Consider the following 67,502-nt stretch of genomic DNA (forward strand, 5'->3'; position numbering starts at 1 on the left):
CATAACATAATAACATAAAATATGAAAAATTGTACAATATAATACAACAGGACGAAATGGTGAAATGACTGTACATGATGGAGGAGCGGTACTCTGCTGCCTCTACTGTACGAGAGGAGGATTGCGGGCAGATATTCACTGACCAACGAATGAAGAAGGCACTGGTATAAGTTCATCATAATAATAATTTATTTATATGGTGCACACAGATTATGCAGCGCTGCACAGAGTTTGCCAAATCGGTCCCTGTCCCCAATGGGGCTCAAAATCTAATCACCCTAGTGGAGGAAACCGGAGGACCCGGAGGAAACCCACGCAAACACGGAGAGAACATACAAACTCTTTGCAGATGTTGACCTGGATGGGACTTGAAACCAGGACCCCAGCGCTGCAAGGCTGTAGTGCTAACCACTGAGCCACCATGATGCCAAGTTCATAAAACCTTATGCTGCACCCCCCATCAATAACTAATAGCCGCATGTTATTGTTACTGTTATTGGTAATGTAACTTCACCGGAAATTGGTGAAAGAATTATAGAACATTAGAGGAGAAGATTAATAATGTGACATGACGGCAATGCTATACATTTCATCGTATTATGCTGCCTATGACAAGCTATGCACAAGTGATGGGGTACTGTTATAAAAACACTTACTGTGTGTGAATATGGGCCCCTGTGAGTAAGATCCTATTGGATTTTATCTGTCATTGAAAAAACAAAACTTAAAAATAATAATAAAAAAAATAAATAATAATTTTAAATAATTATATTTATATATTGTAAATATCCTATTTTCTTATCATTGCCTTTTCAATTAAGTTAAAAAAAATTATAGAAGATTTAATACTGAATGATAGGAAATCCTGATGGAATCTCAGAAGTGAAAAAGAGAAAAATTGGAAAAAATAAAAAATAAAAAGAAAAGAGAAATAACTTGGGCAAAGAAAGAGAAAAAATAAGGAGTAATTCTGCTACTCAGATATTGATGCTTGTTGTGTATACAGCGCCATCGTGTGGTTTCAATCCCAGCTCTTTCTACTCTAGTTTCTCATTAAATCATTCAGTGATGATACAAAGGGGCTCATTTACTAAGGGTCCGAACACCGCACTTTTGTCGGGTTTCGCGACTATTTCCCTTTTGCGCCGAATTGCCCCACGCACGCGATCGGTTCGTGGCTTATTGGCGCAGGCTTGCATGTGACAGAAATCGGGGGGGCCTGGCCGTCGGACAACCCGACGGATTCGGACAAACCGCGGAATTTAAAAAAGGAAATGTGTTGCAAGATCAAGCACTCACATGCAGGAAGAAGCAGGTGAACTCCGGCGGACCTCGGACAACGCACCGCGGGATCTCGACGGGACCGGATAAGTAAATCTGCCCCAAAAAGTGTCTGTTTAGGTTCTTTTGCAGGGCATAAAACTTACTTTTTGCTCCCTTGGGGCTCATTTACTTACCCGGACCTGTCGCGATCCAGCGGCGTATTCTCAGACGAGGATTCAGGTCTTCCGGCGATTCACTAAGGTCGTGCGCCCCGATATCCACTAGGTGTCGCTTCTGCGCGGATGTCCGCCGGAGTTCACCAACCTATCCCCAGTGCATGTGAGTGATAGATTTTGCGACACAATTCGGTTTTTAAATTCCGAGGTTTTTCCGAATCCGTCGGGTTTTCTGACTTCCACGCCCCCCCCCCCCCCCCCGATTTCCGTCACGTGAAAGCCAGCGCGTTTGCACCCAAATCTGATCACATGCGCCAAAATCCCGGCGGAATTCGGTGCAAAACGAAAACATTTCTGGAAACTCGACGAAAGTGCGGTCGTGGAGCCCTTAGTAAATGAGCCCCATATAATACATCATGAACTGTAGCACCAGCCTGGGTTGTTAGCAGCCCTTCTTGCTCGAGACACTGGAGTACACCAAAGGGTAACCTTATGGTCCAAGCAGAGGACCCTGCCAGCGAATGTTTATTGAGGTCAAAAGGGGCCACCCAAGTACCATAGTGAAATATTACTAATATTAAAATTGAACCAAATTTATCTTAGATTACTCTATAGCACTAGAGTCCCTCAACTGCACCTACACAGAAACACCACAAGGTGGCTGTAGAGTATTTGTTCAACATAAATATATATATCTTTACTTGTATCAAAAAGGAATTATACCACAATGAAAAAACAAATAGTAAACTGAAAAAGTCAAAAAGTTCACAAATGGAGGCAAATAGTAGGAAAGGTACAAAAGACACAAATGACAAATAGAAAAGATTAAAATCTGCCGGGTTATCTCAATTATTGTGATTTTAAAATGAATACGAGGATCTGCAGGTAAAGATACAGATAGTCCTGTCTACGGCTCCTAATTGTATGGATTTTGAACGATATAACTGAAAATGCTTTCCCTTATACAAGGCAAATACAGAGGTATATACTAGAGATGAGCGAGCACTAAAATGCTCGGGTACTCGTTATTCGAGACAAACTTTTCCCGATGCTCGAGTGCTCGTCTCCAATAATGAGCCCCATTGAAGTCAATGGGAGACTCGAGCATTTTTCAATGTGTCGTTTTATTGAGAAATAATGGGGATCATTTACTAAGGGCCCGATTCGCATTTTCCCAACGTGTTACCCGAATATTTCCGATTTGCGCCGATTTCCCCTGTAGTGCCCCGGGATTTTGGCGCACGTGATCGGATTGTGGCGCATCAGCGCTGGCATGCACGCGACGGAAATCGGGGGCGTGGCCGAACGAAAACCCGACGGATTCAGAAAAACCGCCACATTTAAAACCAAAAAAGTGTCGCGTTGCTTGCACTTACCTTCACCAGGTATAGGCCGGTGAACTTGAGCGCGTTCCGATGCTTTTCAGCGCAGCAGCGCCACCTGGTGGACGTCAGAGGAACTGCCTTAATGAATCCCGTCCGGACCCGAATCCAGCGCAGAGAATGCACCGCTGGATCGCGAATGGACCGGATAAGTAAATCTTCTGATAAGTTAGCAGATGTATGGAAACATCTGCAATCTCTTCTTCACTGTGTTCTTCACTTAAATGATCCTGTGTTCACTGAAGATCACATTGCAGATGTTTCAATACATCTGCTAACTTATCGAGCAGTAATCGAGCGGGCGAAATACTCGTCCGAGCAACGAGCCGTTTCGAGTACGCTAATACTCCAACGAGCATCAAGCTCAGACGAGTATGTGTAGACCAGTGTAGTCTAATCGCTTCAGTTTCCTGTTCAATATGTATGTAATAGTGAGGAGGCAGCGTGCAGACCCCGGAGAGAGAACCCGGCGTCCAGAGTAACACCCTGGGAGAATGGTGGGCCCTGTTAAAGAAAGCAGACAAGATGAAGGTCCTACTAAGTCTAATAACCACCTACACAAAAGGAAGATCAAACAAATATTAGAAAAACACTGCCCTATAGTGCGGAATGATCAATATCTGAAACAAGTCCTTCCGAATAAACCCACCATCACTTATAGAAGAGCCCCCACCATAAAAAGCCTTATCGCTCCCAGCCAACTAAAGCGTCACACGAAAATAGCAAAAAAATCCAAAGAGATTATCAAAGGCACTTATAAATGGGCAGTGTGGTGGCTCGGTGGTTAGCATTACAGCCTTGCAGCGCTGGGGACCTGGGTTCAAATCCTGGGGTCAACATCTGCAAAGAGTTTGTATGCTCTCTCCGTATTTGTGTGGGTTTCCTCCGGGTCCTCCGGTTTCCTCCCACACTCCAAAACATACTGTTAGGTTGATTAGATTGTGAGCCCCATTGGGGATAGGGACCGATCTGACAAGATCTGTGCAGCGCTGCGTAATCTGTGTGCGCTATATAAATAAAGAATTATTATTATTATTAAATATGGACATTTCTATGCTGCACAGAAATAACAGTGTCTAAAGAATTCCGGTCTAATGCCACAGGAGAAACATGATAAAACAAAATTTATACTGCCAAAGTAACTATGTAATCTACCTCATCGAATGTAACTGTGGGAAGCAGTAGGTAGGCAGAATGGTAGGTAGGCAGAATGGTAGGTAGGCAGAACGTTCAAAGTTTACACATCCGAATGAACCAATAGATCCAATATCAGACATAAGAAAATCAATCACGGGCCATCGCAACTTTGCATTTCTAGAACACAATCCTACAGATCAGGGAATAGAAGTGACTCCCATCGATCAGATAAACAAACAGATTTGGAGGCCTCATAAAATAGAGATCTATTGGATCTATAAATTAGGAAGTCTAAACCCAAGGGGACTCAATGGGGCTCATTTATTAAGGGTCCGAATCGCGCACTTTTGTCGGGTTTCCCGAGGATTTCCGTTTTGTGCCAAATTGCCCCAGGATTTTGCCGCACGCGATCGGATTGTGGCGCATCGGCGCCGGCTTTCACGCGACAGAAATCGGGGGGCGTGGCCATCGGACGACCCGATGGATTCGGAAAAAATGCGTAATTTAAAAAAGAATTTGTGGCGCGAGATCAGCACTCACATACACCGGGACGAAGAAGGTGAACTCCGGCGGACCTCGGCGCAACAGCGACAACTAGTGGATATCGGGCGCACGACCTTAGTGAATCCCGGCCGGACCCGAATCAACGTCGGAGAACGCACCGCTGGATCGCGACTGGACCGGGTAAGTAAATGTGCCCCAATGTATTATCAGGAACCATCTTACATTAACCACAAAGCTAAATATAAGAAACACCCAAAAGCTCCTTACATAAATATTTCTTTCCACTTCCAACGCTCTCGTCTCTCTTTATCCAGTACTTACCTAATGTTAAATCTACTCCCCCATGCACAGTCACCATCCAGCGAGTTGAAAGAATGTGACAGCCATCCAGGCTTCCGTAGTTTCAAAAATTCAAAAATGGAATAGAGGACATCCTCTGGATGAATTATGATACCACATCCACTAACACAGGTACACCAAGAACATCCTGTGGACAGGCTTAATAACTACTGTCGCTTTTTGTGTAACAAAGCCCAATCTAGGTGTATACGTAAGACCTCTGTTGGACAGAATTGATATGGCACTATCTCCTCTAGATACAGACATATACAATATAATACTATAAACAAATATAACTAAATTGTATATAATGTATTTCTTTTTGCTGTTTTAGTGTTTTGCCATGGAAAGGAATATACAAAAACTGCATGACATCAGTAGGATGCGCCTTAAAGACATCCTCATTGTGATCCCGCGCCAAAAAAATGGCTATTTAAACCAACTGTGATAATGTTAAAATAGATTGGATTGATGACGTGCCCTGTACGTCTACGAAATGCATCTCCATATTTTATAAGACATTATGGGGCTCGTTTACTAAGGGTCCGAGGACCACATTTTTGTGTCGTGTTGCGCCGCATTTAACAGGGGGTTTTGGCACACGCGATTGGATTTACGACTTTACAACAGATGCAGGGTGCACTTTTTGGGCGCCAAACTGAGATTTTGTTTCGTGAGGAGCCATACACTCACAACCCTTGGATTTACTAGACCCACTGAACCCCAGGACAATGGGATTACCGAGAGCCACCCCGTGGATTGATCATCAAAAAAAAGCTTAAAAAGTGGTTGTGATTTTTACACAACCCAAAAAGATGAGCAGACAATTATCGTTATAAAGATTAATCTGATAACCTGAAAATTCTACACATTTGCACTTTCCATCTTTGCTGTTTTTTTTGTTCTTTGCACTCGCGGACAGCACTGATTGTGTCTCCTTGACTCCACACGCCTACACGGTGGCCTAAATGGCCGTCTCTGTAAGGAGAGCTCTTACTTCTCGACCCTAGTCATAAGTCTCTTCCTCAGCCGAACCAGTTCCCTACACTGTACTGAGGAGACCCAATCAGGTTGAAACAGCACTGTCTATAGTTGGGGTCTGTTCCTTCCTAAATAGATATACACTCAGCGGCCACTTTATTAGGTACACCATGCTAGTAACGGGTTGGACCCCCTTTTGCCTTCAGAACTGCCTCAATTCTTCGTGACATAGATACAACAAGGTGCTGGAAGCTCCTCAGAGATTTTGGTCCATATTGACATGATGGCATCACACAGTTGCCGCAGATTTGTCGGCTGCACATCCATGATGCGAATCTCCCGTTCCACCACATCCCAAAGATGCTCTATTGGATTGAGATCTGGTGACTGTGGAGGCCATTTGAGTCCAGTGAACTCATTGTCATGTTCAAGAAACCAGTCTGAGATGATTCCAGCTTTATGACATGGCGCATTATCCTGCTGAAAGTAGCCATCAGATGTTACAGGGTACATTGTGCTCATAAAGGGATGGACATGGTCAGCAACAATACTCAGGTAGGCTGTGGCATTGCAACGATGCTCAATTGGTACCGAGGGGCCCAAACAGTGCCAAGAAAATATTCCCCACACCATGACACCACCACCACCAGCCTGAACCGTTGATACAAGGCAGGATGGATCCATGCTTTCATGTTGTTGACGCCAAATTCTGACCCTACCATCCGAAAGTCGCAGCAGAAATCGAGACTCATCAGACCAGGCAACGTTTTTCCAATCTTCTACTGTCCAATTTCGATGAGCTTGTGCAAATTGTAGCCTCAGTTTCCTGTTCTTAGCTGAAAGGAGTGGCACCCGGTGTGGTCTTCTGCTGCTGTAGCCCATCTGCCTCAAAGTTCGACGTACTGTGCGTTCAGAGATGCTCTTCTGCCTACCTTGGTTGTAACGGGTGGCGATTTGAGTCACTGTTACCTTTCTATCAGCTCGAACCAGTCTGCCCATTCTCCTCTGACCTCTGGCATCAACAAGGCATTTCCGCCCACAGAACTGCCGCTCACTGGATGTTTTTTCTTTTTCGGACCATTCTCTGTAAACCCTAGAGATGGTTGTGCATGAAAATCCCAGTAGATCAGCAGTTTCTGAAATACTCAGACCAGCCCTTCTGGCATCAACAACCATGCCACGTTCAAAGGCCTCAAATCACCTTTCTTCCCCATACTGATGCTCGGTTTGAACTGCAGGAGATTGTCTTGACCATGTCTACATGCCTAAATGCACTGAGTTTCTGCCGTGTGATTGGCTGATTAGAAATTAAGTGTTAACGAGCAGTTGGACAGGTGTACCTAATAAAGTGGCCGGTGAGTGTACTGGTTTGGTTTTAATCCTGCATCATGTCATAAGGCTTCCTGTAGGTCATGCTTGATGTCAAGGGAGCTGCCTTACAAGGTAACTATGGCCGTGGTTTTCCTTATCACATCCTGGAAAACTTGGCATATTTTCCCAGAATCCCCCTAGTGGAGCATCAACGGCTATGAGACTCCACATGCCTACATGGTGGCCTTGAGTGAGGGAATGTGATAGGCCTGTCTGAAACATGGAGAGAACATAAAACCTCTTTGCAGATGTTGTCTTTGATGGAACTTGAACCCATGACTCCAGCGCTGCAAGGTTGCAGTGCTAACCACTGAGCCACCATGCCGCTCGATTAGTAGGGAGTTAGGGTAGAGAGAGAATCTAAGTAAGTATTAGGGTTATAGAGGTTTCCATTGTAGTTAATGGTCAGGTTCTGGAAATCTATTTTGAGGTGCAGGTGAAGTGATTGAACTTCTGATGTAAAAAAGAGGTCAGGGTCAGGCGCAACCCCAAGATAATAGGTCTGTCACGTAAGAGCTATGGTGATGCCACAGATGGAAATGGAGATGTAAGGGTTGGGTTGATTAGTAGTCAGTGCCAATGGGACAGTATAGAGGGAAAAGAGAAGAAGACCTTGGACTGAGCCGTAAGGATCCCTGAAACAAGGGGGGGGGGGAGATATTTTATATTAAACCACCCCTTCCCTGCCAGTTAACCTTGATCCCTTGTTGGACAAGCCTGACCCTAAAACTATTGATTGATGTGTGTAAGGTCTGTTGTTTTTTTCATTAGTTACCCGGGCCCCTTGTGCCTATAAGATGATACAGGCTTTATAGCTGCCTATGAAATCTAATTACACCATAACTGAAGAGATGATCACATTTCATAGGAAAATTACAGAAATATGAAAAAGGAACAGAAAATTCGGAAGGCGAACTTCCACTTTTTGCTTTAATGTTTGTCAGGACCCATAAAGAACCCATTCAAGTGTGTATGTTAATCCCTCTGCCATCATCCTACATCACAGTCAGGGGATGCTGCCTTCTTAACAGGTTCAGGTCCTCAGGTAGTACTAATATTAATAACAAACAAAGCCTCAATTCATTGTTATAGCAAAACATTAAAGTTAATAAATATATACAAAATTGTTACAAATAATTGCAAAAAAAAACATATAGGGGCACAATAACTAAGAACAATGCAGTGTGTACTATGTGCAGTGTGTACTATGTGCAGTGTGTACTATGTGCAGTGTGTGTACTATGTGCAATGTGTACTATGTGCAGTGTGTACTATGTGCAGTGTGTGTACTATGTGCAGTGTGTACTATGTGTAGTGTGTACTATGTGTAGTGTGTACTATGTACAGTGTGTACTATGTGCAGTGTGTGTACTATGTGCAGTGTGTACTATGTGCAGTGTGTACTATGTGCAGTTGCCTGTGTAGTGTGCAGGGGGCGCCAGATTCATGATTTCTGGCACCTGTTCTCCAGGAATCTGGTTCTCCCTGCACTGCTCCAACAGAGTGCACAACTTTCTTTTGGTGCACCTTTAACATGAGGCATGCAACACAATTCTGTCAGACTTTGCATGTTAAATTTGGCACATGGTCCAACTGAGCACCAGAACGACCCCTTCAGTGCATAATTTTTAGTAAATTTGCCCCAGTTTTCCTGGAGTACAAGGCATGAAAAATTCAAAGTTCTCTTTTTTTTACTCCTTTTTCATCGATCTTGACACTATTTGAAAAGTAGGCGTGCCCCATTGTGAGAGAATGAAGAAGTCGGAACCTCTGTTACAACTGGACCTATCAGACGAGCATGATATTTTGTCCTACCTAAGTTCTCAAAGTCCTTTAGCAGTGAATAAAGAGCAGGTTGAGCATATATAGCGACACTTGATTTAATCTCGACTATTCCAGGTATCTCCCACCCCTTGTGCTCCTCATTAGATGGACCCTCAGTGATCAGACCCTCAGTCCATTAGGACCAAATCACAAACAATTTTGGAGTCCAGTTTTCTCTCACTTCCTTATGCTGTGTCTTTTCTTACTAAAGATTGAATTCCAAGTGCAAAAGTCAACGGTGAATGGATAATAAAACCTAAAATCTAATGAGTTTGGGTAAAAAAGGAAGGAAACAGCCATCAATCTACACAACGATTTGCGAATGCAATGAGTCACAAATTGGACAAAAAACAAAACTTACCTCTTTCTACTTCCCTCCAGCTTCAGATCTACATAAATGACTCTTCTAATTGTGATGGGGAAGTAGCAGAAGGTCGGAGGAGGTTCTCCTGAGGAATATACTATCAGGGAGAAAATGACCATAAGGGTCTTTGATTTAACCATCCTTGTCCACGTTGCAAAAGTGAGTTCCGAATTATATAGTCTTTTGTGTTCCAGCGCTGGAGTCTTGACTAACTTGAAAGAAAAGACAAACCTGTCCTTGCAGAAAGTTAGCTCACAACAAGACTGCTTTGTTCTCTTTGGCACTGAAACTCTTATATGGAAAGTCATAACACACTCTGCATGGGGCGTGCTAGTACACAAGCGGGCAATACTATTGGGTGGTTTGACCCTGGAAATGCAACACTATTGGATGTAAGCACACAAAGGAATTGGCTGTCTTCACATAAACAAAATGTCCAGATGTTCACCTGGATACCTTCCCCTAGGTGGTGCTAGCGAGCACTAAGTCTTTGTGTGCTGAGGGGCGAACCCCACCTAAACTTTAGTTTTCACTACACAAAGTTATGTGAAATGAATGCTGAGTCTTTAAAATGTCCGACAGTATGTAAGATGGCATTCAAGACCAGTGTGATATCCTTAACATTTCCCCCCTTTTGAGTCATGCATGGACTGTAACTTTGTCCAGGGTGACCTCCTCAAACTCCAGGTACCCACAGGTAGGCTAAACCCTTACCTGCTGGACTTGTTAACTCTTCACCAGATCCCGTGGAGGCCAGTCACTCGGGGGTTACAGGCCTGCATACTCAAATTACATAATTGTGTTTCCATAGTTTATGGGTTTATTAACAGGCTGGTTCTTAAACAAGACGGTATCCTCCACACCAGGACTTCTCCTGTCATGGTTCTCTTGTCATGGTTCCACCTGGACGGCCATCTGGGACATGGTGGACTTGATGAGGGGGACCACACAACACACAATAAGTGACAAGAGCAAAATCACAATCCCCAATATCACCCCCACTTAAAGGAAACCCTTCCAATCCCCCACCCACAAAGTGAAGGACAAAGTGTCCACTCCAGAGTTTCTCTTGAGTTCCCTGGACAGTTCTTCAATCTCTTCAAGTGCATGGGTAATGGATCCATAGAGGCGATGTCATCTGGGATGTATATGCGACAAGACACTCCCACCATCTTACAGACTCCTCTCTTCTCAGCAAGGATCATGCCCAAAGCCATACGGTTCTGAAAAGCATCTTGGGTATAATTCACAAATCTCTGTTGATTATAATAAAAACAGTTAACCCAGCCAACATCCCTGTTCATAGCTCTCTGGGGAATAATGGACTCTAGACCTGCCCATATCTGATTGAGGGCCTTGTATTCATCTGGGACCCCCCGTGGTGCTCCCATTGTATCATTGTATTATATAAACGTTGTCATCTAGGTGCTTCTCTCAGACCTCCAGAATCCTTTGGGATTCTCTACCTTTACTTTATGTGTCTGATCAAGCTCATCCCTGGGGATCACGAGGAAGGAATGCACAAGTGTTATCACCGTACACTCACCTTCCCAGCCTCTAGGCCTGACCTGACTCTCCTATCCCCACAAGTCCTGTACACATCAGACACTGCTAATACAGGGTTACCTGTGCTGTCAACGTTAAAGAAGGTCATTGTCTTGTTGCACCAACCATAGGTAAAGTCTCCTACCCTGGGGACATCCTGGTCAGCCCTATAGATACAGTGATAGCCATGGTTGGAGTATCCCTGAGCATACAGTCAGTCAGAAGAGACCAGCTAGCAAGAAGAATAAGTAAGTTTGCAATAGAAAGCGTAGACGCATACTGACTTCCCTCTAGCTTCACAGACGTGGCACTGGTCAGCAGGACTTGGAAAGGACCGTTGTAGCGAGGCTCCAGACTCTCTCTCTGGTGTGTCTTCACCACCCGTAGTCTCCAGGCTTCAGGTTATGCATCCTGAGGTCTCTGTCTGGATCTGAAAAAGGAATCAGAAACACTTTTGCCGACCTTTTCCAAGGCCTGGCTCAACTGTGTGGCATGTTCCACCTGGTTTCCTGCCATCAGCTATAGGGTCTGTGGGAAGTAGGGGCCTAGTCTGGGTGTATAGCCAAAAAGTACTTCAAAGGGGGACAATCCCATCTTTCTGTTAAGGGTGGTCCTAACTGAATGGTGGGCAGCAGGAAAGCACTCGTGCCATGATTTCCCTATTACTTCCATGGCCTCCTTGATCTCTAACTTAAGAGTGCCGTTTAGTCTTTCAAACCCACAAATACACAGGTTCTCTCAGGTCTCAAAGAGTTTTATAATCTCACTTTTCAAGGGTCCTTTGTCATCATTACAGTGAACTCGGGTTATAGTGAACAGTTTGAATAAATTGTTTGAACAAACAGACAACCTTACTCTGTCTAACCAATCCAAGGTGACATATCAAGATAATTTGAAATTCCTTACCTCGGGTGCACCATTGTCAGTTCAGTTCACAAGAGCAGCAGAGACTAATATGAAGCTTGCCTCAGTGGTCAGCTGTCCACACCTGAGCCCCGCGTCGGGCGTCAAAATATTAGGGAGGAAATGACCATAAGGGTCTTTGATTCACGAGGCTTTAACCATCCTCGTCCACGTTGCAAAAGTGAGTTCCGAATTATATAGTCTTTTGTGTTCCAGCGCTGGAGTCTTGACTAACTTGAAAGAAAAGACAAACCTGTCCTTGCAGAAAGTTAGCTCACAACAAGACTGCTTTGTTCTCTTTGGCACTGAAACTCTTATATGGAAAGTCATAACACACTCTGCATGGGGCGTGCTAGTACACAAGCGGGCAATACTATTGGGTGGCTTGACCCTGGAAATGTAACACTATGGGATGTAAGCACGCAAAGGAATGTAGAACCATTGGCTGTCTTCACATAAACAAAATGTCCAGATGTTCACCTGGATACCTTCCCCTAGGTGGTGCTAGCGAGCACTAAGTCTTTGTGTGCTGAGGGGCGAACCCCACCTAAACTCTAGTTTTCACTACACAAAGTTATGTGAAATGAATGCTGAGTCTTTAAAATGTCCGACAGTATGTAAGATGGCATTCAAGACCAGTGTGATATCCTTAAGAATACAAAGCTCCAGAAAAGAAAAGCTCCAGAGTCCTGCTCCAGAGCACAGTGATTCATACACAACTGTGTGGGTGAGGACACCCGGATTCCTGGGATATCTGTAGGAGTCCTGGAAGAATTTCACCAGAACTTTACAAAGAAATATCAAATAAATCCCCACGAACAGGTCTACTTTCATCATGTTACACAGATGAGATTTTGTCATCTTTCATATCTTTGTCATCAGATGAAGTGTCGTCTTTCTCTATTTCCAGCACTTCTACATTTGTTTTCGGAGAAGTAACTGCAACGAGGAAACTAGAGATGTGCCGATATCTAGCCACTTCTCTAAATATAATGACAAAGTGATAGTACGGATATTGCAGGTTTTCTTCAGTGCTAGATGTGGCCGGGGTGTAAGGAGGACGTGTGAGTATATATGTGTATAATCCTGAGCCTGTGTGTTACATATGATGTGTATACAGTGTGTAGAAGAGCAGGTGTACAATGTGACCAGCGTCCTAGAGTCAGGAGCCCATGCAACATACAGAATCACCGATTCTATAATCGGGTGAAAATGTGTGATTGTGGGATTACCCTTTCATTGATTTTGTAAGGAATATCCAGTCAGTGTGCAGACAGTTTTTTCTATATATTTTTACTTTTTTTAATATTTGCCTTTACTTTAGTTTTTTCCACAACAAAATAGAAGTTATAAGAGCAAAAACCTTAAATTGACACCATGTTGGAACAATGACCCGGAGCTTTCTAAGAGGATGTTTTCTTCTGCTTCTTACTCTGGGTAGGTGGAATCTTATTGTTTTAAAATATTTATATTTTCATTCTTGATAAAACGCAGTGTAAGTAACTTTATATGGATCATTACTCATTACTCATCACACTCCCTACTCCTCCTTTGTGGTCCGGGGTTCTCTGCTACACCCGGTCCACGCCGCAGTAGAGTTGGTTGGGAACATCTGGCATTTTTCTAATATTTACCAATTTTAACCCCTTAAGGACGCAGCCATTTTGTAGCTTAAGGCTCAGCTCCATTTTTTGGATTCTGACTTGCGTCGCTTTATATGATTATAACTTTTGAACACTGTTACTTATCAAAGCGATTCTGAGAGTTTTTTTCCCCACATGTTGTGCTTCATTTTAGTGGTAAATTTTGGCTGATAAGATTTGCGTTTATTTACAAAAAAAAAAGAAAAAATGATGAATTTTTTGAAAAACTTTCCATTTTAGAAATTCGAAATCATTGCATTTTCAGGCAGATCGATTTACCACCTAAATAAGTTGCTGAATAACATTTCCCATGTGTCTTCATAATTTTTGAAATGTCTGGATAATTTACCCATTTTCAAACTATCAGAAACAGTTTCTAGGAAGATTGTTAATTCATAGTATTTGAATCAAAATGGAGGTGAAATTTAGAATGGTCAAATGTTGTTGGTTACATGTTTATTTAGCCCTAAAATTTACACATTTCCAAAAGATAAAAAGAGAAAACCCATCTTAAAATTTGTTATGCAATTTCTCCCGAGTACAGAGACCCCCCATATACGGCCGTTACTTGTGTTATGGGGGCACAGCGAGGCGCAGAAGGGAAGGAGAGCATTGCAGCTGCCAGGATTTTAGTTTCCTCATTGGCCCCTTTTGAAGGCTATAAAATTTTAGCTTTTTCGTTATTGGGGCCATGTGATGGCATTTTTTTTTGCGGGATGAGATGCTTTTTCCATTGTTACCATTTTGGGGTTGCTATCACCTATTGTTGAAAATGTATGAACTTTTTTGAGGGAAGGAGCAGAAAAGCATCAATTCTGTGCTGGATTTTTTACAGTTTTTTTTGGTGTTCCCCGTATAGCCCAATAATCATGTTATCTTTATTCTATGGGTCGATACCTGGAAGAATTTCAGCACTTTCATCATGTTACACAGATGAGATTTTGTCATCTTTCATATCTTTGTCATCAGATGAAGTGTCGTCTTTCTCTATTTCCAGCACTTCTACATTTGTTTTCGGAGAAGTAACTGCAACGAGGAAACTAGAGATGTGCCGATATCTAGCCACTTCTCTAAATATAATGACAAAGTGATAGTACGGATATTGCAGGTTTTCTTCAGTGCTAGATGTGGCCGGGGTGAGTATATAATGTGTATAATCCTGAGCCTGTGTGTTACATACGATGTGTCTGTGTATACAGTGCAGAGCCGGATTATAGGCGGGGCTCCCGGGGCTCGCGCCCAGGGGCCCCCACCATCCTGTTCCCGGGGTGGGCCTCCACCATATGGCAATTGAACTTTTGTAAAAATCATGCGGGCATTAGATCTGCGGCGCCAGCGGCGGACCGCTGGCGCTCCGGGACACTGAGCTCTCTGAAACTGGGAGCGATGCGCTGCGGCTGTGCTGCAGCGCATCGCTCCCGCCATGCACGGACACTACAGCTATCTGGAGAGCGGTGCGTTTCCACCCCCATCCGGATGCCTACCAGTCCCTGGTAGGAGACGATAAGCTGTCTGTCTCCACCTGGAGCGATGTGCTGCAACAATGCAGCACATCGCTCCTAGACAGAGACTTTCAGCTCCCTTCTTCTTTGTTGTTTCAGCGTCACAGGGTCACGTGCATTTCATTGTCACGTGACCTGCTGTGAGCCCGGGAAATGCCGGCTTCTGTATACTGCCGGCTTATCTACTGTGAGAGGAGGCTTCCCTGCCTGTCATGGGTCAGCGCTTCCCTTCACAACTCGGCTGAAAGGTATTTTCTGAGAGAAGCTAAGTCCTGGACTGGGGGGGGGGGGGGGGGAAGGGGGGGGGGGGGAAGGGGGTGTTCTCTGTCTGTGAAAGAAAAGAAGAAAAGGGGGGGTCATCTGACCTGGGCTGGGGGTCTCTAGCTATGGGGGGGTGACTGTATGTAGATGTACTGCAGGGGGCGAGGAGACTGTATATAGATGTACTGCAGGGGGCGAGGAGACTGTATATAGATGTACTGCAGGGGGCGAGGAGACTGTATATAGATGTACTGCAGGGGGCGAGGAGACTGTATATAGATGTACTGCAGGGGGCGAGGAGACTGTATATTGATGTACTGCAGGGGGCGAGGAGACTGTATATTGATGTACTGCAGGGGGCGAGGAGACTGTATATAGATGTACTGCAGGGGGCGAGGCGACTGTATATGGCTGTACTGCAGGGGGCGAGGAGACTGTATATAGATGTACTGCAGGGGGCGAGGAGACTGTATATAGATGTACTGCAGGGGGCGAGGCGACTGTATATGGCTGTACTGCAGGGGGCGAGGCGACTGTATATGGCTGTGTTACTAGGGATGAGGCGACTGTATATGGCTGTGTTACTAGGGATGAGGCGGCTGTATGTGGCTGTGTTACTGGGGGGTGAGGCGGCTGTGTTACTGGGGGGTGAGGCGGCTGTATGTGGGTGTATTACTGGGGGGTGAGGCGGCTGTATTACTAGGCGGCTGTATGTGGGTGTATTACTAGGCGGCTGTATTACTAGGCGGCTGTATTACTAGGCGGCTGTATTACTAGGCGGCTGTATTACTAGGCGGCTGTATTACAAGGCGGCTGTATTACTAGGCGGCTGAATTACTAGGCGGCTGAATTACTAGGCGGCTGAATTACTAGGCGGCTGAATTACTAGGCGGCTGAATTACTAGGCGGCTGTATTACAAGGCGGCTGTATTACTAGGCGGCTGTATTACTAGGCGGCTGTATTACAAGGCGGCTGTATTACAAGGCGGCTGTATGTGGGTGTATTACTGGGGGGTGAGGCGGCTGTATTACTAGGCGGCTGTATGTGGGTGTATTACTGGGGGGTGAGGCGGCTGTATTACTAGGCGGCTGTATTACAAGGCGGCTGTATTACTAGGCGGCTGTATTACTAGGCGGCTGTATTACTAGGCGGCTGTATTACTAGGCGGCTGTATTACTAGGCGGCTGTATTACTAGGCGGCTGTATTACAAGGCGGCTGTATTACAAGGCGGCTGTATTACTAGGCGGCTGTATTACTAGGCGGCTGTATTACTAGGCGGCTGTATTACTAGGCGGCTGAATTACTAGGCGGCTGAATTACTAGGCGGCTGAATTACTAGGCGGCTGAATTACTAGGCGGCTGAATTACTAGGCGGCTGTATTACTAGGCGGCTGTATTACTAGGCGGCTGTATTACTAGGCGGCTGAATTACTAGGCGGCTGAATTACTAGGCGGCTGAATTACTAGGCGGCTGTATTACTAGGCGGCTGTATTACTAGGCGGCTGTATTACTAGGCGGCTGAATTACTAGGCGGCTGAATTACTAGGCGGCTGAATTACTAGGCGGCTGAATTACTAGGCGGCTGAATTACTAGGCGGCTGAATTACTAGGCGGCTGTATTACTAGGCGGCTGTATTACTAGGCGGCTGTATTACTAGGCGGCTGTATTACTAGGCGGCTGTATTACAAGGCGGCTGTATTACAAGGCGGCTGTATGTGGGTGTATTACTGGGGGGTGAGGCGGCTGTGTTACTAGGCGGCTGTATGTGGGTGTATTACTGGGGGTTGAGGCGGCTGTATGTGGATGTATTGCTGCAAGCATAGTGGATTGTGAGCAGGATAATTTGTATCTTTGTTGCATTCGGTTGGGGCCTCCACCAGATTTTGCGCCCAGGGGCCCCCACCAGCCTTAATCCGGCCCTGATACAGTGTATGGTACAGGAGGTGGACAACGTCCTACAGTCAGGAGCCCCACAGTATCACCGATTCTATGATCGGGTGAAAATGTGTGATTGTGGGATTACCCTATTATTGTTTTTGTAAGGAATATCCAGTCAGTGTGCAGACAGTTTTTTCTACATATTTTTACTTTTTTTAATATTTGCCTTTACTTTAGTTTTTTCCACAACAAAATAGAAGTTATAAGAGCAAAAACCTTAAACTGACACCATGTTGGAACAATGACCCGGAGCTTTCTAAGAGGATGTTTTCTTCTGCTTCTTACTCTGGGTAGGTGGAATCTTATAGTTTTAAAATATTTATTATATTTTCATTCTTGATAAAACGCAGTGTAAGTAACTTTATATGGATCATTACTCATTACTCATCACACTCCCTACTCCTCCTTTGTGGTCCGGGGTTCTCTGCTACACCCGGTCCACGCCGCAGTAGAGTTGGTTGGGAACATCTGGCATTTTTCTAATATTTACCAATTTTAACCCCTTAAGGACGCAGCCATTTTGTAGCTTAAGGCTCAGCTCCATTTTTTGGATTCTGACTTGCGTCGCTTTATATGATTATAACTTTTGAACACTGTTACTTATCAAAGCGATTCTGAGAGTTTTTTTCCCCACATGTTGTGCTTCATTTTAGTGGTAAATTTTGGCTGATAATATTTGCGTTTATTTACAAAAAAAAAGAAAAAAAATGATGAATTTTTTGAAAAACTTTCCATTTTAGAAATTCGAAATCATTGCATTTTCAGGCAGATCGATTTACCACCTAAATAAGTTGCTGAATAACATTTCCCATGTGTCTACTTTACATTTTCATAATTTTTGAAATGTCTGGATAATTTATTTTGATGTCACGTGGCTACAAATTACTACTATTATGGAATAATTACTGTTTTGAATGAAAATTTTTATATTTTGCATTAAAAAAACCCCTATATAATTTACCCATTTTCAAACTATCAGAAACAGCTTCTAGGAAGATTGTTAATTCATAGTATTTGAATCAAAATGGAGGTGAAATTTAGAATGGTCAAATGTTGTCGGTTACATGTTTATTTAGCCCTAAAATTTACACATTTCCAAAAGATAAAAAGAGAAAACCCATCTTAAAATTTGTTATGCAATTTCTCCCGAGTACAGAGACCCCCCATATACGGCCGTTACTTGTGTTATGGGGGCACAGCGAGGTGCAGAAGGGAAGGAGCACCCTGCAGCTGCCAGGATTTTAGTTTTCTCGTTGCCCCCTTTTGAAGGCTATAAAATTTTAGCTTTTTCGTTATTGGGGCCATGTGACTGCATTTTTTTGCGGGATGAGATGCTTTTTCCATTGTTACCATTTTGGGGTTGGCATCCCCTATTGTTGAAAATGTATGAACTTTTTTGAGGGAAGGAGCAGAAAAGCATCAATTCTGTGCTGGATTTTTTACAGTTTTTTTTGGTGTTCACCGTATAGACTAATAATCCTGTTATCTTTATTCTATGGGTCGATACGATTACAAGGATACCAGACATGAATATTTTTTCTTATGTTTTACTACATTTGCCAAATAAAGACCAATGTGGGGAAAAATCTATCATATGTGCATCGCCGTCTTCCAAGTGGCACAACATTTCAAATATTTTTGGCTACGGAGCTGGTTGATGGCTTTTTTTTTTTGCGGACATTCTGGAGTACATATGTTTTTTTGATAACAAAATTTTGTGGGTTTAAATAGGTAAAAATCATCATTTTTGGCAGGTTTTTAACAGTTTTTTTTACGGCTTCATCGGGCGGGTTCAATAATTATTTACTATGCACAGATGTGTATAACAATATGAGAAAAAACAAAAACACCGGCACTGAGAAAATACCATAAGAAAGAACTTCGTATAAAACCTAAACGAGGATGAATATAAGCCTGCCATGATAAAATGCATTACCAAAAAACATTAGAATTCAAAAACAGTGAAAAGTAAAAAAAAAATAATAATAATCAAGAACTCAGCCTTTGTTATGTGACTGCTGTCAGTAATAATATTTTATAATATGACTTTTATTATTCAGGGTGTTCTGGAGATGAAGTGAAATGGACATTTACTTTCCCTCCATCTATAAATGTGGTGAAACACTCGGATGTGGAGATCCCCTGCACATTCACTGCCCCCGCTGACTATAGAGACGACCTGATTGTGTGGTATAAGTACAATAAGCTCAAATATTCAATAGTGTACAGTGAGGACCAACATCAGGTCATCCAGGACTACAGGGGGCGCACATCACTTATAAGAAATGTGAAAAACAGCTGCTCCCTGAGGATCCGAGACGTGAGATATACAGCGCGGTATTATCCGGGGATAAGTGACACCATAAATGCCTTTCATTTAAACACAGAGGAAGAAAAGAAAACTGTCCAAGTCAAAGTATCAGGTATTTATAAAAATGTCCAACCTAAACCAATGTGCTACTTTTTTACAATAATTTATACAGATTTTCTCCCTTCTTAGCAAAATATAGATTTATAGATTTTTTTTCACTTCTAATGCCCCCCCCCCATTTCCCATTTGATTTTAGAAGTAAGGAGACCACAGATTGTTTCTGAAATGATTATTCCAACAGCACCCCCCCCCACCCAGGATTTATAAATCCAGCACCTGATTGTGTGGTGCATTATTGTGATTGGCTGCTGTGTGACGTATACACATGACATATCTTTTTTTCTGGATTCTTTCAGGTTGCTCGGATTTCTCATGCAAGGATTGGGGCTTCACCTTCCCTCGGTCTATAGAGGTGGTAAAGGGATCTTGTGTGGAGATTCCCTGCCGTCTCACTTTTCCCGATGATACCCAGAGTTTTACCTTGTTCTGGTATAAGAATGTGCCCATAGGATACCCGAAGATATTCGATAGTAGGACCCCGAGTGATGTGGTGGACAAATATAGAGGAAGAACTTTCCAGGTCGGAGATTCAATGGACACTTGCGAATCAACAATGTACAAGAAGCAGTGGAGATCTACCCCGGGGTCAATGAAGATATAAACTCTTATCACCTCCATGGAAAAATCTGTAGAGTCTCAGTCATAGGTAAGAGAGGGCATTTTATATACTATGGGGTTTAAGCTTTTCCAGAATACCATTAGCCAACGATCAGAGGTTCTGAGCTGCCATGAGTTCACTATCCTTTCATAATTTGCTCCATGTCCTCAAATAAAAGGGGATCTACCCTCTCCCAAATTCCTTGACACTTTATAATATTTCCATAAAATTTTTCCTATTTCCCTGTAATCTATATTTTTAGAGAAAGTCACATTTGTATCTCAAAGCAATGAGGGCTGGGGTGAGATGGGACGGTCCACCTTGGCTCTCCAGAACCGATTGCTAAATTTGCAGATGTGGAGAGCCACATTAAAAGCAGATTCTGATCCTAAATCCCCTGCAGCTAAAGGATGAGCTTCATGGGCAGTGGCGTAACTGGAAGCCGATGGGCCCCAGTGCCAGGCCCCTGACTATAATGTATGGTTTATAGTAAAAGTTTTCTCATATGGGAAAGTGACACCTTATGGGCCCCATTAGCCTCTTTAGCTCGGTTTTGACCGCACTCTCTGCACCCCCTTATTGTGGCAGAGCACAGGAGCTAATGCCACGCTGCCCCATAGTAAATTATTACAGAGACCATATAATGAGGTCATTATATCTGCATGCTGTGAGTCACAGGTTTTATTTTTTATAAAATTCTCTGGTCCATTTACTATGATGAAGTGGGAGGGACAATATTAATTGTCAGGGTTGGGGAATAGAAGTTTGTTGGGGACCAGAGCACTATGTCAGCACTGTTGCTTTTATCACCACTGTGGGGGGACAGTCAATAACTAGGCCACTTTGGGTGATAACCAATGTTACTGCCACTATGAGGGGGCTACCACTATCATGGCTACTGTAAGGACACTGTCACTATTACGGCTACTGTGAGGGGACTACCACTATTATGGCTACTGTGAGGACACTGTCACTATTACTGCCACTATGAGGGGGCTACCACTATCATGGCTACTGTAAGGACACTGTCCCTTTTACAGCTACTGTGAGGGCACTGCCACTATTACAGGCAATCTTTGTCACTAAAGGTCTTTTACTCTATGGAACAAATTGTATTTCCTAGTGGCATCATTTCATATTCTGTGCCGAGTGACAGAAAATATTTTGGTAAAATTTTTCCACTCGGCACAGAATATAAAAAGAGGCCACTAGGAAGTACAATTTGTTCCATAGAGTAAAAGACCTTGGGGTTTTATAGTGCAAAATGTATACAAAATTTTGACAAATTTTACCATATTATTTTCTGTCACTCTGGACAGAATATGGGTTATACTGGTGTTTCTAAGCTAGGCTGTCTGAGCCTATCAGTGTGCACCTCCAGCCATATACCCCAACATGCCCTGTTCTCAGGGCCGGTTCTAGACAAAGTGAGGCCCTGGGCAAAACTAAAAGTGGGGCCCCAAAATAAAACTATTTTATGGCCAGTCACAGTCAGCAAGAGGCTCCCTTTAGTATGGTAAAACAAACTGTAATTTTGGAGAATTTTATAGGAGATAGATAGATGATAGGGAGATTTATGGGCAGCATGGTGGCTCCGCGATTAGCACTACAGCCTTGCAGCGCTGGTCAACATCTGCAAAGAGTTTGTATGTTCTCTCTGTGTCTGCGTGGGTTTCCTCCGAGTCCTCCGGTTTTCTCCCACACTCCAAAAAATTACTGGTAGGCTGACTAGACTTGTGAGGCCCATTGGGAATAGGGACCAATATTTTCTGAAAGCAGACACATTTTCAAAATAGCATCAAAGAGTTTATAGACATAGGCGCCTTCATGCAACTTTGATTCGAAATGAAACATTTTACAAAAAAATACTTAAAATTTGACTTTGATGGCAAAAAATGTGCTCCAAACAGAAACTATTTCCCTTCACATCTCCTAAATGTAATACATGGACATGTGTACAGTTCACAAATGTGCCCTATTGATATGTTCACATAAATAAATCATCATAATATCACTAACACTGTAATAACTAGAGATCTGCTTTTCAGCTACAAAATTCACACAGATCTATTATTGTACGCTCCCCTACATAATGGTAACCCAAATAAATAACTATATATCCATAAACCTCTCTAATGAGATAATAAAGTCACGTTTAGATGTCGCCGATGTATTATCCGCACAATAACAGAACCCTCCACGGATCATAAGAAGGAGAGTGAGAACCTCATAACATCGGTGTAAGTAATGGAGGATGGTGGGATTAAAAACTTTATTCCAGAACATGTGTGTGTTTTTGGTGTTACATATAACTTTATGGACATGTTCTGGGTTTGAATGTTCATTGTATCAGTTAATTTTCCCAACAACAGAAAACTATCACAAAATAAAAGGCAATAAGAGTGAAAGTGTGCTCTTAGATAGTTCTGCATAGAGAAGGGTTAAAAACATGAATATTAGTTGATATTATCCCTTATCAGAATGTAGTAACATATAAAGTGCATATTTCCATTATCTGTGAGGTGCAGCAGCTCCTGTGCGCAGCAAATGCTCCCTGTAGCCTGATGGCTAAGAATCTGGAGGGGGCTACACTTCAGGGGGCTGTATCTCTGGGGCTGTATCTCTTGTGTTTCTGAGTTTTAGGAAAATGGAGATAATAACTGTTGAACTGCCGTCGGAAGTGATATTTATATATAAAATTGGCACCTGATATTCTCACTTTTAGGCTATATTCACACGAACGTATGGGGGACGTATATACGGCCGATATACGTCCCCCATACACTCCTATGGGCGCACGGCACCCTACGGGAGCGGTACGGTGCCGCACGCGTGCGGCACCGTACCGTTCCGTACCCGGGAAAAAGATAGGACCTGTCCTATCTTTTCCCGTAATACGGGGCCGTACGCCATAGGTTGCTATGGAGAGGGGCGGGGGTGAGCTGCGCTCACCTCCTCCTCCTCTCCCCGTACACTGCCGTTGCCTGCTACGGTACGGTACGGGCGGGCAACGGCAGTGTGAATATAGCCTTATTCTGTGAGTCAGTAAGATAGCAGAGATACCACATTTTTAACAGTGTTGTTTTGCCTTTATATCTTTATATTTTTTTAAAAAATCTTTGGGGTAAAAAGTCTTTGTTATGCCATGTTCTGGAATAACAGAATGAGTGGAAATGTCCAACTTTTTAATCTCTTTTTTTAAAATTTTTACTGGTTGCAGTAGTATGAAAAAAAAGATTGAGGCCTCTCAAGTTATCAGCACATGAAGCATAGCCAGTACGATCCATGTCTGGAAATCTTCTCTTCTCTTTCTTTCAGATTCTCCACCTGCACCATTATTGATGGTATCCAATAAATATAAAGAGAATGAAGCAGTCACTATTTCCTGTTCTGTAAACCACACCTGCGCCTCCAGCCCCCCATCCATTACATGGAATAAGCCTGATATACAAGTTATTAGGAACCATGAGGATCTGGACAGAGGAATTTGGAGGATAACGTCTACATTCACCTTCACCCCTTCATACAGAGATGATAAAACACAGCTTCAGTGTACGGTTACTTTCCCAAATATGAAAATCTCAAGGCAGTCTGTAATCCTGGATATTACATGTAAGTAATCTGCACCTTTCCAGAACTTCTATTACATTTCATAATATGTTTATAAAAAAATTCAGAAATGTTCAACTCCAGTGGTTCTCATAAAAATACCCAGTATATATAATTTATGGTGGACTTGCACATCACAAAAAAAATCTATCACAAAAAAGGGAAGTATATCCTTCAAGTTTAGCCAAAGAACAAGCGCCATGGAAGCTTAATTCTGAAGGCAAATGGAAGATCTTCCTTCCAACCTCTGCTCTGATATTGTGAGATATGGCAGAGCAGATTCGGCCAATATTCCATAAGTAGTAGAGGAAAAAAATTATTTCATGCCTTGTGAGTCGGTTTTCTGGCGAGGAAGGCGTGAAAAAGATTTTGCACAGATTTCGCAACTTTTTACCCCTCTTAAACCAGTGTCTGGAAGCTCTTGATATCCCCGGTCTGCCACTTCACAGGTGTTTGGTGATGATTAAGACTGGTGAACAATGCGCCAGTCTTAGGGGCAGATTTACTTACCCGGTCCATTCACGATCCAGCGGCGCGTTCTCTGCGGTGGATTCGGGTCCGGCCGGGATTCACTAAGGCAGTTCCACCGACGTCCACCAGGTGGCGCTGAAAAGCATCGGAATGCCCTGAAATTCACCGAGCCGGGCTGAGTGAAGGTAAGCGCGTCCCAAGCGACACTTTTTTTGTTTTAAATGCGCCGGTTTTTCCGTATCCGTCGGGTTTTCACTCGGCCACGCCCCCCTGATTTCCGTCACGTGCATGCCGGCGCCGATGCGCCAAAATTCTATCGCATGCACCAAAATCCCGGGGCAATACATGGAAATCGGAAATATTCTGGTAACTCGTCGGGAAAATGCGAATCGGGCCTTTAGTAAATGACCCCCATTGACTCCATTGTTTTTCCACTACAAAAATAAGAAAACGATTTAGAAGCATGTTATACACAGTGGGGGTCATTTATCATAGTTTTTTTGTCTATTTTTGGTGCAGTTGTGGTACAAAATCTGTCTTGTGACTTTCCTTTGTGCCAAATAAGCATAGGACAGTGAAAAATCCCTGGGACATAGACCCTGCTTGAGCTAAATTCATTATTTACATAGACTAGATTTCACAATAGGACTGAATTCATGATTTGATGATTTCCGTTTTTGCGCAAACTAACACCGGCCCCCACCACTATGTTCTGTGACTTTTGATTTTTTTATTTTTTAATTTACCATATATACTCGAGTATAAGCCTAGTTTTTTAGCACAAAAAATGTGCTGAAAACCCAAACTCGGCTTATACTCGAGTAAAAAAAATATAGGTTTTACCAGGTTTTTGGGGCCTCGGCTTATACTCGAGTATATACAGTAGTTTTTTTGAGACTTTTCATACAACTCTTGCAAACAACCCACATAACATAATACACTGGCAGCAGATTTATGAGAGGTCAAAGCAGTGGAGCTCCAAAGACAGACAAAAAACTGCCCTAAGGATCCGGTCTAATGATAAATCACCCCCTAAGAATCTATAAATTTAAGCCTTCCTGATATCTTAAAGGTACACTAGAAAAAAACTGCCTTAAAGCTTTTTTCTTCTTACAGATAAACCACAGAATGTAACTATATCAGTTCTTCAGAAGACAGAAGATAACACGACGTTACGGTGCACAAGCCAAGCCAATCCGGCAGTGACTACATACACATGGCACAAGGTTGGAGAAACTAAGACCTTTATGGGAAGCGGTGAACTGATAACGGTGCAGAACGGGACCTCGGAGAAGTACATCTGCTCTGCCGGTAACGAGATTGGAACCGCCGATTCTCCAGAGTTTTATTTTATGAGTCATAGTGAGTATTAGTAAAAGTGTAGTATATGTGATGGATTTAGAAGACAAACCCCAATGGTCTAAGCCCAAGGTCATCATCAGGACAGAACCAGCAGTACTTCTGTCAGGGGCAACACACTGAGACTATCGATTTTTGGAGAGCTGCAGTAGGGTACTTTCCCTTTCCATGCAGCTATACTTGCAGATAGCATCCTCTGTCCTTCCATTCAGGATGCAGTCAGCCACCAGAGATAACCCTCCCTGCATTCAGGACTTAGGCTACATTCGCACTAACATATGCCCACCCGTCCGTAGATGAATAGGCATACGGGATGTTGGGCCGGAGAGGAGGAGCGGTGAGCACCCCTCCCTTCTCCATTGGGATGCACGGAGCATGGCCGGGGAAAGATAGAACTCTTTTCCCTGTGTACTGTGCATTACCGTGCATAACTATTTAGAACATATTGTATATATATAACCCCCCAGAATTATTATATATATAAAACAGGGTTACAGTGTTCACTTTCAAGATGTACCTGTCCATGTTGGTGGATTTGAGCTGGAAAAAAGTTTGTTCTGTATACTCGTTACGCTCAGGCAAAGTGAGCTCCGTGCTCTCCCCCGCCAGACGCTTTCACACGGTAGGAGCTGAGATCATTTGTGTCATCACAGTGTTCACTGCATGATATATAATTACTGCTTATTTTGGTACCTTAGGTACTTTGGGATGCCCAGATAACTTATATGATTTATTTTTATAGTAATCACTGAATGACAGCTAGAGGGGCCTCATGGAGGGTCCCATCTGTCACAGCAGCCATGTGGGGAGATAATTGGGACCAAGATGTCAGCACCCATGTTATGATGCCATTTTAATGCCATGGTCGGGTTCATTGCTCATCATGTGATATACATTGATATATCTGGACATTTATTGTCAAAAGAACAGAGAATGAATGAAACATCTGAAACAATTATTTCAACTAACATAATGGGATTGATTTTTCCTCTGTCGTTACTAGTTTAAAATGCCCCCTATACCCTTACTAACTAATTTGGGTAGTAAGACTATCATTTTGAAAAACATTTTGAATTTTGAAAATAGTTAATATTTTTCAAAATGTTTGCCAAATTCACCTTTTATTCATAAATAAATGCAAAAAATATCTACCAAAATTTCCCTCTAACTTGAAGTACAACATGTCGGGAAAAAACTATCTCAAAACCAATTGGGTACGTTAAAGCGTTCTAAAGTTATTATGGGATAAAGTGACATATGGCAGTTTTTAGAAATAGGGCTTAAACATAGAGGCACATATGAGCTTGGTCACTATGGGGTTAAAAAGATGCATGAAAAATTACAGTAAGCACCCACTGCCACAAGCTGCACATTATAGTTAGTTTTATTATCACTTTGTAATCCAACATGTGATGTTTTATATTTAAAGCCTTTGTCAGCTTTCTGAATACTGCCACTACTTTTTAAAACTTTATTTCACATTATCTGGCTCCCTGCCAGCAACCTGTGGTGAGTCCCAGGGAGGAAGCAGCTGCAGCCTGTGTGTGCCTGTGTTGTGTCTTAGTCTCCTCTCCTACACACTGATCATCTCCCCCCCCTCCCCAATTACTCTCATGTGTATTGAGCGGGCAGGGGAAGGAGGGGGATGGTGTGGAGTAGAGGAAGAATGTATGAGGAGACACTGGCACACACAGGGTGCAGCTTTCCCTCCCTAGAGACTCACCACATGCTGCAGGAAATGTGAAAAAAAGTTTTATAAAGTAGTAGCAGTCAGTATTCAGTATAGACTATTGGAACCTGTCACCAGCTAAAAATTACTTTCCTGGTACCAGGTTCTCTTTGAAACAATATAATTTTACATTAAATTTGATATAAACTATTGAGAAATCTCATCTTTTTATAATATTCTTTTTTAGCTGCTCCTGAAAATGAGAAACTTAACAATATTTTGATAATTGGAGGAAAAACTGGATTTACACTTTTAGGTATAATTCTTCTAGGAATTTTCTTCATCTTAAAAGGGTAAGTGCCATAAATGATGGTAGTAATTAAATAAAAAAGCGATAGCATGGAAGAAAACAATCACTAAAAATAAGCAGAACAATAAAAGCTCCAAAAAGAAAACAAAGAAGTTATACTTATCTGAGTAGCACCAGTCCCAAGCAGAAAGTCCAAAAAGTTTAACAAGTTTGCAAATTCCGTCCTGGGCTAGATATCTCCAAAGATGAGCAGAGCCGTGATTCACAGCAATTGTCTCCCCACTTCATGCAGTGAACACCACTGTTGTCCTGTTGGAATCTAGGTGAATTAGGGTGAATATAGTGCATATTATCTTAGGGTTTCAGTAAAATGTATTTATTCAAACATACTCGTAAAATCAAGAAATTTGTTCACACATCAATAGTTCAGCCCAACCCTGGGTTTTTCCATGGGTGCACCAGCCATAAGGTGAGTTGAGCCTTTTGCCTCAGGCAGCACCACTTGTAACAAGATGGGGGGGGCAGCATCAGGGGCGCAGTCACCTGCTACAAAACAGGAGCTGACACTTAAAAATAGTGTCTCTTCACACCTTGTCACAGGTGCTCCCGCGACCCATATCGCGGGTCGCTGGCTCACTCGTGTCCCTCGGTGACCGCTGGCACGGCGCCGGCACCACTTCTGTTCCCCGTTCCGGATTCCCATCTGTGGTCCGTGCATGCACGTCCCAGTCTCCTAGGGCGCGCGCGTGCCGGCTTCAGAAAATTTCAAGGGCTAGCACACTGTTAATTGGTGCTGGCCATTTTCCCAGAAGGCTATTTAAACCTGCCTCCTCCATCACACCCTTCCGGATCTTCGTGCCTTAGAGAAAGCTGTGTCTGATGCCTTGTGCTGTTATTGAGATTTCCCGTTGTGACCTTGATTCCGTTTCTGACTTCGCTCCTCTGCTGCCTGCCCTGACCTATTGCTACGTTCCCGACTCCGACCCTGTGCTGCCCGTCTTGACCTCCTGCCTGTCCCTGACTACGAGATTGCCTGCTGTTCCTGTACCTCGACCTTGGCTGCCACCGCGGACAAGTCACACTTGTGGAACGACCTGGTGGTACCACGCCGCAGCAAGTCCAACCCTCTTTGCGGCGGGCTCTTGATGATAACCGGGTGCCACTTAGACTCCGGTCCCAGGTGTCGGCTTGTGTCATCGTCCGTGGTGGTTCAGAGGATCCACAACCTCTAAGCCTGACACACCTAATGGCAGCATGGATGTAAGACACTGCATGGAGAACACACTTACTAAAAAATAACCTCAAATATAACTACTAGATGGGGCAGAGGGAACACCATTCTAAATCTCGCGTCAGGCAGCTTTTAGTTTAAGTTCACCCCTGTCCAGGGCGACAGCGTTGTTCACTGCATGTATTAGGGAGGCTATTACTCTTACCTTGCACATAGGGTTAGGAATATCTCTGATGTGAATACAGGCTTCACTATTGCCCATGCAATTCGGAGAATAGAATTATAGAACTATCTTGCTGAATCTGAGCATCTTAGTCAAGCGCAAAACAGAATTTGCAAATTAAAAATGAACAACCTTTGAAACTCAAGCAATAATATCATTTATAATGACATTAATGTATTGTATTGCATTGCATTATGTATATATTATTACATTTCTATCAGATAATAGAACATATGGTACAAATCTTTCTTCACTATTTATAGCAGAAATACCGTATATACTCGAGTATAAGCCGAGACCCCTAATTTTACCACCAAAAACTGGGAAAACTTATTGACTCGAGTATAAGCCGAGGGTGTAGTATACAGCCAGCAAGCCCCCATGTAGTATACAGCCAGGAAGCCCACATGTAGTATACAGCCAGCCCCATGTAGTATACAGCTAGCCCCCTGTAGTATACAGCCAGCCCCATGTAGTATACAGCCGGCCAGCTCCCTGTAGTATACAGCCAGCCCCATATAGTATACAGCCAGCCCCCTGTATGCCAAGCACATAAAAAAAATAAACTTAATACTCACCCTCCGGCGATATTCACTCACCTCCGATGCTCGGCGCGGCTCCTCTTCTCTCTTCTTTCTTCTCTATTTCTTCTCTAGCCGGCAGAGTCGCGTCCATGCGATCTGCTGGCCGTCGCACACTATGATGCGGCCGGCATCATAGTGTGCGTGGGCCGGCAGATCGCATGGACGCAACTCTGCCGGCTAGACTAGAAAGAAGAGAGAAGAGGAGCCGCTGAGAGCCACGCCGAGGATCGAGAGCGGCGCCAAGGCTCCGGGAGCCTGAGGGTGAGTATTAAGTTTTTTAATTGACTTGTGTATAAGCTGAGGTGAGGTTTTTCAGCTTATACACGAGTATATACGAGTATATACGGTAACTAATTCTTATGGCACATAATATTGATACATTGAATACATAAATGCTTCTGTTATTTGCCCATTTTCCACAAATAAGCTTTTATTTTATAGCAGAACTCCATCAACTCACATCTTTATACTTATGTATCCCTGACTGTATACACTTCTTTTTACCTACCACACTAACTCCAATTGGAGTACTAGAGACACCAACCAGCAAAAGAACGATGCTTGTGTGCTACTACACAGTGGGCGCAGTAATACAGCAACTCCCTATTCCCATATGTGCATAGCAATATTGTCATCGAAAAGGTCACATACCTGAGAGTAATTTAGGTGAGAAGCGATCTGCTGAAGGTGCTGATGTGGTAAGTATTCCTCACGTATAATATAGGTATACACTATCATATGCGCCAATGTAAAAGTAGTAGTAGGGTAGAGGGAGATCACCACGTGTCTGGAATCGAGACAGGGTTTGAGGGAAGCACTCTTACAGCTGTGGAGTGCGGAGTACCCTATCTAACCCTAAGAGGGAAGGGGAGAGGGAAATCCCTAATTGACCCTTGTACCTCAACACGGAGCTGCAGCCCTAACTAGCTGCCACCCCGTCAGGAACCTCACCCTATTGTCGGTCCATTAGCCCTAATTAAGGAGTAGGGAGAAGGGGGGGGGGCAGTTCATAAAAAAAGTCTCAAAATATGGATGTACAGTGTAACAGAAAAAAAGCCTCTATCAATATTGAAGGGACAATGGGCCCTAGACAGTGGAGATAGTAGGCGTGAATAGTCAAAAGGCAGATAGAGAAATATTGTCGGGCTCACACCTGGTCAAGAACCCTACATGTCATGTTTCGCCTCTAAGAGAAGGCTCATCCGGGGGATAGTAGACCAATATAGCCTGCGTCCAAACATTATGTGGGTGTAAGGATTGGAAATGGCAATGGCAGAAAGGTTCTATAAAATCTTGAAAGGGTTAATGGCAGTGGCCGGATGAAATGTCCATTCTGAAATGATAGGAAAACGGACACAGTGCCCAGACAAAAAGACACCGAAATGGGGCGCTATTGTCCGGCGGGGTGCCCAGGATGTCAATGCAACATATGGAGGGGGCACACATAAAAGCATCATGAGCGGGGAAGCGACACATGCAGAATATCGGTGCACGATCTTAGTGACTCCCCGCACAGCGCATTATACACGGACAATGCACTTACATGCACCAGGAAGAAGAAGATGAACTCCGGGGACCTGAGCGGGGAAGTGACACATGCAGGATATCGGGTGCAGGATCTTAGTGACTCCCCGCACAGCACATTATACACGGACAATGCACTTACATGCACCAGGAAGAAGAAGGTGAACTCCGGGGACCTGAGCGGGGAAGTGACACATGCAGGATATCGGGTGCAGGATCTTAGTGACTCCCCGCACAGCACATTATACACGGACAATGCACTTACATGCACCAGGAAAAAGAAGGTGAACTCCGGGGACCTGAGCGGGGAAGTGACACATGCAGGATATCGGGCGCACGATCTTAGTGACTCCCCACGCAGCGCATCATACACGTGCAATGGACTTACATGCACCAGGAAGAAGAAGGTGAACTCCGGGGACCTGAGCAGGGAAGCGACTCATGCAGGATATCGGACGCACGATCTTAGTAACTCCCCGCACAGCGCATTATACATGGACAATGCACTTACATGCACCAGGAAGAAGAAGGTGAACTCCGGGGACCTGAGCGGGGAAGCGACACATGCAGGATATCGGGCGCACAATCTTAGTGACTCCCCGCACAGCGCATTATACACGGACAATGCACTTACATGCACCAGGAAGGTGAACTCCAGGGACCTGAGCGGGGAAGTGACACATGCAGGATATCGGGCACAGGATCTTAGTGACTCCCCGCACAGCGCATTATACATGGACAATGCACTTACATGCACCAGGAAGAAGAAGGTGAACTCCGGGGACCTGAGCGGGGAAGCGGCACATGCAGGATATCAGGCGCACGATCTTAGTGACTCCTCGCACAGCGCATTATACACGGACAATGCACTTACATGCACCAGGAAGAAGAAGGTCAACTCCGGGGACCTGAGCGGGGAAGCGACACATGCAGGATATCAGGCGCACGATCTTAGTGACTCCCCGCACAGCACATTATACACGGACAATGCACTTACATGCACCAGGAAGAAGAAGGTGAACTCCGGGGACCTGAGCGGGGAAGCGACACATGTAGAATATCGGGCGCACAATCTTAGTGACTCCCCGCACAGCGCATTATACACGGACAATGCACTTACATGCACCAGGAAGAAGAAGGTGAACTCCGGGGACCTGAGCGGGGAAGCGACACATGCAGGATATCGGGCGCACGATCTTAGTGACTCCCCGCACAGCGCATTATACACGGACAATGCACTGTCGGTGAACACCGTCGGACGGCTAAGTAAATGAGCCCCAATATTTGTGATGGATATCACACAGATCTCTATAGACCTAAGATTGCCCCCCCGCATAGGGGGCTTGCGGCAATATTCAGGGATCCCAATAGAATTACGTTGGCTTCTGGCCTAAACAGATACAACTTAAGTTTCTTATCCTCTCATGTAAAATGGGAAGGAAACATCTGATTTACAGATGTTGTTTTTTTTCTAGGGAGAAAATATGTTGTAAAATGCAGAAACCTGAGGTAAGTCATAATGTAGAGTAATATCCAGTACTGAACGAGAACAAGTGAAGAAACTCGATTTTGATGATCTAGATTTCTGCTACTGAATGAAATTATCAAACTTTCAAGAACCTGGGGAGCGATCAGTGCATCATTGTTTGTCATGTTATGACTTTCTCTCTCCAGTCTATGGGGGAATTTATCATAGTGCATCTAATAATATTAATCTTTATTTCTATAGCGTCATCAAATTCCATAGCAATTTACACATCAAAGGGGACAAAAACAAATAACATTACAGAGGACAAACAGTCATATGGAACAATAAGAGGGAGGGCCCTTCTCACAAGAGCTTACAGTCTATGAGGATGAGGGGGTGACACAAGAGCTTACAGTCTATGAGGATGAGGGGGTGACACAAGAGCTTACAGTCTATGAGGATGAGGGGATGACACAAGAGCTTACAGTCTATAAGGATGAGGGGGTGACACAAGAGCTTACAGTCTATGAGGATGAGGGGGTGACACAAGAGCTTACAGACTATGAGGATGAGGGGGTGACACATGAGCTTACAGTCTATGAGGATGAGAGGGTGACACAAGAGCTTACAGTCTATGAGGATGAGGGGGTGACACAGGAGCTTACAGTCTATGAGGATGAGGGGGTGACACAAGAGCTTACAGTCTATGAGGATGAGGGGGTGACACAGGAGCTTACAGTCTATGAGGATGAGGGGGTGACACAAGAGCTTACAGTCTATGAGGATGAGGGGGTGACACATGAGCTTACAGTCTATGAGGATGAGAGGGTGACACAAGAGCTTACAGTCTATGAGGATGAGGGGGTGACACAAGAGCTTACAGTCTATGAGGATTAGGGGGTGACACAAGAGCTTACAGTCTATGAGGATGAGGGGGTGACACAAGAGCTTACAGTCTATGAGGATGAGGAGGTGACACATGAGCTTACAGTCTATGAGGATGAGAGGGTGACACAAGAGCTTACAGTCTATGAGGATGAGAGGGTGACACAAGAGCTTACAGTCTATGAGGATGAGGGGGTGACACAAGAGCTTACAGTCTATGAGGATGAGGGGGTGACACAAGAGCTTACAGTCTATGAGGATGATGGAGGACACAAGAGCTTACAGTCTATGAGGATGAGGAGGTGACACGAAAGCTTACAGTCTATGAGGATTAGGGGGTGACACAAGAGCTTACAGTCTATGAGGATTAGGGGGTGACACAAGAGCTTACAGTCTATGAGGATGAGGGGGTGACACAAGAGCTTACAGTCTATGAGTATAAGAGGGTGACACAAGAGCTTACAGTCTATGAGGATGAGGGGGGTGACACAAGAGCTTACAGCCTATGAGGATGAGGAGGTGACACAAGAGCTTACAGTCTATGAGGATGAGGGGGGTGACACAAGAGCTTACAGCCTATGAGGATGAGGAGGTGACACAAGAGCTTACAGTCTATGAGGATGAGGGTGTGACACAAGAGCTTACAGTCTATGAGGATGAGGGTGTGACACAAGAGCTTACAGTCTATGAGGATGAGGGGGTGACACAAGAGCTTACAGTCTATGAGGATGAGGGGTGACACAAGAGCTTACAGTCTATGAGGATGAAGGGGATGATACAAGAGCTTACAGTCTATGAGGATGAGGGGTGACACAAGAGCTTACAGTCTATGAGGATGAAGGGGATGATACAAGAGCTTACAGTCTATGAGGATGAGGGGTGACACAAGAGCTTACAGTCTATGAGGATGAAGGGGATGATACAAGAGCTTACAGTCTATGAGGATGAAGGGGATGATACAAGAGGTATAAGATCTTGTATAATGGTCCAGCCATTCTTTAAAAGGGAATGGAATAAAAATAATTTAATTTAAAAAAACGCTGCTTCTTATACCAGTCTTCATCTTATAACCCCTTACCGATATGTGACGTAATAGCACGCCACATGCCGGGTGCAGGTGCATGGAGAGGGCTCACGGGCTGAGCCCTCTCCATAGCCGGTAAGTTTTTGCAGCCAAAATGCGCTTGTGCCAAAATCCCGGGGCAATGCAGCGCACAACGGAAATCATCGGGAAACCTGGCGATAATGCGCTCCGTTAACCCTTAGTAAATTAGCCCCACTAATGTAGATACTGATTTGGAATGCTGTGTAAACTTTGTATAAGATGTAAAACTTACATAATCTAATATTTGTGTAAATATAACAAACTTTAATAAAGAGAATTCTGGAAAAAAAAAAAAGAATAATAAAACACTGCCACTAGAATTTTTTTTTTTTTAATTCAATAAAATGAAAAATTTCAACTTGGGGAAGTTTGTTTTTAGATTCTTTTAAATGATTTGGTTATTTTTTCTCTAGAGTCAAGAAAACACAGAGCTCACTTATACAAGCCTCCAAAGGGGAGAAGTGGGAGGAGATTATGATACTTTACAGGTAGTAACATCTTATTCAGTCTATAATGTATCTGTAGTCATTGTATTAAGAATACAATTGCAAAACAATATTCTATGATGAAAAATGTTACAAATCACAATGGAGGAGGAAGTCAAAATGGACTAAAAAGAGAACTGGGAAATGTATCTGATTTCTAAAAGTTCTTCTCTCTTTTTAGGTTGGAAACTCAATTAATTCAAGACCTTTTCATGCTGGTTCTGATTATGTCAACGCATAGATGTTCATTTTAAATGTAAAAAAATTCATTCAGAATTGATTGTGAAAACTGGTCAAGAAGAAGATGGAAGAAGTGATGGCTGTGGGCACCATTAGACTGGAAAATAGATCGTGTCACACGGTTTTGGTGATTTATAGACGTTACAATTAAAATATTTGCTTCAGACATTGAGATTCCAGTTTGTGCTGTTATAGGTCCATGGTTTGTGCGACATGTAAGGGACAACACTCGCAATCGGTGCCAGCATGGGAAATGATATCTCCTTGTTATTGGAAAGACATACCATGGGGAAATAACTATTTGGTCTCAAGCCGATTTTGCAAGTCTTCCCACTTACAAAGAATGGATAGGTCTGTAATTTCTATGTTAGGTCACTTCAACTGTGAGAGACAGAATCTAAAAAAAAAATCCAGAAGATCACATTGTATCATTTTTAAATAATTAATTAGTATTTTATTTCATGAAAAAATATTTGATACCTTAGAAAAGCAGAACTTAATATTTGGCACATAAACAAATTACAGAAGTCAAGTTTGCACACACTGCAGCAGAGATTTTGGCCCAGTCCTCCATACAGATCTTCTCCAGGTCTTTCAGGTTTCAAGGTTGTCGCTGTGCAAAATTCAGTTTCAGTTCCCTCCAAAGACCTCTCTTGGACCCTGAAATGTTTCATATGGAGTTGCTCCTTAGGTGCCCTTGCTGTGTTCTTTGGGTCATTGTCATATTGGAAGACCCAACCACGACCCATCGTCAATGTTCTTACTGAAAGAAGGAGTCTTTTGTCCAAAATCCTGTGACACATGGCCCCACGTTTCTTCCTTCCAATAACGTTTCTGCCCCCTTTGCAGAAAACCACCCCCAAAGTATAATGCCCCCATACTTTAGAGATGGTGTTCTTAGGGTTGTACTCATCCTTCTTCCTCCAAACCCAGCAAGTGGAGTTGATACTAAAAAGTTCTATTTTGGTCTCATTTGACCAAGTGACCTTCTCCCATGCCTCCTCTGGATCATCCAGATGTAAATGGGGATGATTTTAATCTATAAAAGGTGTAGTGTGTTACTAATGGTTATCTTTGAGACTGTGTTCCCTGATGATTTTAGGTCATTGACCAGGTCCTCCAGTGTAGTTCTGGGTTGATTCCTGATTAGAGATGAGCGAGCATACTCGTTCAAGCTTGATGCTCGAGAAAATGGCATCTCGCTGCGTTTTGCTTTTTGGTGGCTAGAAACAGAGCCAATCACAAGCCAGGAGACTATTCAGTACACCCAGCATCACGTGGAACACTTACATGTCGATAGCAGTGGTTGGCTGGCCAGATCAGGTGACCCTGGAATAGACTAGCCCCTGCCCGCGGTGCTTGCATCATTCTCTGTGTGGACGTTGTCAGGGACAGAACTGCTGCTGCTGCAGGGATAGCGTTAGGGTGTTATATTAGCTTACAGTTAGGCAGGAGTGATTCTACAAGAACCCAACAGCCCTTGTTAGGGCTAGAACATTTTTTTTTTCTTTGCTTGTGGCTGGGCTTGCTAGTACTAGTAGTGCAGCTACTGCACTACTTTTGCAGGGAGAGGGAGTTGCGCACGTTCATTTTAGCTATTAGTGACACACAGCTAGCTAAGTGGGACAATTTATTGTGAGTTTGATAGAATTAGGCATGGTCTGCCGATTTTTTTTGTCCCCAAAGTGAAAGTCACACAGCGCAATATCCTTTTGTGTGCTGTCAGTGTTGGTTAAACTAGACATAGCAATCATCTTCTGAGGTTGCTGTGCTGTCTGATTTCTTCAGCACATTGTTTTCTATAAAAAAATTAAGAGAACAGGTTGGAAGAGGCAGTGGTGGGGCCAGACGGAGAGGCAGGGCCAGAGCTGGTGCATCAGTGCCAAATGTTTCACATAGTGAAGCTCCCGTGGTGAGGGCTAGATTTTCTGAAGTCTGGAGGTTCTTTAAAGAAACAGCGGATGACCGACGGACTGTGCTGTGCAACCTGTGCCAGACCAGGATCAGCAGGGGTTCCACCACTACTAGCTTAACTACCACCAGTATGCGCAGGCATATGAGTGCTAAAACACCCCACTCAATGGAACGAAGGCCGTTCACCTCCGGCTGGCCACCACTGCTCCTTCCCCTGTGTCATCTGCTGCCTCTGCTAGTCAGCCCCCTGCCCAGGACCCCATCCCAAACACCTTCCATGCGAAAACCACACCTTCGCCTCCACGATCCTCCACAGCATCCAACAATGTCTCCATGCGGAGCGTTCAGCTGTCTTTACCCCAGACACATGAGCGCAAGTGGAAATACAGTTCCACCCACCCACACGCCCAAGCCTTCAACGTCCACATCTCCAAATTACTGAGCCTGGAGATGCTGCCCTATAGGCTGGTAGAGACCGAGGCCTTTCGCAACCTAACGGCGGCGGCCGCCCCTCGGTATTCTGTCCCCAGCCGCCACTACTTTTCCCGATGTGTCGTCCCAGCCCTGCACCAGAACGTGTCAGACAACATCATCCGTGCCCTGACCAATGCCGTTTCTGACAAGGTCCACTTAACCACGGACACGTGGGCGAGTGCTGCTGGGCAGGGCCACAATATATCGCTGACGGCACATTGGGTTAACTTGGTGGAGGCTGGGACCGAGCCTGACCATGGGGCTGCTCATATACTACCGACGCCGAGGATTGCGGGGCCTACCTCGGTCACGGTCTCTCAGGCCTACTATGCCGCCTCCTCCTCACACCCCACCTCCTCCTCCGAATTACCATCCGTGGGCATGGCGCCATCAGTCGGTAGCTCTAGGCGCAGCAGCAGTACCGTCGCTAAGCGACAGCAGGCGGTGCTCAGACTACTGAGCCTAGGCGATAAAAGGCACACCGCTCAACAGCTATTATAGGGCATCACGGCACAGACCGATCTGTGACTGGCACAGCTGAACCTGAAGCCAGGCATGGTTGTGTGTGACAACGGCCGTAACCTGGTGGCGGCTCTGCAACTCGGCAGACTGACACATGTGCCATGCCTGGCCCATGTGTTAAATCTCATAGTTCAGCGGTTCCTCAAGACATACCCCAATCTGTATGATTTGTTGAAAGTCGACCACAGATGCTGCTACTCTCAGGGCAGCGCAGCGCCGCCTCCAACTACCCGCTCACTGACTGTTGTGCGACGTGCCCACGAGGTGGAATTCAACATTAACCATGTTATCCAGAGTTTACCAGCAGCGCAGAGCGATTGTAGACTGCCAGATGTCAACTTCCACCAGAACTGGTAGTCAGGTCAGTCAGCTTCCTCGAGTCTACAATGAGTAGTGGACGTGGATGTCTGATATCTGTCAGGTGCTGAGTAACTTTGAGGAGTCAACACAGATGGTCAGTGGCGATGCCGCCATCATCAGCCTCACCATCCCGCTGCTTGGCCTGTTAAAAACCTCTTTGGTCAGCATGAAGTCGGAAGCTTTGCGCTCGTCACAAGATGTGGGGGAAGAAGATTCCCTTGTTGATAGCCAGAGCACCCTCCGGTCTGTTTCTCAGCGCATATCGGAGGAGGTAGAGGAGGAAGAGGAGGAGAATGTCGGCAAGACAGAAGAGGGGACCACTGCACAGTCCTTAACTGTTCAGCGTGTATGGGCAGAAGAAGAGGAGTTGGAGGAGGAGGAAATGGAGAGTCAGGCCAGTGAGGGGAGTGAATTCTTGCATGATATGCTGCCTGTCCCATGACCCTCGCGTTTAAAGAATTTTTTCAAGCACAGATTACTGGGTATTCACTCTCCTGGACCCACGGTACAAGCAAAATCTTTCCACTCTCATCCCTGTAGAGGAAAGGAGTGTGAGAATGCATGAGTACCAGCAGGCCCTGGTGCACAGGTGCAGAGGGCGTACTTCAGCGGGACAAGTATCGAGGGAGAGTAGGCGAGCAGGCAGCTTGTCCAGCACTGGCAGGGCTACGCTTTACTAGGCCTTTGCCAGTTTTATGTCACCCCAGCAAGACACTGTCACCTGTCCCCAGTCTCGGCAGAGTAGGGCTGATCTTTACAGAAAGATGAGGTGAGGGAGTACGTAGCTGACCATACCATCGTCCTAAATGATCACACAGCTCCCTACAACTACTGGGTTTCAAAGCTGGACGTGTGGCATGAATTGGCGCAGTACGCCTTGGAGATTCTTGCCTGCCCTGCCGCTAGCGTGTTGTCAGAGCGGGTTTTCAGTGCAGCTGGTGGCATCATCACTGATAAGCGTACACGCCTGTCGACTGACAGCGCTGACAGGCTGACGCTTATCAAGATGAATAAAGCCTGGATTTCTCAGGATTTCCATTCTCCACCAGGTGAAAGCAGCTCAACCTGAATAATGTATGCACTCCTCCTCCTCATTGTCCTCCTTCTCCTCCTCTTTGTACACAAAAGCAGCGGAAACTGGCTATTTTTTGCCAGGGCCAACTGGCTCTAGCTATCGTACTCTATGTATTTAATTTTTCTGGAGGGCCACCTACCCGCTCCTCTGTTTTGAAAACTTTTTTGGACTGCCACATACAGGCACTCTATGTATTTAATTTTGCTGGAGGGCCACCTACCCGCTCCTCTGTTTTGAAAACTTTTTTGGACTGCCACATACAGGCACTATCCAAATTTAATTGTCTCCTTAGCAGCCTCCACACGTCCTCTTTATAGCTGCCTCCACACGTTGTCTCCATTGCTGTCTCCAAAACTCGTCCACTCAGCTGCCTCTATACATCGTCCCCTTAGCAAACGAGCTGTGTCCGGCAAAATTTTGGGATGTTTTAACGGCTTCCACATCAAACTTGTTAACTTTGTCGCCACCCTGCTGTGTTAACGACAAAATATCCTGCCCAAATTTTCTCATTGACCGATATTACTTCAGCATAATACTAATAAGAACAGTACTACACTTGATCTTAAACAAAAGGTTTTTAGAAATGCAGGTTGTAGCCCCTGCCTGCTTTGAAAATTAGAATTTTTTCAAAGTAAATGCTTCTGGCTCCCAGGCCCATTTTGGGTGGGGAGGAGCAGAGAGGCAGGGGCTTGGACAGGAGAAAGCTCGCCTGGCAGCAGACCGCCAGCTCCATCCCAAGATCCAACGAACATAGTTTTAACTGCAGCACCTTTAATTTGCTACTACTTGACTGCCTCCATACATCGTCCCCTTATCAAACGAGCTGTGTCAGGCAGAATTTTCGGGTGTTTCACCAGATACATAATGGAACTCGGCCCATCTGTCGCCGCTATGCTGGAGACCTGAAGTTTTTAATCATAGCAGCGCAATATGGATGCCCCATACTGTCACTCTTAATCATGGAACCATTCCTGAAAAAAATACAAAATAGAACCACTATGCTATTCCATTATTCCTAGATGAAATATTCAGACCACCCCGCCTGCTTTGAAAATTAGAATTTTTTCAAAGTAAACGCTTCTGGCCCCCAGGCCCATTTTGGGTGAGGAGGAGCCGAGAGGAAGAGGCTTGGACAGGTGAAAGCTCACCTGGCTGCGTACCACCAGCTCCATCCCAAGATCCAACTAACATAGTTTTAACTGCAGCAACCTCCAACACACGATCTATAACCTTTTACCTCTAAAATCTATCTTTTCACTCCTCTTTTCTCACCTCCTTACGTTCACCTTGGGTGCCATAACGGTCCCCATTGCCTCCACATGTCGTCTCCATAGCAGCCTCCAGATGCCGTCTCCATAGCTGCCTCCACACGTCGTCTCCATAGCTGCCTCCACACGTCGTCTCCATAGCAAACGAGCTGTGTCAGGCTAATTTTTCGGGTGTTTCACCAGATACGTTATGGAACTTAGTCACTGTGTCGCCACCATGCTGTGCTATCGACTAAATATACCGTCAACCTTTTGTTCACATAGTAAATCATTTCAGCGCTCCTTACTCACCTCCTTTGGTTCCTCTCTACCTCCATAACCAGGCCAAATACTGATACGTACAGTGCTACACGTTATCCTCACCAAAAGGAATTTTTAAAATGGGTTTGAAGCCTGAGTCCATTTGGGGTATGTCGCCATGACACTCTCTAGCCTGCCGCTGCTGCCGCTGCCACTGCTTGCCCTCCCCTATAGTGTCAGGGTCAATTATTGGGTGTTTTAGATGCTATCTCACCTCACTCGGTCACTCTGTCATTAGACAGCCTCAGAGGCATCCATGCATGCTGCCCCTGCTGTTTCCTGTCCATTTCCGTGGTGTTTCCATAATTTTCTGAGGTTCCCAGGTGTTTGGCCAAGCTTCCCTGTGCAGACCCTTGGTCCCCTTGAAAAATGCTCGAGTCTCCCATTGACTTCAATGGGGTTCGTTATTCGAAACGAGCACTCAAGCATCGGGAAAAGTTCGACTCGAATAACGTGCACTCGAGCATTTTAGTGCTCGCTCATCTCTATTCCTGATCTATCTCATCCTTACCCAACAAGGTGAGATCTTGCATGGAGCCCCAGACCATGGAAGATTGATGGCCCCCTACTTTTAATTGATGCTACCCTATTTGTACTTGTCTTTTATTTTTTGTTGTGCCCTCTGCTATTATGTAATATGAAATGTGAATAAAATTGATGTTTTTGAGCTCGTTTGTTAAGTTCCTCATTCTCTTTCTTCTTATATGCTTATGTAGCCAGTTACATCACTGAAGGTACATCCAAGGTCTACTTTCAGCTGAGGCTGAGGATAGATGCAATACAGCAACATTCATTTCCCTCAGGCTATTATGACCTCAGCTGAATGTAAACTTTTTCACAGCTGCCAGCAGGATCATATAGCATTTTCTACTATTACTGCCCCGTTTTTGTGTTTCCTGTTGTATGCATTGTATATTGAACAGAAAAAGACCAATAGGATTGCCTCTGTCTGACAGTCAGTGTCTGTCTATAGGCACATTCAGCTCAATATATTTTTCTACAGAAAAATACCTGCAAAGAATTATACATATATCCTTTGACCTCTTTTGTGACAATGGGGCTCATTTACTTACCCGGTCCATTCACGCTCCAGCAGCGGCTTCTCCGGCGAGCGTTCGGGTCTTCCGGCGATTCGTGAAGGTCCTGCGCCCGATGTCCACCAGGTGTCGCTGCTGCGCCGAGGTCCGACGAGGTGCGCCGGAGTTCACCGTCTTCATCCTGGTGCATGTAAGTATGGCTCGTGCAACATTTTTTAAATTTTAAATCCGGCGGTTTTTCCGAATCCGTCGGGTTTTCCGACGGTCATGCCCCCCGATTTCCGTCGCATGCAACCCAGCGCCAATGCGACACATTCCAATTGCGTGCGCCAAAACCCGCGGAAATTCGCAACAAAACGGCGCAAACCGGAAAAAAAGGAAACCCAACGGAAAAATCCGAATCGGATCCTTGATTAATGTGCCTGCAGAGAGATTTCTATAAATATTACAGCTCTACTTCATTTCCAGCAAAAGCAGAACCTAAGGAGAACATATGGGGAAGATTGCCCTTATAATGGTGAACTGGTGAGGAACATGTAGATGTGGACTGCCCTGGGCTGTATCAATATTATGGTCCCTACAAGTCTGGAATTCACTTTCTACATATAGTACTAGAATCAGCTTCATGGGGAATGGAGAATATGTCCTTCTGTCTGCTGTCAATCTGTGATTACAGGACCTTTGGAGGACCTTCATATATTTGGATTAAGAGCAGGAACAGATTACAAGGATTTCATCAATGAAAGTCCTTCTTAGTATAAAATTTGGGGGGGGGGGGGTTTCCATGGGCAACTAGAAGGCCAGGGATGCGGACTACTGCCCAAACTGTGTATATAATAATTCACTACTGGATGTGATTTTTCCATATATACCTTATATACTCGAGAATAAGCCTAGTTTTTCAGCACAAAAAATGTGCTGAAAAACCCAAACTCGGCTTATACTCAAGTCAAAAAAATAAATCAAAACTCACCTTTCCGGCGGCCCCCTTAGATCTTCTGTGCGATCCATCCGCTACAATGGTATTGTTGTGCTGCACAACGGGGGGGGGGGGGGTTATATACACTGGGGCAGGGCCTATCAGGCTATATACACTGGGGCAGGGGCTGGCAGGCTATATACACTGGGGCAGGGGCTGGCAGGCTATATACTGGGGAGGCTGTGACCAATGCATTTCCCACCCCCGGCTTATACTCGAGTCAATAGATTTTCCCATTTTTTTGTGGTAAAATTAGGGGCCTCGGCTTATACTCGGGTCGGCTTATACTCGAGTATATACGGTACATTGCTTGGTTGTTATAATTATCTAATGTGATATATAAATGAGATTTTATACACTATGAAAAGTGTTCCTACTGTTTAAAGAGCTCATAAAGCATAGCCAATTATCCTACAACCATAAAGAGTTTTTGCACAAAGGACAACAAATTGGGGGTCATTTACTAAGGGCCCGAATCGCGTTTTCCCGATGTGTTACCCGAATATTTCCGATTTGCGCCGAGTTTCCTTGAATTGCCCCGGGATTGTGGCGCACGGGTTTGGATTGTGTCGCGCGCGCACCAGCTTCCGTGCGCCACAAATAGGGGGCGTGGTTTTCGAGCAACCCGAATTATTCGGACAAGCCCCTGAATTTAAAAACCGAATTGTGTCGCATAAGGACCGCTTACCTTCACCTGGTCCAGCTCGGTGCATTCCGGCGCGATGAGTTTACTTTCAGCGCAGCAGCGCCACCTGGTGGACGGCGGAAGAACTACCTTATTAAATCCCGGCCGGACCCGAATCCAGAGCGGAGAAGCCGCCGCTGGAACGCGAATGGACCGGGTAAGTAAATGTGCCCCATTGTCTCACTTTCTATATTTTGCTCTTCTATATGTATTGCATATACTCGAGTATAAGCCCAGTTTTTCAGCACAAAAAAATGTGCTGAAAAAACGTAACTCGCCTTATACTTGAGTCTATGAAAAAAAAACTCTGTACTCACCTTTCCGACGCCCTCCGCAGGTCTTCTTCTGTCTTCAGCTCCTGCTCCATCTTCAGGTCCCCCCCAACTGCGTGGAACACACCATGACGTCAGCCGCTTGCCGACACCATAGTGTGTGCGCCGTCATCGGCACACACTATGATGTCAGCAAGCGACTGACGTCATGGTGTGTGCGATGGAGCCCCAGAGACCTGAAGACTGAGCCAGAGCTGAAGACAGAAGAAGACCTGCGGAGGGCGTCGGAAAGTTGAGTACAGAGTTTTATGGGTTTTTTTAGGCTGGGCAGGGGGCTGCTGGCTATATATGGGGGGAGGCAAGCACTGGCTCCGTACGCAAAGACAGACACTGCCTATATACTTGGGGGCAGGCACTGGCTATATACTGGGGGCAGGCACTGACTATATACAAGAGGGCAGGCACTGGCTATATACAAAGGGGCTGCTGGCTATATACTAGGGGGCAGGGGGCTGATGGCTATATACTGAGGGCAGAGGGCTACTGATTTTATACTAGGGGGCTGACGCTGGCTATATACTTGGTGGCAGGGGCTGGCTATATACTGGGGGGCTGCTGGCTATATACTGGGAAGGCTGTGACTGATGCATTTCCCACCCTCGGCTCATACTTGAGTCAATAGGTTTTCCCAGTTTTTTGTGTTAAAATTAGTTGCCGCGGCTTATACTTGAGTCGGCTTTTACTCGAGTATATACGGTAATTAAATGATCTGATTTCTGTTCTATTCCATTCTTTTACATTCCTTAGGTACAGTAGTTAATTTTCACAGCACCTAGTTCCTTCATGATGTGGTTGCATCACAACTCGTTAACGCGGAATCAATTGCCCTTGTTCAACTCTGATTAATTAGTGACTATTGACAAAGTCCAACCATCTTACGTCAGATGTTGGATTTTGTTAGTGGTTTACGTGGCGGTTGTACATCATGAGTCACTTTAGATAGTTGTTCTATTTCAATGTGAAGTTGTTTCCTTCCTTACTCTTACAGACATTTATCATAACGTGAGTTTTTCTAAACTCAAATAGATTTCTTTAAAAGATGTTTTCCAAATAAACTGGAAGTCCCCTAGCCGGAGGCGAATAGGCAGTAGCACACCTCCTTTTGGTTTCCTGTTCCTGTGGTGTGGCGATTTTTAGAATGACCAACCTCCTTCCAGTGACCATGACATCTCGGGCCGGGCAGGAACTATCAACAAGGCACTGGCACAGCAGGTCACAAGAACCAAGAGCTGCCGAAAGGTAAATTTCCGACATTTCTATCCCCATTTATCCTTGAAAAGAAGTTTAGTAGAAGACAGGGTGCACTTACTGCTGTTATGATTTTTTTATCATGTAGTAAATTGGGTTAATGAAGAACTGTAACCAATCTAAAGTTTTTTTTTAATTTTCTATACAAAAACATTATTTCTATGCACTTTCTATCTAATGTTTGTCCTGTATTCAAATCTACATAATTTATTATTGAATCTAAACATTTGGGGGGGACATTTATCATACGCCTGTGCATTGTGTGTCGGTTTATGATGTAAGCCCTATTTCCGTGTAATTTTTTTTTCAAATCACAAATATGTTTTATATTTTATTTGCACTTATGTCTCATGTGAAAGAAAATGACTCCCCGCACAGCGCATTATACACGGACAATGCACTTACATGCACCAGGAAGAAGAAGGTGAACTCCGGGGACCTGAGCGGGGAAGCGACACATGCAGGATATCGGGCGCACGATCTTAGTGACTCCCCGCACAGCACATTATACTCGGACCATGCACTTACATGCACCAGGAAGAAGAAGGTGAACTCCGGGGACCTGAGCGGGGAAGCGACACATGCAGGATATCGGGCGCAGGATCTTAGTGACTCCCCGCACAGCGCATTATACACGGACAATGCACTTACATGCACCAGGAAGAAGAAGGTGAACTCCGGGGACCTGAGCGGGGAAGCGACACATGCAGGATATCAGGCGCAGGATCTTAGTGACTCCCCGCACAGCGCATTATACACGGACAATGCACTTACATGCACCAGGAAGAAGAAGGTGAACTCCAGGGACCTGAGCAGGGAAGTGACACATGCAGGATATCGGGCGCAGGATCTTAGTGACTCCCCGCACAGCACATTATACACGGACAATGCACTTACATGCACTAGGAAGAAGAAGGTGAACTCCGGGGACCTGAGCGGGGAAGCGACACATGCAGGATATCGGGCACACGATCTTAGTGACTCCCCGCACAGCACATTATACACGGACGATGCACTTACATGCACCAGGAAGAAGAAGCTGAACTCCGGGGACCTGAGCGGGGAAGCGACACATGCAGGATATCGGGCGCAGGATCTTAGTGACTCCCTGCACAGCGCATTATACATGGACAATGCACTTACATGCACCAGGAAGAAGAAGCTGAACTCCGGGGACCTGAGAGGGGAAGCGACACATGCAGGATATCGGGCGCAGGATCTTAGTGACTCCCCGCACAGCGCATTATACACGGACAATGCACTTACATGCACCAGGAAGAAGAAGCTGAACTCCGGGGACCTGAGCGGGGAAGCGACACATGCAGGATATCGGGCGCAGGATCTTAGTGACTCCCTGCACAGCGCATTATACATGGACAATGCACTTACATGCACCAGGAAGAAGAAGCTGAACTCCGGGGACCTGAGCGGGGAAGCGACACATGCAGGATATCTGGTGCACGATCTTAGTGAATCGCAGCACAGGGCATTATACACAGACAATGCACTTACATGCACCAGGAAGAAGGTGAACTCCGGGGGCCTGAGTGGGGAAGCGACACATGCAGGATATCTGGTGCACGATCTTAGTGAATCGCGACACAGTGCTTTCTCGTCGGACAAAGCACTTTCGGGAACTCCTCCGGACCGGGTAAGTAAATGTGCCCCAGTGTGGTAATTTATCTTAGGAATTTCTTTTTTTTTGGCTCAGTGAAAACTTGCATAAAAATTTACGACTTTTTCAACTGCCCAGCAAAGTTTGACACATTTTTTTTACAGTGTTCTACCTAATATATCTTTAAAATCCAGATATGGATGTATGAAAAAAGTTGCACAATTTTGCACAATTGTGGTAAAAAGTCATAATTTTTTGCACAAAAAAACTCCAGTCCCAAGCAGACGTAAGCAATAGAATGGTATAAGTAGCTCGAGACTCTTCTAAGTATGGTCCGCTGCCCTCCTCCACCTCCCCCTCACCTTCCCCACTCACCTTCCCCGCGTCGCCGCGTCTCGTCGGGTCTCGTCTTCGGGTTGCGCCGCGTCTCTTCTCGTCGGGTCTCGTCTTCGGGTCGCGCCGCGTCTCTTCTCGTCGGGTCTCCGCTCCGCCCCCGGACCTCCGCCACGCCCCCGGACCCTGCGCCTTATAGTCTGATGCGCCTTATATATGGAATTATTCCATATATAAGGCGCATCGGACTGATGCGCCTTATATTCCGGTGCGCCTAATGGCCCGGAAAATACGGTACACTGGAGACCAAAATCAACACAAAATGTGAATATATCCTAACATGAGTAAAATAGCAGGATGTTTTATTTCATAAATTTTATTTATTCTAAGACACAGAATAAATATGAAAATAATAATGGTAAAGTGAAACTGATCAAAACTAGAGAACACTCTCAGATACCTTCAAATTATCGGTGTTAGTCTGGCACCTGGTGCTAATTTGCTTAATTATCTGACAAACCCTATTTAACTGGTGCCAAGTTTTCAATGGCTTTGTAATATGTGGGCAGCACTGTGACTCGGTGGTTAGCACTACAACCTTGCAGCACTGGGGTTCAAGTCCCATCCAGGTCAACATCTGAAAAGAGTCTGTAAGTTCTCTCCGTGTTTGCGTGGGTTTCCTCCGGATCCTCCGGTTTCCTCCCACACTCCAAAACATACTGGTAGGTTTGTTAGATTGAGAGCCCCATGCGGAAAGGGACTTATTTGGCAAGATCTGTGCAGCTCTGCGCAATCTGTGTGCGCTATATAAATAAAGGAATTATTATTATTATTGTATAACATTCTAAAGTGACTCAAAGCCTCCGGCAGCAGATTGTCCATATAAAGGGCAAATGGTCCACCCTATAAGCCATAGCAAGAAAAGTTGGTTGTTCCAAGTTTTCTGATTTGTAGAATATTGCATATTTACAACACAACAAACGCATTAAAGTTCCTCCAGGAAGGCTGGACAAGAAAGGACAGGGTGATGTTGAGAATCTCCATGGGTAATCGTTTTAACACTGCAGCTGGACAGGATAAGGATCTGTCTCATCATATAGTGTAATGACATTTGAGATGAAACCAAGTTTAGTTTACATGGATCTAATGGAAAACATGATGTTTGTCGACAAACTGTGGAAAGACTGAACCCAAAGTGTGTAAAGAAGTCAGTGAAACGTGATGGAGGAAGTGTTATGGTTTGGGGAATATTTTCTGCAGCAGGAGTTGGACTTCTCATACAGCTACATGGCAGAGTGAATACAAGTGTGTATCAGAATCATGTTCAACAATATGTGGTTCATTCCTTATGTTCTACCATCCTGCAATTTCCATTCAGGACAATGCCCCATGTTGCTTGAAAGCAGTTCCTTGAAACAGAAAACATTGAAACAATGAAATTGTCGGCCCAGAGCCCTGAAAAATCCTTGGTGACAAAGTTATGGCCAAGAAATCCAAAATAGTCACAGAACTGTGGAAAAGACTAGAAGCGTGGAGCAGAATCCCAGCTGAACCGTGTGAGAGACCAGTGATGTCGTTGGCTGGTGCTGAAGCCGTTCACAGCAGAGGTGGTTGCACTCCTTAGTGATTGGTGACTGGTGGAACTTCCAGATAAATTAATTATAACACAAACCAACAGATTTGAAACTTAGAAAATTCGCAAAATCTTCTGGATATTTAAATTGAAAACTCTACAACCGGAAGGCCTTAATGAATTATCTGAAGCAATACTAATTTAATATAAAAAAAACGCATATTAAGAAATTCATACTTACCATAGAAAAAAAACGCACGGGCGGCAGGCGCTGAGAAGGATGACGAGATGACGGGAAGGTGCAGTTTGCTTTTGTTTCTTTTTTGACCTACGTCGTCCACCGTAGGAAAATCGATCTGTCAAACTCCTACTAAGATATACAACGAGAAATAAGAAAAATAATAAAAACAGAAAGACCCCCATAGGGAGGACATTTATAGGTAGAAACAATCACATACAATATAAAAAAAAAAACTAAAAAACCCTATATAACACGATTACCAAAAGACCATTTGGGATTGGTCACACCCCAAGAGGAGGTAACCAGGACCAGCCTTAAATAGACTAGCACCAACACGAGGAGATCAGATAGCAACTGAGGAAGAGTCCAGGATAGGACTTGAAACGCGTTTTGCTTATTTTATATCTTCACTTATTTTGTTTTTATAACGCTAATGATTTTATGATAGTTTCATTCATTATAAAATAAAACACTTTTAAAAACGGAGAAAAAGTCGAAAATAGTGTCCAGCGCCAATACACCTTTGGGGATTCCTCGGAGACCTCACAGTCTCCACAAGAATTGAAAAATTACCTGGTAACGTAATTCCCTTCGGAAACACAGATTCTTTAAGGCTACAAGCAGAAGCTTATTAAAGTTAACACTTTAATATACAAAAAAAATACAATACACTCAAAAACGAACTTGTCAGGTTACAGTAAAAGAAAAAGGAGTTAAGAAACAACATACATATGATACATACAAACAATTTATGGAATAAAAGAAACAATATTACCCTTACTAGTAGATAGCGAGTGGCAAATTGGCCGGAGGACACGGCACGGAAAGATCCAGTGTCCTAATGTATAGAGTCCTCAGAACTGAACAAGGCCATGTGGCCACTTCACTAATTTAAAGCCAGAGGGTGTTTGACCCCCACCCATGGCTGTGATGTCACCATGAGGGGGAGTTTCTCATATCCTCCCTCCACTTAGGCTGAGTATGGGCTTCTATTAAAACCCCATAAGTTTTGATTGGAAGATGGCACAATTGTGCCATTGCTCCCAATCACAAGGGTACCTTGTTGCCGTTCACCCCATACCAAACTCGGGGTGTCTAGGCCTAAAATTAGGGGTGTTCTGTAATTGGATGGGTTCCCTTGCAGCTATGATTTTGATACTTTGGCCATGTGGGTATCTAGATCTATAACTCTCCCCTGTAACTGGGGACCCATAATTATGAATTATGGTCTTAGCTATGGACAGCTATGATATTTCTTTGTTTCTCAAAGTTTTTTCGGCGGCAAAGCAACACATAGTTTCACTGTTCCTTTGATCTCTTTGTCCCCAGAGATGAGCTAGCAGAGGTGTGAATTTCTGCACTTGCTCATTGGTCACAGAGGAATATCCTGTGGTGTTGGCTCCAGCTAGCCTTCCTGCCAGTTGTCAGTAATGAACATTAGCTCCTCTGGTCAGTCATAAATTTAAGAAGACGCAATGAAAGAGAAAAAAAACCCCACAAACAAATGTACATTTGGTGCAATATTATCACACGAGGGATACTGTAGTCACTATCATGTTGTGTAACATACGAGCGCATCCTGCGCTTTGCTGTACCTGCGTTCACACAGGTACACTGCCATATCCTTGTGGGGTACATTTTTACCAGGCTTTGGTCTGCAATAGAATACAGCCGGCAGTAGCTGGCGTCCCAGCACCGGTATACACGTTACAGCACTGTGGGCTCCCGGTTGGTTGTTACCTCCCAGGCCTTGGAAGCCAACCTACCACCGTCATAATCCCCAGGGAAGAGGAATTATCTATATTATACAATGGGGAGAGTACAAGAAATTCTATTGGGGGACCACTCTTTGTATTTTCCCTGGCGGGCCGGTGGCACAGTATTGCCGTTGTATTTGTGGAAATCTGCGTGACACAGTAAAGTAACAGCAGTGTCAGTAAATATTAAGTATTACTTTTATAACAAGAAGTAAAGGTTACGTATTAATAGTCAAACAATCACAATGTTTCTTTCCCATAACCCAAAACTTTTCCTTTGCAGTAATATAAGTGGCATGGCGACCCCTTACAAAAATGTATCAAATGTTGTGATTAGATTACAGTAGATTATTATATCAATGGAGATTAGATTATTTCTGAAAAAATCAAGTGATCAGGCATTGTTCTCTCATTTTGATTGTCAGTGTATATAAAGTGTTATCTATGTTAACAAGAAACACATCAGACATCTCCAGCATCTATTCCCTCAACTATATATATATATATATATATGTATAACCTATGGTTACGATGGGTTCATCAAACATGACCAATATCTGTACCATGTATTTTATTAATCTATATCTATGGTAACAATACACACATTGTATGTCCCTGTGGTCTGTTCTTTATTTTATAAGATTAAGCTTATGTATCCGTGCGTCGAGCTCAGTGGCGTAACTAGGAGAGACTGGGCCCCATAGCAGATTTCTGCATGGGGCCCCCCTTCCCCTTAAAAAAAATATACATACGTAGGCTGCATTCACATAAACGTGTGTCCGCCCGGCTATAGCCAGGCAGGCACAAGTCTGGCACGCTGGAGAGGTGATCACGGCTCACCCCTCCCCTCTCCATAGAGAATAGAGCCGCATGGTCGTTCTTATGGCCATAGATAGAGGACGCTCTATCTCTGTTGCGGCCACGGCTAGGAACAGTAAGTACTTGTTTTGCTCACTGTACCGAGCCCAGGCACTATAGATGCCTATGAGGGAAGTATATCCGTCAGCGAATTTGCAGCCAGATATACATCCCCCATATGTTCTTGTGAATGCACCCCTACACGGACATATTTATACAATTACACACATTTATACACTGATACATACACACCTTTATATACTTATATACACATAAAGTTCTACACATGTATTGTCGCACCCATATACATACAAGTATACACACACACATTTATGCACTCATATACATTTATACACTAATACAGAGTGTATACAAACTCAGGCTAAATTCACACACATGTATGGGGGACGTATATGCGGCCGATATACGTTCCCCATACAATTCTATGGGCTCACGGCGCCCTACGGGAGCGGTACGGTGCAGCACACGTGCGGCACCGTACCCCTCCGTACCCCGGGAAAAGATAGGACCTGTCCTATCTTTTCCCGTAATACGGCGCCGTGCACCATAACTTCCTATGGAGAGGGGCGGGTGTGAGCAGCGCTCACCTCCTCCTCTCGCCTCGCTGCCGTGAGCCCGCCGTGCTACGGTGCGGCGGGCTCACGGCAGTGTGAATGTAGCCTCATACAGTATATATAAAGCATAGGAGATAAGTGAGTGTAATACATAAAAAATAACTTTTAATCTAATATATTAAAATTCAAGGTATGTCTCAGTTATGACAATGTGTCACAAAAATACCTGCTTGCAGAAATGCTAACATAAAGTGTCAACAGGTAAAGTATTATGCATTAAATACTCTTACCGTGGTTCAGACGTAAGCCCTGCCTAAGGGTGGAGGATCAGGGGTACCAGGAGGGAAAACTTGTCTGACCCTAGACGACCCCTTTAAGACTCCCGCCCTTACAAGGGCAGTCCACAACTGTCCCTGTTGGACTTCAGCATGCCCCCCTATCAAACGCCATTATCCCTGACGCGTTTCGTGGATACTCTTCAGAGGGAATGTAAATGCATTAGATGCTTCAGTCTGCTGTAGTCCTAGCAGACCGAGCACACAGCGGCATGCACAAAAAAGGAGTAGTGGGACTGCTGTTAGCAAATCAACCCACTTGAAAAAGGCTGCAAGTCTCCGATCCTAGTGGTGGATCAGGAGACCGTCATGTTGCAGGCTGGCTCTGTGATCGCGCCGGCCTGAAAGCACTTCCGGTCTTTTAAACCTGAAGCCCCGCCCAGCTACCTTGTGATTGGGCGCGCTGCCATGCTGCAACTCCTATTGGCGCATGCTCCTGGGCCGCGACACACTAGGTGAGGCGGACCACAATGAGAACGCCCGACAGCTGCTGTCATCTGACCGCCCATATTTCTGTCCGGAGTGCGACATAAATTTGGCGCGCATGCGCCGAAAACTGCGGGGAGGTTTAAATAAACAATACATTGCCTTAGCAACGTTCAGCCGCCCGTCTCCAAGGGGGCGGGAAGACCACTCAGAACATAGCGATTCTCTATAGCAGAGAAGAAAGACAAACAGACTAGGACTACAAAAGCATAAGGACATGGAAATAATAAGCACAGAAAGACCAGAGGGAAATATGCAGGTGTCAGTTCATCCATTAACTCCTACCTCACAAGCAGAGAAAGGAGAGGAACCTACTGCCGATCTCTGCTTAGTATATAAGGTCAGTACATCAGTCCAGAGGTATATGTGAACTGGTTTATATATGACCTAGTGTGGGAGGGGGGGTTGTAGTGGGATTTTTATATTGCTGTTATATTTTAGGGAGGTGACGAGTATTTAAAGAAAGGGTGTATAGATTAGTTTTTCATTTAGACCCCCCGGGTGGACAGTATCAAGTGTGTAAATCCACCTCGCCTCTCTCTGCAGGATGGTCTTGTCCCAGTTACCTCCTCGTACTGGGGGGGGGATCCGTTCGATACCCATGAAGTGCAACACTGAGGCGTCACCATTGTGGTACCTTACCACGTGGTTAGACAGTGGCTTGTCCCTCTTGTGCAGGATGTCGCCCAGGTGTTCACCCACTCTTCTGCGCAGTTCCCTAAAGGTTTTGCCCACGTATTCAAGACCGCAGTCACAGGTTACTTTATAAATGACTCCGGTGCTCTTGCAGTTAATGAAGTCCCTCAGTTTGAACGACCTCCCAGTGGCATTACTGTAAAAGAGTTTTCCCGTCTGGATAAAGGGGCAGGCTATGCAGCCACCACACCGGAAGCTCCCTGTGGGCCGTCTGTCAAGCCACGTCCCTTCTGGTTTTGGGGCCACATCATGGCTCTTTACTACTCTGTCCCTAATGGAACGAGTTTTACGGAAGGTGATCTGAGGAAATGACCCCACTAGGTTCTTAATGTCCTGGTCCATCATTAATATGGGCCAGTGTTTTGCCAAGATGGCCCGGGCTTCCTTGGAACCGTTATCAAAGGAGGCTATGATGCGTATTTTCTCAGTTTTATCCGTTTTAACTTCGGGTGACCCCCGTAGAAGGTCAGTGCGATTGGCACCCAGACTATTATGGTAGGCCTCCCTCAGGAACTCATCTGGGTAACCCCGATCATGGAACCTAGCCCTGAGGTCGTTGGCCTGTCTCTGAAATTCTCTCTGGGAGCTACAATTTCTGCGGGCTCGCAGATATTGTCCTTTGGGGATTCCCCTCCGGAGTGGGAAGGGATGGTGACTGTCCCATCTAAGCAGCGAATTTGTCGCTGTTGGTTTCCGATAGATGGAAGAATGAAGTGCCCCATCTTGCGATCTTGTGATGAGGACATCCAGAAAGGGAAGACTAATAGGGTGACTCTCACATGTGAAGCGGAGCCCTATATGGTTGTGGTTCAAAGTATCAACAAACTGTTTGAATTCGGATGCCTCTCCTCTCCAAAGGACGAATATATCATCGATATACCGTAAAAACATATCGATCTGCTCAATGCCTACGGGTGGGTTGTCCCCAAACACACAGGTGGCCTCCCACCAGCCCAGGAGTAGGTTTGCGTATGAGGGAGCACAAGGGCTCCCCATAGCCGTACCCCTGAGCTGGTGGAAGATTAGGCCATCAAACAGGAACACGTTTCTAGTGAGTGTGAAATGTAGTAGGTCACGGACCAATGTGCTGTGTGCCCGGAATTGGGTACCTCTAGTAGAGAGGAAGTACTCCACTGCCTCCAGCCCCTTATCGTGGGGGATGGAGGAGTAGAGCGCCTCCACATCTATACTACAGAGCAAGGTATTAGGTTCCGTTATTACCCCCTCAATATGGCGTAAAAGGTCCGCGGTGTCCCTTAGGTAAGAGGGTAAAGAGGAGACGAAAGGACGGAGCACAGTGTCGATATAGACTCCAACATTTTGACATAGCGAGTTCACGCCTGACACTATTGGTCTCCCCTTTACGGGACTTATCCCTTTATGGACCTTGGGGAGGCAATAAAAGGTCGGCATTACTGGTTTGCTCGCTGACATGAACTCAAGTTCATCGTCGTTGATGAGTCTCTGAGATCTAGCTTTCTCTAGAATACCCCTAAGTTCCATATGATAGCTATTGGTAGGGTTAGATTTCAATTCAAACAGTTTGTTGATACTTTGAACCACAACCATATAGGGCTCCGCTTCACATGTGAGAGTCACCCTATTAGTCTTCCCTTTCTGGATGTCCTCATCACAAGATCGCAAGATGGGGCACTTCATTCTTCCATCTATCGGAAACCAACAGCGACAAATTCGCTGCTTAGATGGGACAGTCACCATCCCTTCCCACTCCGGAGGGGAATCCCCAAAGGACAATATCTGCGAGCCCGCAGAAATTGTAGCTCCCAGAGAGAATTTCAGAGACAGGCCAACGACCTCAGGGCTAGGTTCCATGATCGGGGTTACCCAGATGAGTTCCTGAGGGAGGCCTACCATAATAGTCTGGGTGCCAATCGCACTGACCTTCTACGGGGGTCACCCGAAGTTAAAACGGATAAAACTGAGAAAATACGCATCATAGCCTCCTTTGATAACGGTTCCAAGGAAGCCCGGGCCATCTTGGCAAAACACTGGCCCATATTAATGATGGACCAGGACATTAAGAACCTAGTGGGGTCATTTCCTCAGATCACCTTCCGTAAAACTCGTTCCATTAGGGACAGAGTAGTAAAGAGCCATGATGTGGCCCCAAAACCAGAAGGGACGTGGCTTGACAGACGGCCCACAGGGAGCTTCCGGTGTGGTGGCTGCATAGCCTGCCCCTTTATCCAGACGGAAAAACTCTTTTACAGTAATGCCACTGGGAGGTCGTTCAAACTGAGGGACTTCATTAACTGCAAGAGCACCGGAGTCATTTATAAAGTAACCTGTGACTGCGGTCTTGAATACGTGGGCAAAACCTTTAGGGAACTGCGCAGAAGAGTGGGTGAACACCTGGGCGACATCCTGCACAAGAGGGACAAGCCACTGTCTAACCACGTGGTAAGGTACCACAATGGTGACGCCTCAGTGTTGCACTTCATGGGTATCGAACGGATCCCCCCCCCAGTACGAGGAGGTAACTGGGACAAGACCATCCTGCAGAGAGAGGCGAGGTGGATTTACACACTTGATACTGTCCACCCGGGGGGTCTAAATGAAAAACTAATCTATACACCCTTTCTTTAAATACTCGTCACCTCCCTAAAATATAACAGCAATATAAAAATCCCACTACAACCCCCCCTCCCACACTAGGTCATATATAAACCAGTTCACATATACCTCTGGACTGATGTACTGACCTTATATACTAAGCAGAGATCGGCAGTAGGTTCCTCTCCTTTCTCTGCTTGTGAGGTAGGAGTTAATGGATGAACTGACACCTGCATATTTCCCTCTGGTCTTTCTGTGCTTATTATTTCCATGTCCTTATGCTTTTGTAGTCCTAGTCTGTTTGTCTTCCCGCCCCCTTGGAGACGGGCGGCTGAACGTTGCTAAGGCAATGTATTGTTTATTTAAACCTCCCCGCAGTTTTCGGCGCATGCGCGCCAAATTTATGTCGCACTCCGGACAGAAATATGGGCGGTCAGATGACAGCAGCTGTCGGGCGTTCTCATTGTGGTCCGCCTCACCTAGTGTGTCGCGGCCCAGGAGCATGCGCCAATAGGAGTTGCAGCATGGCAGCGCGCCCAATCACAAGGTAGCTGGGCGGGGCTTCAGGTTTAAAAGACCGGAAGTGCTTTCAGGCCGGCGCGATCACAGAGCCAGCCTGCAACATGACGGTCTCCTGATCCACCACTAGGATCGGAGACTTGCAGCCTTTTTCAAGTGGGTTGATTTGCTAACAGCAGTCCCACTACTCCTTTTTGTGCATGCCGCTGTGTGCTCGGTCTGCTAGGACTACAGCAGACTGAAGCATCTAATGCATTTACATTCCCTCTGAAGAGTATCCACGAAACGCGTCAGGGATAATGGCGTTTGATAGGGGGGCATGCTGAAGTCCAACAGGGACAGTTGTGGACTGCCCTTGTAAGGGCGGGAGTCTTAAAGGGGTCGTCTAGGGTCAGACAAGTTTTCCCTCCTGGTACCCCTGATCCTCCACCCTTAGGCAGGGCTTACGTCTGAACCACGGTAAGAGTATTTAATGCATAATACTTTACCTGTTGACACTTTATGTTAGCATTTCTGCAAGCAGGTATTTTTGTGACACATTGTCATAACTGAGACATACCTTGAATTTTAATATATTAGATTAAAAGTTATTTTTTATGTATTACACTCACTTATCTCCTATGCTTTATTTATATTGATTGTTGTGAGTAAATTGTGTTACCTATTGGTTGCTCTTTTGCTCATACAGTATATACACACATACAGTATACGCTGACCATATATACACATACATGAAGTATAAAAAGACCATATACACATACTGCATATACATACAGAATATACACACATACAGCAAATACACACATTCAGTATATACAGCATATACATACATACTATATGCACAGCATATACAAAAACACATACATACACACACACATATATATATATATATATATATATATATATATATATATACAATAAATACAGCATTTGCATCTATGCATATATACACAGTATATTCATATATACACACAGTATATGCATATATATGCTATATACACAGTACATACACAATATACACAATATATACACAATATACACAGTACATACACAATATACACATATATAAACTGTATATACACAATATATACAATATATACATATATAAACAGTATATACACAATATATACAATATATACATATATAAACAGTATATACACAATATATACAATATATACATATAAAAACAGTATATACACAATATATACACAGTATATACATAGCATATACACAGTATATACACACAGATAAATACATATGAATATATACTTACCTTTTAGGATGCTTGGGGGCTGTTTGGGTAACCACGCGGCCGTGGCGTCAGGCGGGTGTTCCGGTAGTTGTTCGGGCAGGAGGGGGGGGGGTTGGAGCTGTTGGTTGTTCGGGCGGGGGGAGGGGGTTGTGCGCTCGGGCCGAGAGGGAGGGGGTAGGGTGATCCGTTCGCCGGGCGGGAGGGTGAGGGGGGTGTGTTCGCTGGGCGGGAGGTGTGTTCGCTGGGCGGGAGGTGTGTTCGCTGGGCGGGAGGGCGGGGGGCGTGGTCGTCAACTGTGCAGTCCTGTGTAGTGGGGTAGGCGGGCCTCGCTCACCTGTGACGGCGGACTGGTAAGGGAGGTGGGAGGTGGCTGGTGGGCGGGCAGGCGGGCGGGTCGGTCAGCGAGGTGGAGGGGGGGGGTTCAGGGACTGGACGATCCAGGAGAGGTGGGTGCGCCAGGAGAGAGGTGGGCGGTAGCTGGGACAGAGGGAGGGGCCCGGGGGACGCGATCTGCCAGGCACCCGGTAGTGCATTCCCGGACCACTTTGCAAAGCACTGCACACAGGGTCCGTGCACCCCGGGCCCCTGAACCTCATGGGCCCCGTAGCAGCTGCTACGGCTGCTACGGCGGTAGTTACGCCACTGGTCGAGCTCTTGTTACTGCATAACTTGTAATTCTGTCTTTTCTCAATAAAAAAGTTAAAATGAAAAAAAAAAAAAAAAAAACTTATGTATCCAGCATGGCCTCTAAAGGACGTCTACCACCAGGATAAAGAATTGTAAGCCAAGCACATCAACATACTGTTGTCCACCCCCTTTGGTAGGATCTGCTCTTATTATTCCCTGTTTTTTAAAGGATTTTAAAATGATACAAATGAGTCTGAGGGGCTCAGGTGTCATTGGGGCCTGGAGAAACGCATGCTCATTTGCATAATTTTTAAAGCCTTTTATTCTTAGAAACAAGGACATAACATGCTTAAAGAGAAGTGGATCCTGCCAGAGGGGGCACCCCAGTATGTCAGTGCCTGGTTTACAATCCTTCATCCTGGTGGTAGATGTCCTTTAAAGAGGACCTGTCACCCCGGAAAACCCTTTCTCCCTAGCCATTTTTTTTTAAAATTTATGTGCAGTGAATTGATTTAAACCGATCCGACCTCTTACTAAATAAGAGGTCGGATCCTGTATCTGGTGTGCTGGCAGTCGGCGGTATTCATAAGGGGGCCGGCCGACACACCCCCAGCACGCCCCTGCCAGCGGGGACTTGTAGGAGAAGCCGGCAGCATCGCATCGCTCTCTGGCCGGCAATGTGAGTTAGCCAGGCTGCGGCCGCATTGCATCGCTGCCGGCTTCTCCTACAATGTGACCGCTGGCAGGAGCGTTCTGGGGGTGTGTCGGCCGGCCCCCTTATGAATACCGCTGACTGCCAGCACACCAGATACAGGATCCGACCTCTTATTTAGTAAGAGGTCGGATCGGTTTAAATCAATTTACTGCACATAAATTTAAAAAAAAAATGGCTAGGGAGACAGGGGCTGGGGGGAGGATTATGGGGGGCACATTTGGTGGGTGGGTTTTCCGGGGTGACAGGTCCACTTCACCACAGACACCTGTACATAGTACACCACAGACTTACTTCCCGCAACGCAAGAGGAGGCGCAGAAGTGGAATCTGCTGGCGTGAGTCCGATTTGTCTCATCAGACTCAAATCTAGGTAAATATAAATGTTGACCAAATTGACCTGTAGGTGGTTTAGGGTCCCAAATCAACTTGACAGGTTCTCTTTAAAGTTTCTAATGTTTTCTTATTAGGACATTTTTTATTTTATTTTTTTTTTTATACCTGTAATTTTTATTGATAAGGAATTAAAACAAAACATATTAACAATTGTTGAATTTATGGATTATTTTTGTTCCTGTCTACATTTAGATTTTTCTTTTCTTTGCGAAAAAACACTGAATCCACATTAGAATAATGACCCGGCGTTCCTGGTCTCTGAAAGGATTGTTCCTTCTGGTTTTTATACTGGGTAGGTAAGATCTCATTATCTGATTATTATAGATGCAGGTCTTGCTTCCATCAAATATAACTCCTATTATAGAATTTTCAATTTACATATTTTAATGCAGCTTTGCCACACAATGGGGGTCATTTACTAAGGGCCCGATTCGCGTTTTCCCGACGTGTTACCCGAATATTTCCGATTTGCCCGATTGTACCTGAATTGCCCCGGGATTGTGGCGCACGCGACCGGATCGAAGCGCTTACCTTGACTTGGTCCGAGCTGGTGTATTCCGGCGCGTTCAGATGCTTTTCAGCGCAGCAGCGCCACCTGGTGGACGGCAGAGGAACTACCTTCATAAATCCCGTCCGGACCCGAATCCTGTGCAGAGAACGCGCTGCTGGATCGCGAATGGGCCGGGTAAGTAAATCTGCCCCATTATGTGTACCAATTCCATATAAAGCTGTGAGACTGTTATGTTAGCACTCTGGCCACCAAAATTATAAGGGGGATAAAGGATCCAAGATATGTGCAAAAATTACTGAAATTGGATTCCTTTGGTCCTTAGTAGAACATGACTACGTTTGAGTATGTGGGATGACCACGACAAATATGTTTATTGAGGTTTTTTTAATATTTTAAATAAATAAGAAAAATAAATGGTCATTATAATCCCTCTAGTGCTCTGAGATGCTGTGTGCTGACAATGTGCTTAGATTATCAGGGTCCAGGTTTATATACACTTTTATTTAGCTTTTACTTCTACTAGTATCTGACACATAGAAAGAGAGATGAGACAGATCAGAGATGAGATATCAGAGTCATGAGATGGATATAAGACACGATAACACATTCAGCTATGTTGCCTTACCTAATCAATACAGCAGAGTCAGCTCTGCTAACTCACCTATAACACACAGTCTGCTCTGCTGTAAAGATCTGTAGCTTGTAGAGTAAGTATCTGCCAGCAGGAAGTGCCAGTGTCTGAGCTGGTCTTGTAACGCAGGGGGGAGAGGCAGGAGGCATAGAGCACTGCAGTGTGCAGTGAGAAGCTGTTCATGAGAAGAATCCGACTGTAGTCAGAAGATTTACGGTCATATCCAGGGACAACCAAAATTGTGTACATCAGGACTGATAGAGACAGGTTGGACTTATATCTGTGAAATATTGTATTTTTGTTAGAGAATTAGAGTTTTGTTAACCTGAGTATATGTAAGAATCTTGTCTTTGTGGGAGGAAAACCCCTTTAACTGACCAGTGATAATCAGGCCCATTAAAATACAAAATATTTTAAAAATATTTTCTATTATAAAATAAAAATAGAACCCTCCCTGACTGAATAAAAATGTGTACTTTCTCTCAAAATGAAATAATATGAACACTTAATTCCCTTACCCCTTCCACTGCACCTATGCTGCTTCTGGCCTCTGTGGTGAACTATGTCATCATTAGTTATGAGTGGGTCCAAACTCAGACACAAACTTGGTCTGCCTAAATTTAATATCCCTAGTATAGGTGAGCGAACTTCCCATTCGAACTTGGGGTGTGGGTGCACCCCAACTAATGGCAATATGTACGGATCAAGTGGGGTGCACCTGAACCCGGAGCAGGATGTTCAGGTGCACTACTTACACAAAAGTCCTAGAGCCTCTAAGGCAAGAGAACCCATTGTATGAACCCCTTCTGTTAATGTTAAGATGCTGCCCTGATGGTACCCTGTTTAAAACACCTGATGACTATGGACAATTCTATAATATATGGTGTCTGTACAATAAATTATGATTATCTATACCAGTGGTGGTGCACCTATGGCAGGGGAGCCACAGGTGACACTCGGAGCTTTTGCACACACAGTTTGCCAGACTGGACCCAATTCCTCAACCTGCAGTTTGAGGAATCCCAGGATGTGCGGGGCTCAGTGCTCGACAGTACATAGACTCAAATGAAGTCAGATTTGATAAATCTACATGTAACTTCAATTTGGATCCAAACTACATCTTTGTCATGAAAAAAATGTAATATAAAAAATTTAGCCACAAATTCTCAGAACTAGAATAGAATTTGTAATATCTCAAGACATGTCTAGCCAACATAGAACGTTTAGGGATGACTGGTTACTCACCAGGCCACTAGAGCACCAGAGAATCCTCTGGTGAACCCAGGCTCTATTCGACCCTGGAGATTAAACAAAAGACAACCCAATTTCGAGGCTACTAGGGAATGCTTCCTTGGTTTGTGATGGTGGGTAGGCAAAGAATTTCATTTGGTGGGACCAAGAAACCTCATAAACCAGGAAGGGCACATTTGGTGGACATTGTATATTATTATTAAACCTACACATGAATTTATTCTATGCAAACCAATTTTCAGTACATTTTGCCATAACTACTGTTTAGTACCTGATTTCATGTAAACTTTAATTTCTATGACTCTATCACTATTTATTGGTGCGGGGTGAAGGCTGCATATGCATTCATTTTTTTCAGGTTACATCAAATGTTGTTCATGTAAGAATTGGGGGTTCATGTTCCCTGACTCTATAGTAGTTACAAAAGGTTCCTGTGTGGAAATTCCCTGCAAATCCACCTATCCTGAAGACACTCAAAATTTTTAACTTGTTTTGGTATAAGAAGCGATTTGTGGGGTACCCAAAGATATTTAATAGTAGGAACCTGAGAGATGTGAAAAAAAAGTACAGAGGAAGAACATCCCTGGTGGGAGATTCAATGGACACTTGTTCTTTGAGAATTATTAATGTACAAGAAGCAGTGGAGATCTACCCCGGGGATCAGTGATTCTATAAACTCCTATCACCTCCATGGTAAAAAAGTCTGTAGAGTCACCGTCATAGGTAAATGGGGTCATTTTACAAACCTTGCCAATTTTATTTTTCTCTAAAATATTGTCAACCATTAAACAGTGTGTTTTTTATGAGGGGGTGACACAAGAGCTTACAGTCTATGAGGATGAGGGGGTGACACAAGAGCTTACAGTCTATGAGGATGAGGGGGTGACACAAGAGCTTACAGTCTATGAGGATGAGGGGGTGACACAAGAGCTTACAGTCTATGAGGATGAGGGGAGGACACAAGAGCTTACAGTCTATGAGGATGAGGGGGTGACACAAGAGCTTACAGTCTATGAGGATGAGGAGGTGACACAAGAGCTTACAGTCTATGAGGATGAGGGGAGACACAAGAGCTTACAGTCTATGAGGATGAGGGGAGGACACAAGAGCTTACAGTCTATGAGGATGAGGGGGGTGACACAAGAGCTTACAGTCTATGAGGATGAGGGGGGTGACACAAGAGCTTACAGTCTATGAGGATGAGGGGGTGACACAAGAGCTTACAGTCTATGAGGATGAGGAGGTGACACAAGAGCTTACAGTCTATGAGGATGAGGGGAGGACACAAGAGCTTACAGTCTATGAGGATGAGGGGAGGACACAAGAGCTTACAGTCTATGAGGATGAGGGGAGGACACAAGAGCTTACAGTCTATGAGGATGAGGGGGGTGACACAAGAGCTTACAGTCTATGAGGATGAGGGGGTGATACAAGAGCTTACAGTCTATGAGGATGAGGAGGTGACACAAGAGCTTACAGTCTATGAGGATGAGGGGAGACACAAGAGCTTACAGTCTATGAGGATGAGGGGAGGACACAAGAGCTTACAGTCTATGAGGATGAGGGGGGTGACACAAGAGCTTACAGTCTATGAGGAAGATGGAGGACACAAGAGCTTACAGTCTATGAGGATCAGGGGGTGACACAAGAGCTTACAGTCTATTTGGATGAGGGGGAGGACACAAGAGCTTACAGTCTATGAGGATGAGGGGGTGACACAAGTGCTTACAGTCTATTTGGATGAGGGGGATGACACAAGAGCTTACAGTCTATGAGGATGATGGAGGACACAAGAGCTTACAGTCTATGAGGATGAGGGGGTTGACACAAGAGCTTACGGTCTATGAGGATGAGGGGGTGACACAAGAGCTTACAGTCTATGAGGAGGAAGGGGGAACACAGAAGGTGACTAGTAAAATCCTCCAGCTATTTTTTAAGTGACATAATAAATAAATAGATAAATATGAGATATATATGCCGATATTTACAGAAACCAGGGTGCATCAGTCTTCAGAGAAAACTGTTTAATGGAATCAAGTGGTGAGGGATCATATAGACAGGAGGAGAAAGCTTCAGAGCTTTACAGAATAGAGTGAGAGGTACATGCAGTTATGGAATTTGATACGGCTGCCTAAAATGATGGGTTTTTAGGGCATGTTTGAACGTTTGGTAGTTAGGTATTAGCCTGATAGTTCAAGCCAGTGTATTCCAGATGTAACCAGCAGCGGGTTGGGAAGCCACTGTGCTATCTAACTGGTTTGACTTTGGGCCACACACTAAGGGCGTTATCCCTGGACCTCTCTGGTATTCACCCCTTTACTTCTGTACAGGAACCTGAACTTCGCTGTGGTGAGATCGCAAGGCCGCTACCTCTTGTGGTGGATCCAGTATAGACAGCAGCTGGCTCAGCGGGCACAGAGACACCAAGGGGTGAAGCAGAGCAGGTAGTCAAAGTCAGTCCGGAGTCGAGGCAGGCGGCATACAATCAGAGTCAGGAACAGGCAGGAGGTTGTGGCAGGCAGCACAGGATCAGGAAACAAGCCGGGGTCATATACCAAGGAGCACAGAAAAGGTCAGGAGTCAGAGAACAGGCCAGGGTCACACATGAGAAGAAAAGCAGAAACCAATCCCATACAGCAGGGCATGCTGGGTTATATGGCTGGAGGTGCACCCTGATAGGCTGGGGCAGCCTAGCTGGGAAACGCCCTGCTCCTTTAAGAAGGAGAGAGAGGCACTGCCTGCTGAAGCATGGCTGGACACAGCGGCTGAAGGTAAGCCTGCAATGGGGACAGAGCCGGATCATAAGGGGGGCTCCCGGGTCGCAGGCCCCAGGGCCCCCACCACTTTGCCCCCCCAAGGGGCCCCCACCAAATGCAGGTGATTCCAAATGCCCGCGGCTGTCTTTACTTTAGTCTATGGCAGAGCGAGGGAACAATAAGTTGACTTGAGGAAAAGATGGCGGCGTCCTGCGTGCTGCGGCGCATAGTGTAACGTTGCAGCGTCTGACGTCACGGCGCCGCCTGTAGCAGGGCGCCGCCATCTTTGTTCACATCCACCCTGGCACCGCGAGGGAGGATGAGGACGTCACACATCGGGGGAACGATGGAAGGTGAGAGAACAATTTTATTATTTATACCTAGGACTATATGTATAGTTATTTATTATAGAGTGCTGTATGCAGTTATAGGGGGGCTGTATGCAGTCATGGGGGCTGTGTGCAGTCATAGGGGGGCTGTATGCAGTCATAGGGGGGCTGTATGCAGTCATGGGGGGCTGTATGCAGTCATGGGGGGGCTTTATGCAGTCATTGGGGGCTGTATGCAGTCATGGGCGGGCTGTATGCAGTTATAATAGGGGGCTCTATACAGTTATAATAGGGGTGTGTATATAGTTATAGGCTGTGTGTATAATTATAGGGGGACTGTATATAATTGTTATAGGGGGTGTGTGTATAGTTATAGGGGTCTGTATGTAGTTATAGGAGGTGTATATAGTTATTATAGGGGGACTCCATATAGTTTATTATATGGGGACTGTATATACTTATTAAAATGGGACATATGTAGTTATAGAGGGACTGTATATAGTTATAGGGGGAGCTGTATGTAGTGATTGCTGGGGGGCTGTATGTAGTGATTGCTGGGGAGCTGTATACAGTGATTGCTGGGGGAGCTGTATACAGTGATTGCTGGGGGAGATGTATATAGTGCTTGCTGGGGGGCTGTATATAGTGATTACTGGGGGCTGTATATAGTGATTGCTGGGGGAGCTGTATACAGTGATTGCTGGGGGAGCTGTATATAGTGATTACTGGGGAGCTGTATATAGCGGTTGCTGGGGGAGCTGTATATAGTGATTGCTGGGGGAGCTGTATATAGTGATTGCTAGGGAGAGCTGTATACAGTGATTGCTGGGGGAGCTGTATATAGTGATTACTGGGGGCTGTATATAGTGATTGCTGGGGGAGCTGTATACAGTGATTGCTGGGGGAGCTGTATATAGTGATTACTGGGGAGCAGTATATAGCGGTTGCTGGGGGTGCTGTATATAGTGATTGCTGGGGGAGCTGTATACAGTGATTACTGGGGGGCTGTATATAGTGATTGCTGGGGGAGCTGTATACAGTGATTGCTGGGGGAGCTGTATATAGTGATTACTGGGGGCTGTATATAGTGATTGCTGGGGGAGCTGTATACAGTGATTGCTGGGGGAGCTGTATATAGTGATTACTGGGGAGCAGTATATAGCGTTTGCTGGGGGAGCTGTATATAGTGATTGCTGGGGGAGCTGTATATAGTGATTGCTGGGGGAGCTGTATATAGTGATTACTGGGGGCTGTATATAGTGATTGCTGGGGGAGCTGTATACAGTGATTGCTGGGGGAGATGTATACAGTGATTGCTGGGGAGCAGTATATAGTGATTACTGGGGGCTGTATATAGTGATTGCTGGGGGAGCTGTATATAGTGGTTGCTGGGGGAGCTGTATATAGTGAATGCTGGGGGAGCTGTATATAGTGAATGCTGGGGTAGCTGTATATAGTGATTGCTGGGGGAGCTGTATATAGTGATTGCTGGGGGAGCTGTATATAGTGGTTGCTGGGGGAGCTGTATATAGTGAATGCTAGAGGAGCTGTATATAGTGAATGCTGGGGTAGCTGTATATAGTGATTGCTGGGGGAGCTGTATATAGTGATTGCTGGGGGAGCTGTATATAGTGATTGCTGGGGAGCTGTATATAGTGATTACTGGGGGCTGTATATAGTGATTGCTGGGGGAGCTGTATACAGTGATTGCTGTTCCCTGTCTGCACTACATTTAATGGGGGCCCCCACCAACCTTAATCCGGCCCTGAATGGGGAACGCGACCAAGGACAGAACCTGTTGCCAGCGTTACACCGGAGAATAGGTGCAGCTCAGGAAAAGTCCTAGAGATGAGAGTAGGAGGTTCAAATTAAGGAAGAAAGTAATCTTGGATCACTAGAAGATCATGGACTGGGCCATAAGTATGAGACTATGTTATACTTTGCACCTCCTAT

General features: G+C 44.9%; 1 protein-coding gene and 1 long non-coding RNA gene across 4 annotated transcripts; both read left to right on the top strand.

Moving 5' to 3' along the window:
- Positions 1 to 12,734: 12,734 nt before the first annotated feature.
- Positions 12,735 to 14,568, top strand: LOC140066108 (uncharacterized). Its single transcript, XR_011848116.1, has 3 exons — positions 12,735 to 12,853; positions 13,114 to 13,226; positions 14,430 to 14,568. It is a non-coding gene; the product is annotated as an uncharacterized lncRNA (long non-coding RNA).
- A 475-nt stretch (positions 14,569 to 15,043) lies between these two features.
- Positions 15,044 to 35,495, top strand: LOC140134590 (B-cell receptor CD22-like). 3 transcript variants are annotated; one of them, XR_011856360.1, is made up of 10 exons: positions 15,044 to 15,182; positions 17,315 to 17,427; positions 19,198 to 19,560; positions 19,865 to 20,214; positions 23,485 to 23,778; positions 25,363 to 25,608; positions 27,522 to 27,627; positions 30,064 to 30,320; positions 32,622 to 32,655; positions 35,018 to 35,072. XR_011856360.1 is itself a non-coding variant. In XM_072155022.1 (10 exons), exons 5-10 carry the CDS (start codon positions 23,508 to 23,510, stop codon positions 35,328 to 35,330), a joined length of 792 nt encoding a protein of 263 aa, XP_072011123.1. In that variant the 5' UTR covers positions 15,045 to 15,182; positions 17,315 to 17,427; positions 19,198 to 19,560; positions 19,865 to 20,214; positions 23,485 to 23,507; the 3' UTR covers positions 35,331 to 35,495. The 3 variants fall into 3 exon arrangements, 1 of the variants encoding a protein (XP_072011123.1); XR_011856361.1 differs by having other exon boundaries at positions 30,067 to 30,320; XM_072155022.1 differs by lacking the exon at positions 30,064 to 30,320 and adding an exon at positions 35,271 to 35,495 and having other exon boundaries at positions 15,045 to 15,182; positions 35,018 to 35,092.
- The last annotated feature ends 32,007 nt before the right edge of the window (positions 35,496 to 67,502 follow it).

This window comes from Engystomops pustulosus, chromosome 6, assembly GCF_040894005.1.
Source record: "Engystomops pustulosus chromosome 6, aEngPut4.maternal, whole genome shotgun sequence".
NCBI lineage: Eukaryota > Metazoa > Chordata > Amphibia > Anura > Leptodactylidae > Engystomops > Engystomops pustulosus.

Coding starts and splice junctions, on each gene's coding strand:
- LOC140134590 (XM_072155022.1), top strand. CDS start 23,508: ATGGTATCCAATAAATATAAAGAGAATGAAGCAGTCACTATTTCCTGT. Junction 25,609..27,521: donor GTTTTATTTTATGAGTCATA/GTGAGTATTAGT, acceptor ATTCTTTTTTAG/CTGCTCCTGAAAATGAGAAA. Junction 35,093..35,270: donor GAGATTATGATACTTTACAG/GTAGTAACATCT, acceptor CTCTCTTTTTAG/GTTGGAAACTCAATTAATTC.